General features: G+C 39.6%; 1 protein-coding gene and 1 long non-coding RNA gene across 2 annotated transcripts; both read right to left on the reverse strand.

Annotated features, from left to right (window-relative positions):
- Positions 1–20,772: 20,772 nt before the first annotated feature.
- LOC122434017 lies at positions 20,773–44,253 on the reverse strand. Its single transcript, XR_006267217.1, has 2 exons — positions 44,189–44,253; positions 20,773–20,948 (listed from the first exon to the last, which is right to left on the reverse strand). It is a non-coding gene; the product is annotated as an uncharacterized LOC122434017 (long non-coding RNA).
- A 22,659-nt stretch (positions 44,254–66,912) lies between these two features.
- On the reverse strand, positions 66,913–69,313 carry CITED2 (Cbp/p300 interacting transactivator with Glu/Asp rich carboxy-terminal domain 2). Its single transcript, XM_043457282.1, has 2 exons — positions 69,072–69,313; positions 66,913–68,607 (listed from the first exon to the last, which is right to left on the reverse strand). Exon 2 carries the CDS (start codon positions 68,597–68,599, stop codon positions 67,784–67,786), a length of 816 nt encoding a protein of 271 aa, XP_043313217.1. The 5' UTR covers positions 68,600–68,607; positions 69,072–69,313; the 3' UTR covers positions 66,913–67,783.
- Positions 69,314–72,089: the final 2,776 nt, after the last annotated feature.

A 72,089-nucleotide genomic window follows, 5' to 3' on the forward strand; every position in this document is an offset into this window, starting at 1 on the left:
GATTACTAATCATAGATCACCATAAGAAACTTAATAATAATGAAAAACTTGGAAATTTTTGGAGAATTACCTAAATAAAGTGACATAGAAACATGAAGTAAGCAGATGCTACTAGAAAAAAATGGCACCAGTAGACTTGCTAGATGCAGGGTTGCCACAGACTTTTAATTTGTAAAAAATGAAGCATCTGTGAAGAACAATAAAGCAAAACTCAGTAGAATGAAGTATGCCTGTATGTATTAATTACAATTAAAATGAATACAAACACACTAACCAAGGACTCCCAAGAATATATCTGTAACCTGATAGAGGCCCAAAGAACTGGAGTAGGTAACTAAAAAGACAAATTAATAGAGCTCAGTGCTGTATTATAAAATCAATCTTTGAAGAATAAAAATTAAATATAAGGAATAAATTTATTTTTTGAAAATAAGATTGTTCTGTAAGTATAACAAGAAAATAATTGAAAGTCAAATGATACTAGAAAGCTTATCACAAGAAACAATATTCTTTTGCTCTCCTCATTACCCCTTCCTCTAACTTTGCCATGCTTCTCAAAGCTCCTCAGGTAAAAATATTGAACTATTACAGATATCGCTTCTGTGATTTACTTTCTCATTTGTAAGTAAGATGCCTATAATGCTGTCTGTCCATTCATCAGTTTTTGACATTACCTATTATCTTCCCATAATGATAGATGAAGAGTTAAATTATTTACACTGCTTTCCCTTTCCATATTTCTTGAGAAAATTACATATCAATTTTTAATTCATGTTCTATTTTTTCGTTATTGAAATAAAACTCACTGCCAAATCAGATAGAACACTATGATTAGAGTTCCATTCTTTTGCAGCTTTCTGTTTTTCTTGGAGTTAATGATAGCCTTTTCTTTTTATTTGCTTAGTAATAAGAACACTCAGTCTTTCCAACCTGTACAAGAACTCTGTAAGATACCTCCGTATGCAGTGTCCTCCAAGATCAAATCTGTCAGGTAATCTATGTTAACATGTTCCAGTATCTTCTTGGGAGGTGCCGCTTGCACACACGAGCGCCCGCAGAGCCCTGACTTCTTGTGCTGCTCTGGTCTGGTGGTTTTCTTGGTCTGCTGCACCGCTGTGGTCCTGGCACTTCTTTTGCTGTCCTGCTGGGAATTCCCTTTACCTCTCTCGTGTGTCCTGATTTCCATTCTTCCTCTTTCTTGGTTTACTTCCTCATTTACTGAACCACATTGTCTGTTGGCTTCCTGAGAAGGCATTCATGGGAAATTTTTTTATGTCTCAAATGCCTTTTTTGCTACTCTCGTACTTAATAGTTTGGTTAGATATAAATCTTTTTACAAAAGATAAAAAAAAATTGGATAAAACTTTTTTTTAACATCTCTATAAGAATATTTAAGGCATTATTCCATTGTCTTTTCATTCTCAACCATTGTTCTTAAACTTTTATTCCTGGTTCTTTGTGAGATCTACTTTTGTTTTTCTCTCTGGAACCTCTTAGGATCTTCTCTTTAACTCTGATATTCTGAAGTTTCACAATAGTAAAATTTGATGTGAGCCCTTTTTCATTTATTGTGATGGCTACTTAATGGGTTTTTTAATCTGAAGACTCATGTCTTTAACCTCCTTCCCCCTATGTAATTTGTTCCTCATCTTGTTCTCCTCTGGGCCTCATATCCCTGAATCCAGAACCTTTTAGTTAAGTTTCTCAGAAAACAATCCTCAGGTATCTCAAAAAGATGGAGAGAGGTTGTTTGACTTAGTGATTTGGAGTTGGGGACCCTTGGGTTTAACTGTTCTCCTAATTGAAAACCAAATGCAGAAACCAACCAAACAAAAAACTAGTCATCAAATGTTCCCATTGTAGCCCCGTGCCTTGTTACTACTTTTGATATAGTATCACCACTTTAGTGAGTGAGTGAAAGTCACTCAGTTGTGTCTGCCTCTTTGTAACCCCATGGACTATACAGTCCATGGAATTCTCTAGGCCAGAATACTGGAGTCCTTTCCCTTCTCCAGGGGATCTTCCCAACCCAGAGATAGAACCCAGGTCTCCCGCATTGCAGGTGGATTCTTTACCAGCTGAGCCACAAGGGAAGCCCTCACCACTTGCTCAGTATCAACTTGAAGTTCTTTAGTCTTTTCAGAGTCTGCTAGGGCAATTAGCTTGCTTTTCAGTTCCTCACTGCCTTCCCCATGGCCACCCAACCCCATTTCTATCAAGCACAGTTTTTCTGTGGGACCATTTACCATGATATCTTGTATTCTGGTCTTCATTCATTGTGGTTTGGGGTTTACGGATTCAATTCTTCTGATTTTATTGATGGTAGAGTTTTTGTTTCTGTTTCTTGTTCTTGTTTGCTAGTGAATTTTAGAAGAGAAAGAGTTCAGAAAATATCTTTGTACTGTCATTCAGGAAGATCTGTTTAACTATTACGATGATCCAGCAGTGAAATGAACTATCTTGAAAGAAAGGAGCTCTAGTTTTGGAAATACCCAATAGAGCTGGTTCTTTCTTTTAAAGACACTGAAGAAGAAGTTTCTGCATGGTGGGTTTGGGAGGGGGGAAGGATTAGATTAAATGACTCACTTAAGTTCTCTTTCAAACATAAGAGTGTATGAATTCTGTATTTTTCTACCATGGGCTTAAGGGAAGCAGACATCAAATAATAATTACAACTATAAGCCTGAAAATTAGGCTGCCTCCATATGAATTCCAGTTCTGTCTTTTACTTAGGCTATATTTTAAATTCTTCAGCTTTAATTTCCTACTCTGTAGAATGAGACGACCTATTTTGTATGGTTAGTATGAGACTAACACAGTAAATATGATCTATATAATAAGCACTAGTATATGTTAACCAATTCCAGTAATGATGTGTTTAAGTCAAGTCTGTGAAATGGGAATTAATATTTTCTAAACTAATAGCTTTTTGCAGTTATTGCTGTTTAGAACCAAGTTTAAGTGTGAGAATCTGTTTTATTGTTTCTTGGTCATGGTGTGTATACACTTGATCTGGGTTAGATTTGTGTTGGGATAAGAAGCAAGTCTTTGTATATTCTGCTTGTACTCAGCAGATATCATCTTTGTGTTTCTGGAATAGGGCTTGTGGCCAAGCAGAGATTATTGTCAACTAGTCTAAATACAAAACCATGCAGAAATTTACAATATTTTATTCCTATGGTGATACCTTTTCAGTTTGTACTAGTTGTGTTCAGAAGGTCTCCAGAAGTGAAACGTGTGATTCATATTCTATGGAAAGAATTTAGTTATATTACTTTTAAGCGAGAATTAGTTAAACAAGGATTGTCTTTAGTAAAGGGCAATGTGAACTAGCTTTCATCGATAAAATAAATCATTTGAAATCTGCATAAATACTGGTTGCTGGGCTTCCCTGGTGGTTCAGATGGTAAAGAATCTGCCTGCAGTGAGGGAGACCTGGATTTGATCCCTGCATCGGGAAGATCCCCTGGAGAAGGGAATGGTTACCTACTCCAGTATTCTTGCCTGGAGAATCCCATGGACAGAGGAGCCTGGCAGGCTACAGTCCATGGGGTCGTGAAGAGTCAAACATGAACTGAGTGACTAACGGAACAATTTTGGTGCTACACTTAGAAAGAAGAGCTCTATTTCTTAAGTGGCCTTATTTAGTTACTTAAATATATTTTCAGGATAACAATTTAATCATGATTTTTTTTTCTTATGAATAATGCAGGTACATTTTAAGGTATGCTCCTTTACTCAGATTTTCTGTTTAATCTCAGTTAAAAGATTTTGCTGCATGCATTCTGCAAGGGAGATTTGGCTCATGTCAAGGTAGGTTAGAACAAAGTCTGCATATTGCAAGAATACTGAGTTCATCTCTGCAAAGTTCCTCCCTATTGCACTGCTGAATGTACCAGTGACCTAGGGGCATGGAAATTGTGTACTGCCTTGTTCATACAAAACGTCTCCACTGAGGGTAGGGTTGAGTTTTCATGGCCACCAAGGGCTGCAGCAATGTCATTCCCCTGGAACAGGCTTCACTGTTCTCACCTGCTGGCAAGGGGGCTGGAAGACCATATGGCTGAAGCATGGCAGTGTTTCTCTGCTTCCTCCTGTCGATGCCTGTTTCACCAGCACTTTATTCAGCACAGTTTAGGATACTGTATTGGATAGTGGTCTACTTGTTGCTGCAGATCAACAGGGAAAGGCTGCCGGCCTTTGAATACTCTAAGGGGGGAGTATTGCTGAACTCCAGGGTTACAGTCACTTTGTGGTGTCCCACTTCCTCTGGCTCATGTTCCCCACAGGAGAGTGGGGAAATATATCCCTTTTGAAAGAACTCTGGTCACAAGATACCAAAATTAGTGACAAGAAGGTAATGATGTAGAGTGACTGAAATGTCAGTTGCTGATGGTCCCAACTTGGGAGGCTGCCAAGCCACCTGTGGTTTTACACTGGGCCCTTGCTGCAGCATCCCCCTTTCCCATTACCCTTTGTTCTGGGTGTGACAGCTATAGTGGCATCTGCAGAATCTTAGCAAGGGAAGGGATCTCACAGATCATCTTCTCTCCTCCCTTGAACTCAGAGGTTCTGTCCAGAGCCACCCTGACCCATCCTCAGGTGGATGACATTTGATGAAAAAAAATCAGTTCAGTTGCTCAGTTGTGTCTGACTCTTTGTGACCTCATGGATTGCAGCACGCCAGGCTTCCCTGTCCACCATCAGCTCCCAGAGATTGCTCAAACTCATGTCCATCAAGTCGGTGATGCTACCCAACCATCTTATCCTCTGTCATCCTCTTCTCCCCCTGCTTTTAATCTTTCCCAGCATCAGGGTCTTTTCCAGTGATTCGGTTCTTCGCATCAGGTGGCCAAAGTGTTGGAGCTTCAGCTTCAGCATCAGTCCTTCCAGTGAATATTCAGGACTGATTTCCTTTAGGATGGACTGGTTTGATCTCCTTGCAGGCCAAGGGACTCTCAAGAGTCTTCTCCAACACCACAGTTCAAAAGCATCAATTCTTTGGTGCTTAGCTTTCTTTATAGTCCAACTGTCACATCCATACATGACTACTTGGAAAAACCATAGCTTTGACTAGACGGACCTTTGTTGGCAAAGTAAGGTCTCTGCTTTTTAATATGCTGTCTAGGTTGGTCATGGCTTTTCTTCCAAGGAGCAAGCGTCTTTTAATTTCATGGCTACAGTCACCATCTGCAGTGATTTTGGAGCCCAAGAAAATAAAGTCTGTCGCTGTTTTCATTGTTTCCCCATTTATCTGCCATGAAGTGATGGGACTGGATGCCATGATCTTAGTTTTTTGAATGTTGAGGGTTTTTTTAAATATTATTTTTAATTATTTATTTAGCTGCACAGGGTCTTAGTTGTGGCATGTGAGATCTAGTTCCCCAACCAGGGATCAAACCCAGGACCCCAGCATTGAGAGCTCAGAGTCTTAGCCACTAGACCATCAGGGGAGTCCTGAATGTTGAGTTTTAAGCCAGCTTTTTCACTCTCCTCTGTCACTTTCATCAAGAGGGCTCTTTGGTTCCTCTTCACTTTCTGCCATAAGGGTGGTGTCATCTGCATATCTGAGGTTATTGATATTTCTCCCAGAAATCTTGATTACAGCTTGTGCTTCATCCAGCCCCACATTTCACATGATGTACTCTGCATATAAGTTAAATAAGCAGGGTGACGATATATGACCTTGATGTACTCCTTGAAAAAAAACTTGAACGTACTCCTTGAAATAAACTTGAACATACTCCTTGAAAAAAACTTAACGTACTCCTTGAAAAACTTGAGATACCAATTGAAAAACAATCAGTCCTTCCTAATAAGATAGCACTGCTTGGCAAGAGGAAATAAAGGAATCAAGTCTCCAAAAATGATAGATCTATGGTGTTTTACCACTTGAGCACTGTGCCTCCTTTCAAAGGTTTGCCAAAGGCATGTATCTCTCAAAAAGTGCCTTTTTTTTTTTTTTTTTTTAAGGTTTTTGGTAACTTAACATTATATATCAGTTCTTTTGATTTTCTTCCCTAAGGGTCATGAGTTCTCCTTTCCCCTACCTGAGTGTCATGAGGCCTGACTTTCTCTGCTCATCACAAAGCCATTCTAAGAAGGAGTCTAAGGTTGAAATTATGTTTAAAGGACAGCCTGTCATTTTGATGTGTTAAAAAAACAGGAGTGTGGTGGTCACCTAATTACAGTCCAGTAAATACTCTTTTCCTTCCTTCTTGCAATGCAGTTCTTATCAAAGATTATGGACCTATTTTTAAATTCTAAGTGTGTCGTTTTTTTCTCCACAAAAATTCAATGTGATTTTGATAGAATCTGGGATATCATAAACCCTGAGAAGGCAGAGGAGGTCAGCAGAATAGGAGGGAGTGAGCAAATGGTTAAGCCTCTGTTCCTTTATTTTTTAATCCTCTTTATTGTGTCTCCTTCTTATCTCCCTTCGGTAGTGCACAGATACCTAGGCTTTTTTTTTTTTTAGAAACAGACCACTAACTGAGTTTGTCTGTCTGCCTGTCTGGTCTTTAAGATCCCTTTTCTGCTCTAAGTATCTTTATGTGACTGGTTGTCCCTGTATGCATGCACGTTCAGTCACATCTGACTCTTTGCGACCCCATGGACTGTAGCTTGTCAGGATCCTCTGCCCGTGGGATTTTCCAAGCAAGAATACTGGAGTGGGTTGCTATTGCCTCCTCCAGGGGCTCTTCCCAACCCAGGGATCAAACCTGCATCTCTTGCGTCTCCTGCATTGGCAGGTGGATTCTTTACTGCTGCGTTACCTGGGTTGTCCCTAGATTAGATTAATTTACCATGTATGGGTCTTGATTCAAGTTTAAGAACTGGAAAGGAAACACCTCACCTCCTCCATATGTCTTTAAACCATTTTGCAATCCATTCTGTATCAGTTTGAATTGTACCAAATTAATCTTGTGAATCAGTTGATCTTGCTAATCAGTTATGATTCCAAATTGTAGCAGAGTCCTGACAGAGCTGCCCTGTTGCCTAACTTCAGGGGTCACCATTCGAACAAAATAAATGTGGGACCCACTGGTTTGGGGCGACATGATGGTCTTAGACTCAGCATGGAACTATTGCCAGATGGAGTCATGGTATCCTTGGAAAGGACAAATTCCCAGTTGCCATCCCCGCAGATACCCAAAAGAGATCATAAAATCATTAAAAGCATTAAGGAAAAATTCAGAGGAATCCTCTCAGGTATCTGTATGGTACCACCAGATACAAATACAACTTCTTCAAAGACTTTGCTATGGGAAAATGGAACTGTTATTAAAAAGTAATGAAAGCCCAGCTGTAAACCTTCACTCTTAGCCCCAAATCTGCCTTCCTATGAGGTTCCCATTGGTGAAAAGAAGTATTTTGTAGATTGTATTTTGTAGATAAAATTAAATCTCTGAGATGTGATCACTACCTCCCCGTCCGTGGATTAGAAGACAGCCTAGAAGTAATGGGTGCTGATCCTCTCAGGAGGAAGTGCAGTCTTACAGTGTCCCACCCAGAATTGGACAAGGGCCTCCCCAGAAGTCTCTTCACAGAAGTCAATAATTCCATGCCTGAACCTTACTTTTAAAGTCACGGGATGTAGGTAAAAATGGACTAATATATTTAAATATGTATGATCATCAACAAGTGTGTGCGCATTAGCAAAACAGAAAAACAAGAAATGGGAAAGCAAGACAAAACAAACAACACTTGGAAGACTACTAATGTATTTATTTTTTAATTCAGAATGTAAAATTCAGAGATCTTAGAATCTAAAGAATGAGTAAATGGGCTTCCCAGATGGCACGGTGGTTAAAGAATCAGCCTCCCAATGAAGGACATGTGGGTTTGATCCATGGGTTGGGAAGATCCCTTGGAGTAGGAAGGGGCAAACCACTCCAGTATCCATTGGATTTCCCAAGGCTACAGTCAGTGGGGTCGTGAGGAGTCAGATACAACTGAATGATTGAGCATACATACACAAAGATTGAGCATCTTTCGTAGGGGTAGGAAGGCAACAATAAGCAATTAACTTAAAAAAATCTATATACTTATTGAAACTATGAAACTGTTGGTTAGAAGCACATATGAAGAATGTGAACATTTTGCTTGAGTGTATTTTGTATATTAAGCTAAAAAATAGAATGGTGATATAAATTTATGTATATAAAGTTAAACATTATATGAATTAAGCAGTTTTAAATGAGTACTTTTTTAATATCAAAGACTTAAACTCAAGAAGATAAATTTAACTTTGTACTAATAAGAAAAAAATAAGGTCATGGAAAAGAAAGACATCTTGGGCCTAAAAGGGGAAAAAAATGAAAGGTTTAAATCTGTCCTAAATATTAGTAATAAAAGTCCCAATTCTAGAAAACAGGGATTGAAAAATAGCAACAACAAAAATTAATGTGGTGGGTTTTTAAATATTTATTCCAAAATCTGATGGTTATTTTTATTAAAAAACCTGTTAAATTTCAAAAGTAACCACTCCTATATTGTACAATGGAAGTGGGAAATTAAATGTGATTTTGTGTTTTTTCTCTATAAGGATAAATGACATAAAAATTGAAGTGAAAATATGCAATTACTTTATGTAAATGAACATAATATTTCTGTTGCACTGTCTCATTTTGATACAGTCTGCTTATTTTCTGATATTCTGAAGTAGTTTTTGGAAGACTGAATTTATAAGATAGTAAGGAATAGATACTTTCATTTATCCAAAGACCCATGAAAAATTGGAGTTCTACGTCAGTGTCATCTGTAATTAAGTTAAAGATAAGTATGTTTTTGATAAATGAAAATTTATTGGATGATATACTAAGAATAAATGAATCTTGGATCATGAGCCAAGGGGAAGACTTTCAGTTGAAACAACAAAATTGAGTTTACATGTAATGTTCAGTTCAGTCACTCAGTTGTGTCTGACTCTTTGCTCAGTTGTGTCCGACCCCATGGACTGCAGCACACCAGGTTTCGCTGTCTAGCACCAGCTCCCAAAGCTTGCTCAAACTCATGTCCATCGAGTCGGTGATGCCATCCAACCATCTCATCTTCTGTCATCCCCTTCTCCTCCTGCCTTCAATCTTTCCCAGCATCAGGGTCTTTTCACATGAGTCAGTTCTTCACATCATTTGGCCAAAGTATTGTTGCCTACATAAAATCCCAGATGGCTCAGTGGTAAAGAATCCACTTGCCAATGCAGGTGATGCAGGAGATGCGTGTTTGATCCCTGGTTGGAGATCTCTGGAGGAGAAAATGGCAACCCACTCCAGTATTCCTGCTTGGAAAATCCTGTGGATGTAGGAGGCTGCCAGGCTACAGTCCACAGGATTGCAAAGAGTTGGACACAACTGAGCACAAGCATGTAAAAAAAAAAAAGGAAGACAGAAAATTAAATGCTTTGAACTTGTCTTATGCTCAATGGAAGTGGTACTCCCTGGGGCAATCATTGGGTCATAAAATGCAGATAAAACATTCCATGATATATCAGGTTGCTAAGGGAATGAGAAAATGTGTGGTATACACTAGGAAGTGCTTTTAGCTTAGGAAAGAGATTAGGATATATTTAAAGAGTTTTATGATAGGGCAACATTTAGGAGAGATAAGTTTTAAATTACTTTAATTACTAGAAATGAAAGAGAAGTGGGAATCACTTTGCCCAGCAATCCCTTGGATAAATGAATTCATCCGTTTCATTGTCGACCACACAGGGAAACTTTCCATTCCCAAAAGGTGGACTGAACTAGGTGTGGGACTCCCTTCCAAAACTATTTATTGGAACTAAGAAGAGTAGTGACCCAAAGCTTGCATTTCTGAGAATGCTGAACTGGCAGTGATGAGGATGCCAAAGACCTAGACTCAAAACCAGTTGAAAAAAGTGAAACAAACCACCTGTCAAACAAACACCTACGTAGCTATGGGGAATGGAGGCTGAAGAATGAATCTAGAACCGAGTAGCTGGGATCCATATCCTTTCTGGGCTCCCTGCTTAAAACAAAAGTGACTAACCAGAAAATACTGGGCTTTGCTCAGTATTTTATTGTCCGTATTGATCTTGGGGTGGATATATTAGAACTCATAGTTCAATAAGGAAAATAAAAATTATTCTTGCTTGTATCAGAGAAAAAAGTGCTGCAATTATAGAATTACTCAAATGGGATCATTGTACTTCTAGAACAGAATTAGAAATATCAATGTAAACTTTAAAAGAAAACTTTTGTACCTTTGACAGTGCAATAACCTAGGAAAAATGGTACCCCATGTTGCACTCTATCACCCTGTTCTTGCTCTCTCTATTTTGTCACTAAAGGAAATTAAGGATCCTTGGAGAAACATTTCAGTCTAGGCTTGGTGTAGAAATATACCAGGTAGCTTGGGTCATCCTCTACCAGAAAGCAAGAAAATTCTCAAAGATTAATAAAGTCATATGAAAAAGACAGAACAGTTCAGTCGCTCAGTCGTGTCTGACTCTTTGTGACCCCATGACTGCAGCACACCAGGCTTCCCTGTCCATCACCAACTCCAGAGCTTACTCAAACTCATGTCCATTGAGTCAGTGATAACATCCAATCATCTCATCCTCTGTCGACCGCTTCTCCTCCCGCCTTCAATCTTTCCCAGCATCAGGGTCTTTCCAAATGAGTCAGTTCTTCACATCAGGTGGCCAGAGTACTGGAGTTTCAACTTCAACATTAATCCTTCCAGTGAATACTCAGGACTGATTTCCATTAAGATTGACTGATTTGATCTCCTGCAGTCCAAGGGACTCTCAAGGGTCTTCTCTAGCACCACAGTTCAAAAGCATCAATTCTTCAGTGCTCAGCTTTCTTTAGAGTCCAACTCTCACATCCATACATGACTACTGGAAAAAACATAGATTTGACTAGACGGACCTTTGTTGGTAAAGTAATGTCTCTGCTTTTTAATATGCCGTCTAGGTTGGTCATAGCTTTTCTTCCAAGGAACAAGCGTCTTTTAATTTCATGGCTGCAATCACCATCTGCAGTGATTTTGGAGCCCCCCAAAATAAAGTCTTTCACTGTTTCCATTGTTTCCCCATCTATTTGCCATGAAGTGATGGGACCAGATGCCATGATCTTAGTTTTCTAAATGTTGAGTTTTAAGCCAACTTTCCCACTCTCCTCTTTCACTTTCATCAAGAGGCTCTTTAGTTCTTCTTCACTTTCTGCCATAAGGGTGCTGTCATCTGCATATCTGAGTTATTGACATTTCTCCCGGCAATCTTGATTCCAGCTTGTGCCTCATCCAGCCCAGCGTTTCTCATGGTGTACTCTGCATATAAGTTAAGTAATTGGGTGACAATATACAGCCTTGATGTACTCCTTTCCTTTATTTGAAACCAGTCTGTTGTTCCATGTCCAGTTCTAACTGTTGCTTCTTCACTTGCATACAGATTTCTCAAGAGGCAGGTCAGGTGGTCTGGTATGCTCATCTCTTTAAGAATTTTCCAGTTTTTTTTCTGACCCACACAGTCAAAGGCTTTGGCATAGTCAATAAAGCAGAAGCAGATGTTTTTCTGGAACTCTCTTGCTTTTTCTGTGGTGCAGCGGATGTTGACAATTTGATCAGTGGTTCCTTTGCCTTTTCTAAATCCAGTTTGAATCTCTGGAAGTTCATAGTTCACGTACTGTTGAAGCCTGGCTTGGAGAATTTTGAGCATTACTTTGCTAGCGTGTGAGATGAGTGCAGTTGTGCGGTAGTTTGAGCATTCTTTGGCATTAACTTTCTTTGGGACTGGAATGAAAACTGACCTTTTCCAGTCCTGTGGCCACTGCTCAGTTTTCCAAATTTACTGACATATTGATTACAGCACTTTCACAGCATCATCTTTTAGGACTTGAAATAGCTCAACTGGAATTCCATCACCTCCACTAGCTTTGTTCATAGTGATGCTTCCTAAGGCCCACTTGACATTGCATTCCAGGATGTCTGGCTCTAGGTGAGTGATCACACCATCATGGTTATCTGGGTCATGAAGATCTTTTTTTGTATAGTTCTTCTGTATATTCTTGCCACCTCTTCTTAATATCATCTACCTCTCCCTGGTGAGCCAAGTCTTTCCAGTGATTCTCATGTGTCTCTTTTTGTTAATCTTGAGGTATTTGTATCATTATTTATAAATGCAAATATTTGGTAGCTCTAAGTGTACGTTTGAAAGGGACGACTCTCACTGCTTATACTATTTTTTTCTTTTTAACATATTATTTTTTTATTTTCTATTTTTTTATTATTGTAGTGGTTTTTGTCATACATTGACATGAATAGATAGGGTTTTTTTTGCTTCTTTTTAATGTAAATGCTTTTTAAAAAAGTGGATACTGTCTTGTTTGTCAAGCTAGTATTCCATAGCCTACAGAGGTGCAGTTTTAATAGCATACAATATGAGATGTAACTAAATAGCAATTTGAAGTCATAGTCATGTATTCCACATGACAAATATTTTAAATAAATTACCTTCTCTACTCATTTTTAAAAGTAGAATTGTTGCCACAAATACCATCATTCTGTTCTTAACTCTTCCCGTAGAACTGTAACATCTTTATAGTTGTAGTCCGCCTTTCCCTATTACTTTAATAATATGTTAAAGAAGATTTGAAAATTTTTGATCATGCGGTGTATATGTGTTAAATTACAAGTTGGAAGGAAATTAGGTCTAACAGCTTATCAATATCTTAAAATATTAGTATTTGAAATCCTCTATTTAAGAATAAATTGGCTACAAATTTCAAGATGGAAAATCCCTGGAAAATTTCTATGGATTAAAAGTCATGAGTTTAAAATTTCTTGGTATTAAGAATTATTTACAAATGGTTGTAACAACCGTGGACTGATTATGGAACAAAAATTTCAATTATGAAAAAATTAAGTGGAAAGGCATGTATAGTTTTTATGATGTTATCAGCTTTTAGGTCTTTAGAGTCAAAAACATATTTAAATAGTTTAAGAATCCCAAACACACCAAATGGATCATCTTGCATAGCAGTTATAGATTTCTCTAGGTAAATGAGAGAGTTGGATATTGTATATACTATAAATCTGGGAAAGTAGACTGGATGAGAACTTTTACCAGACTTGTGAAATGCTAACATAATACCTATAAGTAGAGTTTTGCATATATCATCAGGTTTTGGGGCTTCCCTGGTGGCTCAGCAATAAAGAATCTGCCTGCAATGCAGGAGACCTGGGTTCGATCCCTGGATCAGAAAGGTCCCCTGGAGAAGGGAATGGCTACCCACTCCAGTATTCTTGCCTGAAGAATTCCATGGACAGAGTAGCCTGGCAGGCTGTAGTCCATGGGGTCCCAAAGAGTCAGACATGACTGAGAGACTAACACTTTTACTTTCAGGTCTTGGGAACATGTATCCCCAGGTCTTGGGAATAATTCATCTTCTCTGTCTGTCTCTAAGAGTAAATAACCTCCATTAATTAGGAAGGGAACTATCTTCCTTAATAAGTATGCATCTTTTAATCCCTAGCACATTTAGAATTAAATATGGAAAACTTATTTAAAAATTGAAATAGTTTATTAATATTATTGCCAAGTAGGGAACTATAAGTTCTATCTAGAAAAATGTTCATGATTATAGCATTTCATCGAGTTGCATGATAATGATCTATTTACCACTAGACTGCGAGTTCCCTTGAGACAAATATGGTGTCTTGTCTTAGTGTTCGTAACCCAGAGACTGGCCCAGAGTCAGTGCTCAGTACATTTTTATGAATAAATAAATGAAGTCCATAAGGTTGTAGACAGATTTGGTTCTTTCAGTATCTTCTTCCAAAGGGATCAAAGAAAGGTCTGTCTCATTCCAGTACTAGTGAACTGCCCCCATTTTGAAGGCTCCTTCCAGTAGCCATTTCAGAATGTCGTGGAAATAGAGGAAAAGCTTTCTCTGGTGTTTCTGATGTTTAGTCCAGGGCTTGTTTACTGATGGGGAGGGTCAAACATAGAGATGCTCCAGAGACATGGCCCTTGACATTCTCTGTGAAAGGATGTGCTGTACAGAGATCTGCCTGCCAGCAACTGTGCTTGAATGCCACATGGTTGAGGCATGGAGACAGTTTTCCTGTAAGACCCTGACTAAGCATTTGTTATCCAGAGCAGTAGATCATAAATTTCAAACCACTTCCTCATGACAACCCTTAAAATGTCTGAAAACAATATCCCTTTTATCTAATGACTCCTGCTTTTTTCCATTGTTCTTCATATGACACAATCTCCAGACCTTTCCTCCTCAAAGTTTCCCTCTTTTAATTTGTCCATGTTTCTTGCAAGTATTGTCTTGAAAATCCAGAAATGAGAACCACACATGCGTTATGGCCTGACCAAAGCAGAAAGCATTTTTGCCTTTCTGTGCCCTGCATATCCATTGCAGCCGGGATGTCATCACCTGCATGGCAGCCTTACTCTCACCATCAGCCAGTCAGTCATTTCAGTCGCTCAGTTGCATCCAGCTCTTTGCAGTCCCATGGACTGCAGCACGCCAGGCTTCCCTGTCCATCGCCAACCCCTGGAGCTTGCCCAAACTCATGTCCATCAAGTTGGTGATGGCATCCAGCCATCTCATCCTCTGTCATCCCCTTCTTGTCCTACCTTCAATCTTTCCCAGCATCAGGGTCTTTTCCAATGAATCAGTTCTTCTCATCAGGTGGCCAGAGTATTGGAGTTTCAGCTTCAGCGTCAGTCCTTCTAATGAATAGTCAGGACTGATTTCCTTTAGGATTGACGGGTTTGATCTCCTTGCACTTCAACGGACTCTCAAGAGTTTTCTCCAACTCCACAGTTCACAAGCATCAATTCTTCGGTGCTCAGCTTTCTTTAGAGTCCAACTCTCACATTCATACATGACTAGTGGGAACAAAACTACTCTCACCGTACTTGCAGTCAACTCAAGTCCCCTTGTTTTGTTTTGGTTGTTTTTGTTTGACTATGCCAAAGCCTTTGACTGTGTGGATCACAATAAGCTGTGGAAAATTCTTAAAGCGATGGGAATACCAGACCATCTGACCTGTCTCTTGAGAAACCTGTATGCAGATCAGGAAGCAACAGTTAGAACTGCACATGAAACAACAGACTGGTTCCAAATAGGAAAAGGAGTACGTCAAGGCTGTCTATTGTCACCCTAATTATTTAACTTATATGCAGAGTACATCATGAGAAATGCTGGGCTGGAGGAAGCACAAGCTGGAATCAAGATTGCCAGGAGAAATATCAATAACCTCAGATATGCAGACGACACCACCCTTATGGCAGAAAGTGAAGAAGAACTAAAGAGCCTCTTGATGAAAGTGAAGAAGGAGAGAGAAAAAGTTGACTTAAAGCTCAACATTCAGAAAACTAAGATCATGGCATCTGGTGCCATCACTTTATGGGAAATAGAAGGGGAAACAGTGTAAACAGTGTCAGACTTTATTTTTTGGGCTCCAAAATCACTGCAGATGGTGATTGCAGCCATGAAATTAAAGGACACTTACTCCTTGGAAGGAAAGTTATGACCAACCTAGACAGCATATTAAAAAGCAGAGATATTACTTTGCCAACAAAGGTCCATCTAGTCAAGGCTATGGTTTTTCCAGTGGTTATGTATGGATTTGAGAGTTGGATGGTGAAGAAAGCTGAGCGCCAAAGAATTGATGCTTTTGAACTGTGGTGTTGGAGAAGACTCTTGAGAGTCCCTTGGAGTGCAAGGAGATCCAACCAGTCCATCCTAAGGGAGATCAATCCTGGGTGTTCATTGGAAGGACTGATGTTGAAGCTGAAACCCCAATACTTTGGCCACCTGATGCGAAGAACTGACTCATTGGAAAAGACCCTGATGCTGGGAGGGATTGGGGGCAGGAGGATAAGGGGATGACAGAGGATGAGATGGCTGGATGGCATCACCAACTCTATAGACATGGGTTTGGGTAGACTTCAGGATTTGGTGATGGACAGGGAGGCCTGGCGTGCTGTGATTCATGAAGTTGCAAAGAGTCAGACACGACTGAGCGACTGAACTGAACTGATGTGATGTGTTTTAAATATTATTTTCTATTCTATATTTGTGTATTTTGAACTACACTGCTATTTTGAACCTCAAATTTTGCTTATATCTCTATTAAACTGATAGTTTTGGCTCATTATTCCAACTTATTTTGATGTTTTGGAATGGTGGTTCTATCATTAAATGTTCTGTATTCCAAGCTTTTCTCATTTGTACTATTGCCACCTCTTCTTTCCTTTCTATGACACTGTTATGTATGGAATATGTTGGTGCCTTGTTTCAGAAGTTAGTCCATCATTACACTATAGAAGGATAAGATTATATCATCGCTAGAGGAAGAATAAATATCATCAAGAGATCTTTGTATTGGAGTTGAATGCAGCAACTATTGATGCTGAGTCATTTCCCTTTGGGAAGATGAGCACATTTGCTACTCTGAATAGCATTGGTAATGGTAGTCACTGTTTTCTATTAGGCAGGAGGATTTATTTTGACATAGAAATGTTTGTTTTAATGTAAAGGATGAATGATACATATCGATATTAGGAATCCAAAGTGGTAGACAGCAGTGAACACTTGCTATTCTGATGACTGCACAACATCCAAACCTTCTGTCCATTTCAAACCCCATTCACCAATGCATCAGTCTTGTTTGAGGGTAGGGTTCTGCCTTCCTGTAGTAAGGTAGAGAGGACCATTTCCTTCCCGACTGTTGGAAATGAGTACCTGACCCAAACTAGTCCAAACACACTATCACCTGGAACTTTGAATATGCTGAGTGATGCTGGGAACAAAGGTTACTTTCTGGGGGCAGTGATAAGTGTCCAGTGGGATGAATAGTTTCTAACAGCCCCAGTATTACAGCAAGAGGTTTTAGCACTATAACCTTAATCAGCGTATTTAATCAGGGCCAAAACTCTCCTGCTTAAATTTCCTTGATTCCTTATCATTTCTTGAACCTGGTTCTCCATTATTTTTTAGATTTGGTAGGCTAACTATAAATTTCCTTTCTGTTAAAATGTTCTAGGATCAGTTTCTATCACTTGCAAGAGGATCCAGAGTAGTATGATACACCAAGTACATGTCACAGGGGAAGCCCATCAAGGGCTTTGCAGGTGCTCATCAATGATGATTTCTTTTCCTCCTTTTCCCTGCTTTGTTCCCTTCCAGTTGTGCTATAAGTCCTTTAAAGGTCTATTTCTCTTCACTAAGCCCTCTAAGAAGGTGCTGGTTGTATTGCCTTGTACAAAGAAAGCAGTCAATACTGCTTCTTGCCCTATTACACACTGAGTGAATTGGAATTTATCACCGATTCCTCCAAGGGTGCAAACAGCATGGGTGAAAATACACAAATGCCCTGGCAAGCAAATTGAAAACAGAAGTGGTGCTCTAGTTCTGGCTAGCTTCTTTGGTCACAACATTTATAATGCTTAAATAAAGCAGGTGGGGCGACTTAAATGGGTTTTGTTTGTTTGGTTTGGTTGTTGACCTAACAAACAGTTTGGGAATTCCTTCTTGAAATTTTACTTGGAGCCATACATTTCTATACAGTCAGCAAAAACAAGACCGGGAGCCTACTGTGGCTCAGATCATGAACTCCTTATTGCCAAATTCAGATTTAAATTGAAGAAAGTAGGGAAAACCACTAGACCATTCAGGTATGACCTAAATCAAATACCTTATGATTATACAGTAGAAGTGCCAAATAGATTCAAGGGACTAGATCTGATAGACAGAGTGCCTGAAGCACTGTGGAAGGAGGTTTGTGACTATACAGGAGACAGTGGTCAAGACCATCCCCAAGAGTTCAGTTCAGTTGCTCAGTCGTGTCTGACTCTTTGCAACTCCATGGACTGCAGTGTGCCAGGCCTCCCTGTCCATCACCAACTCCTGGAATATACTCAAACTCATGTCCATTGAGTTGGTGATGCCATCCAACCATCTCATCCTATGTCATCCCCTTCTTTTCTGCCTTCAATCTTTCCCAGCATCAGGGTCTTTTCAAATGAGTCAGTTCTTCGAATCAGGTGGCCAAAGTATTGGAACTTCAGCTTCAGCATCAGTCCTTCCAGTGAATATTCAGGACAGATTTCCTTTAACATGGACTGGTTTGATCGCCTTGCACTCCAACGGACTTTCAAGAGTCTTCTCCAACACCATCATTCAAAAGCATCAATTTTTTGGTATTCAGCTTTCTTTATAGTCCAACTCTCACATCCATACATGACTACTGGAAAAAACATAGATTTGACTAGACGGACCTTTGTTGATAAAGTAATGTCTCTGCTTTTTAATATGCTGTCAAGTTTGGTCATACCTTTTCTTCCAAGGAGCAAGCGTCTTTTAATTTCATGGCTGCAGTCACCATATGCAGTGATTTTGGAGCCTGAAAAAATAAAGTCTTTCACTGTTTCCATTGTTTCCCCATCTATTTGCCATGAAGTGATGGGACCGGATGGGACCATGATTTTAGTTTTCTAAATGTTGAGTTTTAAGCCAATTTTTTCACTCTCTTCTAAGAGGCACTTTAGTTCTTCTTCACTTTCTGCCACAAGGGTGCTGTCATCTGCATATCTGAGGTTATTGATACTTCTTCTGGCAATCTTGATTCCAGCTTATGCCTCATCCGGCCCAGTGTTTCTCCTGATGTACTCTGCATATAAGTTAAATAATTAGGGTGACAATATACAGCCTTGATGTACTCCTTTCCCTTATTTGGAACCAGTCTGTTGTTCCATGTCCAGTTCTAACTATTGGTTCCTGACCTACATAGAGATTTCTCAAGAGGCAGGTCAGGTGGTCTGACCTGACCACTATCTCTCTGGTATTCTAGAGAGTATTTCCCCTCTCTTTAAGGATTTTCCACAGTTTGTTGTGATCCACACAGTCAAAGGCTTTGGCATAGTCAATAAAGCAGAAGCAGATGTTTTTCTGGAACTCTCTTGCTTTTTCGATGATGCAGCAGATGTTGGCAATTTGATCTCTGGTTCCTCTGCCTTTTCTAAATCCAGTTTGAATCTCTGGAAGTTCATAGTTCACGTACTGTTGAAGTCTGGCTTGAAGAATTTTGAGCATTACTTTGCTAGCGTGTGAGATGAGTGCAGTTGTGCGGTAGCTTGAGCATTCTTTGGGATTGCCTTTCTTTGGGATCGGAATGAAAACTGACCTTTTCCAGTCCTGTGGCCACTGCTGAGTTTTCCAGATTTACTGACATATTGATTACAGCACTTTCACAGCATCATCTTTTAGGACTTGAAATAGCTCAACTGGAATTCCATCACTCCTCAAGAAAAAGAAATGCAAAAAGGCAAAATGGTTGTCTGAAGAGGCCTTACAAATAGCTGAGAGAAGAAGAGAAGCTAAACGCAAAGGAGAAAAGGAAAGATATACCCATTTGAATACAGAGTTCCAAAGAATAGCAAGGAGAGATAAGAAAGCCTTCCTCAGCAATCAATGCAAAGAAATAGATTAAAACAATAGAATGGGAAAGACTAGAGATCTCTTCAAGAAAATTAGAGATACCAAGGGAACACTTCATGCAAAGATGAGTACAATAAAGAGCAGAAATGGTTTGGACCTAACAGAAGCAGAAGATATTAAGAAGAGGTGGCAAGAACACACAGAACTATACAAGAAAGATCTTCATGACCCATATAACCATGATGGTGTGATCACTCACCTAGAGCCAGACATCCTGGAATGTGAAGTCAAGTGGCCCTTAGGAAGCATCACTATGAACAAAGCTAGTGGAGGTGATGGAATTTCAGTTGAGCTATTTCAAATCCTGAAAGATGATACTGTGAAATTGCTGCACTCAATATGCCAGCAAATCTGGAAAACTCAGCAGTGGCCACAGGACTGGAAAAGGTCAGTTTTCATTCCGATCCCAAAGAAAGGCAATGCCAAAGAATGCTCAAATTACTGCACAATTGCACTCATCTCACATTCTAGCAAAGTAATGCTCAAAATTCTCCAAGCCAGACTTCAACAGTACGTGAGCTGTGAACTTCCAGATGTTCAAGCTGAATTTAGAAAAGGCAGAGGAACCAGAGATCAAATTGCCAACATCTGCTGCATCATCGTAAAAGCAAGAGAGTTCCAGAAAAACATCTGCTTCTGCTTTATTGACTATGCCAAAGCCTTTGATTGTGTGAATCACAAAAAAACTGGAAAATTCTTAAAGAAATGGGCATACCAGACCACCTGACCTGCCTCTTGAGAAATTTGTATGCAGGTGAAGAAGCAACAGTTACATGGAACAACAGACTGGTTCCAAATAGGGAAAGGAGCACGTCAAAACTATATGTTGTCACCCTGCTTATTTAACTTATATTCAGAGTATATCATGCAAAACGCTGGGCTGGATGAGGCACAAGCTGGAATCAAGATTGCAGGGATAAATATCAATAACCTCAGATATGCAGATGACACCACCCTTATGGCAGAAAGTGAAAAAGAACTGAAGAACCTCTTGATGAAAGTGAAGAAGGAGAGTGAAAAAGTTGGCTTAAAGCTCTAAATTCAGAAAACTAAGATCATGGCATTTGTTTCCATCACTTCATGGCAAATAGATGGGGAAACAGTGGAAACAGTGTCAGACTTTATTTTTGGGGGCTCAAAATCACTGCAGATGGTGACTGCAGCCATGAAATTAAAAGACGTTTTCTCCTTGGAAGAAGAGGTATGACCAACCTAGATAGCATATTAAAAAGCAGAGACATTACTTTACCAACAAAGGTCCATCTAGTCAAAGCTATGGTTTTTCCAGTAATCATGTATGAATGTGAGAGTTGGACTCTAACGAAAGCTGAGCGCTGAAAAATTGATGCTTTTGAACTGTGATGTTAGAGAAGCCTCTTGAGAGGCCCTTTGACTACAAGGAGAGCCAATCAGTCCATCCTCACCAAAATCTGTCCTGAATATTCATTGGAAGGACTGATGCTGAGGCTGAAACTTTGGCCACCCAAATGGGAAGAACTGACTCATTGGAAAAGACCCTGATGCTGGAAAAGATTGAAGGTGGGACGAGAAAGGGACCACAGAGGATGAAATGACTGGATGGCATCACCAACATGATGGAGATGTTTGAGTCAGCTCTGGCAGTTGGTGATGGACAGGGAAACCTTGTGTGCTGCAGTCAATGGGGTCACAAAGAATCAGACAAGACTGAGTGATGAACTGAACTGAACGGATAGATTTCTGGGGCTTCCCAGGTGGCTCAGTGGTAAATAATCCACCTCCCAAGCAGGAGACATGGGTCAATTCCTAAGTCAAGAGGATCCCCTGGAAAAGGAAATGGTAACCCACTTCAGTATTCTTGCCTGGGAAATCTCAAGGGCAGAGGGGCCTGGCAGGCTACAGTCAAGTTCAGGGTCTCAAAGAGTCAGATACAACTTAGTAACTAAACCACCACCATACATTTCAAAGAATGACTGAGAAAAAAAGATGTTCCTACATATAAGATAAGGGGGACATTTTGAAGGTATGGTAAATTTTTTTCATTAGTGATATGTTTTAGAATAATTTCCTTTCCTTCCTTGATGGCCCAAACGGTGAGAAGCCATATTAGAAGCTGCCATATATAGGACAGTTCAAGAAGTCCTTCCTTCTGGAGGTGGCATCTGAGCTGAGACTCAGATAACCAGACAGAACTAGGCATTCCCAGCTCCACGGCAGAGAGTGCAGGCGGAGGAAGGGCGGATGCACCTCTGGTATCGCTCTGCTGCGCTCAGCCTTCCGCTTCACCTTCCTCACCCAGGCTCTGTACTCCCCCACCTTGTTTCTTGTCGAACAGGGACACAGACAATCAATTTGGAGTAAAAAACCTTTCATTAGAGATATGCTACTTCCCGTGGGACAACATTTAACAGTATTAAACAGGGTATCATTGTCTCAGGCTAAACCAGTAGCATCTGGGTTCTTCCAGCCATAATCAGAGATATCTGAAGGGAAATGATTAGCTTCTTGACTTTGAGATGATTATCAGAGTGATACCTCCCCAAATGGAAGGTGTCCCTCCCAACTACAAATTCCTACCCCCACCATTCAGTCTCTCCCATATAAATTTCTGGCAGTTTAAGAATGGCCATTCTATCTCACCTAATTATGAAGCCTTCAGACCAAGATCCGACCACCCAGCTACATAATGAAGAGTTTTAATTATTAAAAGGGGCATTTATGTGTCCTTTTCTGATAAATTTTAATATCATTGCATTGGAAACTAAAGTGTCATTCTGTTTCACCTCTAGACATCCTCAAGTCTGATTAGCAAAGCCATCATCCAAGGAGTGTAACTGCTTCTGTATCATGTTCATCTCAGAACATGGGTCAGGAGAGAAGAAAGGGAAAGCATGCCTTGACCAGGGCTTCGGGCCAAAGAACCACATGCAGGATCAGCTGTGGAGCACATGTGAGAAGGAGCTCAGCCATGGCTTTTAGAAACAACCAAGGAGAGTTTGACATGGGGAAGTTTCATGCTGGGAAGGTAAATTTCTGATAGAAACAGAACTGCAAGCATTTGTTAAGACACCTGTGTGGCAGGCAGGTGTAGTATTCATTTATAAGAATGTTTTCCCTTCAAAATGGGACTTAAAGCTTTTCAACTTTATCTGGAACAATACAAAGTAGGGTTTTTTTTTGTTTGTTTTCTTTGCATTTTTTTCATGAATTCTGCATCCATGTAATTATGTGTTTGTCATACCTCTTACTGAGACTATTACTCACATGAATGAAGTAATAAAGAAACAATTACATATTTGAATACCAATATCATACAAATAGAATATTTACAGCATCCTAGAAAAATTCAAGTATCAAATTCTCTTTAAGTAGAATATATTACAGAAAACTGTGAAATGCAAGAATGGATGTCCAGGCAAGGAAGTTGGAAATTCTTGATGAAAAAAAAACAGTAGAAGAGGGGAATTTATACTGACATAAAATATATGTGGGCCAATTTTTTAAAAATCACAATACCTTTCTTGTGACTTTATAAGCCATTTACTCATGAGCATAATAATGGATACTATTTTAGACACAGAAAATTTACAGAGAATTTGGATTATGAGATGAAGTTTACAAATTCAAAACAATGTATAGGTTAAATAAATGGAAATAAAAAGTTACATTACATAATTAATGATAATAGTAAAACCTCTTTCAGCTGAAAAACTAAGTGAAAAATGACAGGGAGAAAATATTCTCAGTAAGAATATATTGAAATGTTATTAGAAAATTTCTACTTCTATCTATGACAGAGTAGTTTATATCAGATCAACTCCCTCCCCTGACAAGAACAATAAAAAAAGATAGTAAAATTTATTTTAAAAAAGCCACAACCAAATAGCATTTGAGGCATTAGAGAGCAACTAACAACCTGTTAGGGTGAATAGGATGAAACCTAGGAAACGAGCAATGCATTGATGTAAACCTGATGTTCTTTATTGATTGTCCTCTGAAGTTGTTTTTCCAAGAAGAGAGTGACACAGGTGTGAAGATAATTAGAATAGTCTCAGAATTTTTGGTTGGCTCAGAGTTGGGTGGGCAAAAGATGGAGCTCAGTATGACCAAAGTAGCTAAGACCTTGGAGGAAAGGGAATTGCAGGTAAGTATGTTTGATGTTTTACAGTTCTTTTCCCCACAAGGGTGTTTAATAAGACACAGAGTGAGAATATAAGCAACACATTAGAAAAGTGGAAGTTAAGATGCTAACTAGAACTTTAGGCAGTTTCATAACATTTGAGAAATAGAAAAACTGAATTCAGAGATTTCCAAAGACCTCTTAGATTTAAATCATCTTCTGTCTTATTGGATCTATAACTTATTGAATCAATAACTCATCTGTCTTCCAGGAAAAACAAGCAGCAACAATAAAAAAACCAAACGGTCTCTCTAAAGAAAGATATCATTTAGAGCCCTTATAATTCATCACTCATACCTGGCATTCAATTAAAAATTATAGGGCAACCCCAGAGACAGGACAGTGTGGCCAAAAATGAAGGAAAAAAGCAATAAAAACAGGCCCTGGATGATCTATGTATTGAATTATTTGATGCTTTTAAATGTTTGTAGTTAATAGATTTAAGAAAATATATAAAAAGAATTTTGGCAGATAACTGGAGCCTATAAATGTGATCTATGGAAATTAAAGTGTTGATACATGCAATTATCAGAAGATTTCATCAAATGAATAGCAATTAGAGCAGAGTATTAATAAATTAATAAATAGCATTAATAGCAAATTAGAGCAGAGTATTACTGAACTGCTAAGTAGAAAGTAGAAAAGAGAACAAGGTATATATATGGCAAATGGTGAGAGAGGTTCTTACATATGTATAATTGGAGCCCCAGAAGGAGAAGGGAGAGAGAATCGGGGGCTAAACAATAATTGAAGAGATATTATCTGATAATTTTCCAAAACTGATGCAAGACATGGCCAAAGATTCAAGAATTTCTATAAAATCCAAGATTACATAAGCACTACTTAAAATTAAAGTCAAAGAGAAGATTATAAAAGCATCCAGAAGATAAAACCCATCACCTCTGAGGAGAAACAGTCAAAATGATGAAAGCTGGAAGACAATGGAGTGATATTTTTAACACACTCTGAGAAAAAACTGCCAACTCAAAATTCTTTAAGCAGTGAAAATACCTTTCAAAAATCAAAGTTCAATGAAGACATTTTTTCAAACAAAATTTCAGAGTGTTTGTTGCCAGTAAATGGACATTAAAATTGATTGATGTAGAAATACTCTCAAATATTACTTTATATAAACTAATGGACTAAAATGATGAATTCACAAAAGGTAGCTAATTTTTTGGGAGTTTAAAAAGTGCAGTTTTGTTTAGGATTTATTAGGTTATTTTTCTCCTTTATTAAAAAATAATATAAGAAATAAATCCTTTGGAAGAATACTTCACATTAACTGATGAATGACAATATGGGCCATTTGTAGAATGTGACAATTTTAACAGGAAATGAGCAAATTTAGAAGGGCTTGGCAAAATGTAACATGCTAAAATGGCAACTGAGTAAGAAGTCAAAAGATTATTAGTTTATAAATATACTTTATGACCATAATAGAGAACTGAAGTATAATATAATTTGTGGGATTATTAAATACAGTGCTTTATGTCTTTTGTTTTAGATTAAATTTTCTTAAAATTTTGAAAATCTAACGTGGTCTTCTGTACTTATGTACTCTTCCTTTAGGATTCTGCTCCCAAATAATTTCTGGAAACCATGAAGAATATTTACCAATGAAGGAGATAATCCCCTTTATTGCTAACTTGTTGTGACCTGCCAGTTTCAGTCCTAGAGAAATATAGTTGTTGTCAGTGAACTCAATTTCTTTCTATAACTTTCTCTGTCACCTAAAATCCAAATTCTTGGACCTGGTTTGGAGATGAAGCACTGGAAATCTGAGGAAAATTTTTCTCATATTTTAGTTTTAGTAAGAATATAAAAGAAACTTAGTTCCAGTGTTTCCACTTCTGAAAATCATATAGGGGAATAACGAAAGTGCAAAAATGCTACATCTGACCATAATGGTATTAAACTATAAACAGAAACTATAATACCTACAGATATAACACTGGGAAGAACCTCCACACACATAAATTTAACAATTTTGATGAAATGAATGAATTCTTTGAGATTCAAAAGCTGCCAAAGCTTACCCAAGATGAAATAGATAACCTGAATAGTTCTATAACTGTTAAAAATATTGAACTTAATGTTTAAAACCTTCAGAGAAATAAATCTATGGTCTTAGATTATTTCACTGGCAGATTTCACTGAATATTTAAGGGAATAGGATGAACGCTATGTAATGCTATGTGATCTCAAAAAAATCGAGGAAAAAACACCTCTCAATGCATTTTATAAGATTATCATTACCCTGCTACCAACACCCAAAAAGGGAAATGAAGAGAACTACAGACCAGTATCCCACATGAATATAGATTAAAAAATTCTCCAAAAAATATTAGCAAGTTGAATCCAATTAAATATAAAAAAATAAAATACCATTGTTGATGAGGCCTGCGAATACAAGCCTGGCTCAATATTTGAAAACCAGTCAATATAATCAACAGTATTAATAGTCTAAAGAAAAAAACACATAATTGTATCAATTGATAAAAATAACCTTCTGACTAAATATAGTACCCATTTAAAATAAAAATCTGAATATAAATGTTTATAGAATTCTTCATAATGAAAAATACTGGAAACAAGTGCCTTTCAGTGGATAAATGGATAAACAACCTCTGGTACATCTGTATAATGGAATATTACTCAGCAATAAAAAGGAACCAACTGTTTAACATACAATAACTTAAATGAATCTCAAAGATGTAATTCTCAAAGTAATTCAGTCTCAAAGTTTATGTATTATGTGATTACAGTTACATGACAGTCTCTAAATGACGAAATTATGACAGAGAACAGACTAGAAGTTAAGGGTTGGGAGGGTGCGACTATAAAAAGATAGCACAGGGGAAATTTGGGGGTGATGGAATTTTTCTGTATCTTTATTGTGGTGGTAGTTATGTAAATATTTGTGGAACATGGAACTTAACATACCCTCCAAGTTCAGTTTAACTGTAAAATATGAACAGAGGAGCTTGGCAGGCTACAATCCATGGGGTCGCAAAGAGTTGGACATGACTGAGAATGCGTGCACACACGCCATCTTTAAATAATAATTTAAAAACACATTATAACTACATATTCAGCAAGGAAAATGAATCTTTAAAAAGCAAAGAAATGCTGTAAACTCCATATTATATGAAAGTATGGTCAAAAGCAATTTAGATCAGCAAAATCTTCATGGGAATCCTTGATGATGTGTTGAGTTTATAGGGAAGAATAAGTAGTGTAAAGAAGGCCAGTTGTGGAAAATATTAGAAATTGCCACCAACATCCACTTACGAAGAAGAAAGCACTACTCTGAGTGAGCAGGACTGAGAATAAATAGGAGTAACTACTGAGGGAGATGGCGAATATGCATGGACCAAACAGATGGGCGACAGAAGTGACAGAAAGCACCACTTTCTAAAAAGGAAGACAAGAGTTTGTTTCTCTGGGTGACTGTAGCCAGTGAAGCAGCCATCACCTCTACCCACATTTCATTGACCAAAACCAGTCATATGCGCTTAACTTCCAGGGGAAGTGCAAAACTCCCACAGGCACAATAATCACTGTGGTCTGCCTCGTGCTTGTGTGAGTGCTCAGTAGCTCGGTTGTGTCTGATTCTTTGTGTCCTGTAGACAGTAGCCCGCCAGTCTCCTCTGTCCTTGGAGGCAGGAATACTGGAGTAGGGTGCCATTTCTTTCTCCAGGAGATCTTCCTGATTCTGGGATGGAACCAGCATGTCCTGTGTCTCCTGCATTGGCAGGTGGATTCTTTACCACTGAGCCACCCAGGAGGGCCCTATAGTCCACCTCTCTGGTATAAATTAAAGCCACTTTCCTTCCTGCATGCCAAAGAACACCCAGCTTCTTTCCAAGGGTAACATCCCCAGAGTCCCACTAGCCAGTGATGTCAAACTCAAACTCCAGTATGTCTGGGTGGTATAGGATTGTCTCTTCATTAGGGTGTGGGTCACAGGGCTCTCTATGTCATGTCCAAGCATGGCTGCCCTTAATCTGGAAACCTAGGAACTAAATGACAAGATATCTGCCTCCTACTCAAAGGACAATGATTGATTAAGGACAGGGTAATACAGAAGCACTCCCAGTAAGAATGGGAAATGGAGGGAGAGATACTGTAAAGATAGTGGCCCAAAGCTGCTTCTGTGGTGGCTCAGATGGTGAAGAATCTGCCTGCAATGCCAGAGACCCAGGTTCAATCCCTGGGTCAGGAAGATCCCGTCGAGAAGGGAATGGCAACCCACTTCACTATTCTTGCCTGGAGAATTCGTAGACAGAGGAGCCTGGTGGGCTCCAGTTCATGATCTCACAGAGTCAGACAACAACAGTGAGTAACACACACTCTGTATGAACCATATATACTCTATATAAGCTATATATTGAGTGGAATATGTTTCTTTTCAGAAAATGTTGTCCATTATTAAATTTATTAATAATGCACTCCTAATGAATTAAGGAAGAATTGATCAAGATTTCTGAAGGCCAGTATGGCAAAATGAAGCAAAGGCTTTAAAGATATTTATTCCTCAGTACTTAGTATTTTTGCTTTTTATACTTTATCGTGAGTAAATAATCAGAGGATGCAGATATTTATACCTAATGTTCATTGCAGACTTACTATAATACCAAAATTGAAAACAACTGAAATACCCACAGGATAAAAATAAAATTATTACATATTTATGAATTGGAATATTTTGAAGTTCATAAAGATGATTTAATGGCATGGGACATGTTCATAATATAAGGTCATGGGGAAAGATGAGTGGAAAAGATTTGTATATATGTGGGTGCTTGTGTATATATAGACATGCAAAGGAAAAAATTTGAGGATATATGTCACTATACAACTAGTAGTCATTTCTTTATGGTTGGTGGATTACAAATAAGTTTTATTTTTTTCTGCACATACTTCTGTGTATCAGTGTCTCCCATGCCCAGCTTCTATCTCCATTGTTCGATTTGGTTTACTCTTTAGAACTCACCTAACATAATGTGTGTCTTACTTAATTTGCTTTTTCTACATCTTCTCCTCTTGTCTGTGTGCTCCGTGGAGGCAGGAATTTTTGTCAGGTGTTCCCCTGCTGAATCCTTCATAAACATTTGCTCACTGAACAATGAGTGTCCCAGGACAGAGACTCAGGACAATCAATATTTTTTTTAATGTTCATCTCTTTAAGTCCCTTTATCTCCTCTGGACCTTTCCTCATTTTCAAATACTAAGCCAGGGTTTCAGTGAGAGATTGGCAGCAATTTCAATCGTCTTTTCTGTAAGAAGCTTCATTTTGGGTCAGTGACTATGATTTTCCTTCACTTAAACACACAGAAAATCATTTCTTAGTGTTGACCTTTTTGGTCAGCACAAGATGAAGCAGGGATTTGGGTTGGTGTGTGATCAGAGCCTCTTTGTTTGCAAGGAACTCCTAGAGATTATTGTAGTGATCCCAGGAAAAGGTGTTTGTTTACCTCTTAACCTCCTTATACAATAATAAAGACATGTGTACACTTGAGCAGGGGAAGAACAGGAAAGTCACCGAGAATCACCAGACACATAGTTTGTCTTTTACTGTCCTCTCTCTGCAGGTCTGCTCCATCTTCCTCTCTAGGCTTACTTACCAACTTCCGCTGCTTACTGATAACTTCTGTTTCCTCTTCAGTTTGCAAGGGCTTCCTTTCTGTCTGCTCCCATCCCCCTCTTCTAACTGATTCAGCCTCTGGTTCTCAAAATTGATCTGCCTCTGGTTTTCAGCAAGGGCCAAAGCATAGATTGCTCTGGCCTGTGCCCACCCTGTATCCAATCTGGTGCTTTTGGGGTTCGGAAAGGATCCCATAAACCAAAATATGCCCCCAGGAGCATAGAAGGTAGATGGCATCCTGTCTCCACAGTCCTCTCCGTGCAAATGGGTTCTATGCAGGTTACTGTTTGTTTAACTCTTACAACCCCACTTTTGACCTTGCAAAGTGCTCTAGGACACTGACATTGATTTATAACCCCCATCTTTGATTGCCTATTGTGGCACCTAATGTGAAACATGCAGGCTTACTGCTTGAGTTTAGCTTTGTTTTTGGAAAACCTGACCCAGTTTTCTGTAGGTTGGGCTTCAGCTTCCTTCCAAGCTCAAGGGACAGAGAATAGACTCTGCTTTGAGGAGTATACTTTTTATTTTTGCACTGTGACTAGTTCAGGGCCACAGTTATAAAATGCCATGCTTTTTATATTACTGTGATGGGGCTCAGGGCAGGCCACCCCAAGATGTGCCACTCTGGCATGTGGATTATTTTGAATTGAAAACAAGCCAGGCCTAAGAGACTCAGGAAGAATCTTTTAACTTCCCCCTGATTGCCTAAAAGAATGGAAGACTGGAAGACTGTCTCAGGATGGAGCAGTCACCTTGGATAACCACAGTAAAGTATTGATATTGGGTGTGGTAGGGAGGACCCTAGCAGAGCCCATCTGATCCAAGTGTTCTCCGTGTCCCATTGTCTTTGGATGGCCCAACAAACGTTAGTTTACCAAACATTAACTCTTTTTATCTTCCTGTGAATTACTTTACTTCCTCTTGAAGCCCCAGACCCTTGCCTCCTCCTCCTGAGTCTAGAACATATATACCTCACCTTGCTTTTCTTTCTTTGGAATTTTTCATACTTACATGGATATGTAATAGATTTGGTTTTCTCCTGCTTTCAGTCTGCTTCATATCATTTCAGTTGCCAGCTAAAAGAAGTAAGAGGGTAAAGAGGGGAAATTTCCATTCCCCTGATAGTTGTTTCTCAAAAGAAAATTTCTGTAAAAGTTGCTCAAATTTCAATATAAAACTGAAAAAATGATTAGGGATTTTTTTGGGGGAAAAAAAAAATCCTCAGTTCAGTTCAGATGTGTGCCCATACCTTCCAAAGTCAAGAAACATTGAGTTGTTCTTGATAAGATGACACAGAGAAAATTCTGGAAATCTCTGGAATATTAATATTCCCATGATGTAGATGAGCCATTGCTGGAGTCTTGTCTCCTGCTGAAATAAATAAACAGATATGGAGAGATATGTGGGTAAGAGAAGAGCCCTCAAAATTTGATATCTGAGTGTTAGTCACATGTCATTTTGATTCTGAACATCATCTGTGACTGGAAGATAAAAATAGTTCCTTTTTTGTTTCTATGCTTTTATGTTACTGTGTTTGATTCCTGATGTTCTGAAAAATGCTAATTTGTGTTTTTCACAGTGCAAACTAAAATATATTTCCTTTAAGAAAACAGCAGCCTGAACCCAACTGTAGAAATTATATTTACTTTAATTTGTAAATCAGATTTGTTTCTAGCCTCTGCCTCTGTGGTCAGAGACCGAAACAAGGTACTGACTTCAGTAGTTACTTCCTCTTTCTTTCAGGGGGTGTTAATTTTTATGCCTGGTTATAACCACAATTTCCCTCAAATACAAACACACAGAGTCAGACAATTTGACAAATAATTGTTAATTATTTTATATTATAGTTAACATAAAGATTTTTCTTAAAAAAAAAACACAACAAAACCCAAACTTTAAGCTACATGATTCTCTAAGTCAGTAGTATTTCCATCTGATGAAGGAAATAAAATGAAGCAGTATGGACAGTCAAGACCTAGGAGAGATTTGCTCTTGGCATTACTGACCTGGTAATACCAAAAGAGTCCCTCCCCAACACCAGTCAGTCCAAGTTTGTTGGCTGGGGAATATTTCCTTTGCCCACAGGAGCCTTGATCTCCTGTCTAATCTTCACAACTGCTTCGTCCACATGATTGTGAAGGTGGTCACCACTGCTTACTCCTCTCCCTCCTTCAAGGAATGGCCATCTCTACCACTGCTGATCTATGAAAAAGTCCCAGGTGTTTGGTTGCTGGTTTTCTTCCTATCTTTCCTAGACTATAGGCTGCCTGAGGGCAAGAGAGGTATCCATTATATTCACCTTTGTACCTTCCTTCACAGGACCTCCCTCATAGCTCAGTCGGTAAAGAATCTACCTGCAATGCAGGAGACCTGGGTTCAATTCCTGGGTTGGGGAGATCCCCTAGAAAAGGAAATGGCAGTCCACTCCAGTATTCTTGCCTGGAGAATCCCATGGTCAGAGAAGCCTGGCAGTCTACAGTCCATGGGGTTGCAAGAATCAGACACAACTTAACCGAATACACTACCACCATAGTGTTAACAGCTGCACCCAGTCCCAGTGTGATAAATATTTGTTGACTAATGAGAGAACATCTCAGCATCAGTACTTCAGGCAGTCATGTACTTCTTGTCTCTCTTTGAAAAATTCATTTTATTAAAAGTCATTACCATATGCACGTGTATTAATATCTAATGTAGTTGAGAGAGAGAGTCCAAGGGCAATTTGTCCACTGTATCTATTGCTCTCTGTCCCATTTTTAGATGTGTTTGATTGAGCTAACAGTTTAAACAGATGTTCATTTCCGTACCATGTTTCTGCCACTTTCCCCCTCACTCTTCAAGCAGAAGTCATACTGGTCTTTCAGTTCCTCAAATGTGCTGGGCATTTTCTCGTCTCTGGCTCTATTAGAGAACTTTTTCCTCTGTTAGGAATGGTTTTACTCTTGCCCTCTTTGACTTGGCTCTCTTAGAGTTCTTTCAGCATCTACCATGAGTGTCATTTCCTACAGGTTGTTTTCCCCAATCTCCTGATTTCTGCTTTACTTTTTCTCCTCACACTTTGTTTTTGAATTCTGCATAGCATTTAGCATTTTGTTATGATACATTTAGCTAACAATTTTGTCTGTTTAATATCTGTCTCCTCTTTTGATTGTAGTTTCCAAAAGAATAGGACTGAAAATGTAATGCTTTGTACATAGTGGGTGCTCCGTAAATGTTTGTTGAAAGAATGGATAAATGACTGAATCGTTACAGTATCCTCTTCCTCTCTTGCAGTTCTATGTGTACTAGAAGAATGGAATTTCTCTGAGAGAGAGAGGGGGAAACCACTTTTTTCCCCCAGATGGCAGTGTATAGGCAATATAAATCAAGCAATGAATAAATTAGAACAAAATTTAGATATCAAAGACATGGCATTTCATTTCAGGTTATATCACTTGCTGTTAATCAACACTTAATTGAAAATTGTGTTTCTCTCTCTCTCCTTTTTTTTGAGAAAAAAGCTTAAACCAGTGTTTTTTATGGTTTATGAATCTCCATAGTAGTCTCCATTTCCACAGTGCTTTTGGCTTTAGTATCAAAAAGTCCTTATACATAACTTTCTTTCAACTTTAATTTAATTGTATGTAAATTAGGAAGGTAACATATATTTTAAATAACGATGTTTTACCCTTACTTCCAAATAGGAATTGTGGTCACTTTCATATTATTAAGACATTTTTCAGACATCAGGCAAAGCAATTATTATGAAGATTGAAAGAATAGACAAAATTTTTTAAGGAGAGAAAACTTTTTCCACAGAAATCTAACATTGTGTCATTAACATACAGATAAAATTTAACAATAATTTAGCAATATATTTTTAAAATTTCTTGATAGACAAAACCAGAAAGGAAGCACAGTGGGTTCTAAAGATTCCTTTAGATATTATAAAAGAAATATAGGTATTCAGTTAGGAAAAAACAAAACAGTATTCCCAACATTGTGTTCCAGGCAGGAATTAGGTTCCAAGAGGAATTCCTTGGATAGATCCATACAGAGGAACAATTAATAACACAGTGCGCAGTATCTTTAAATATTATTTTGTAGAAGATGCAAAGTTCAGTTCAGTTCAGTCGCTCAGTTGTGTCTGACTCTTTGCAAGCCCATGAACTGCAGCACACCAGGACTCCCTGTCCATCACCAACTGCCGGAGTTTACCCAAACCCATGTCCATTGTGTCGGTGATGCCATCCAACCACTCATCCTCTGTCGTCCCCTTCTCCTCCTGCCCTCAATCTTGCCCAGGAGCAGGGTCTTTTCAAATGAGTCAGCTCTTTGCATCAGGTGGCCAAAGTATTGGAGTTTCAGCTTCAGCATCAGTCCTTCCAATGAACACCCAGAACTGATCTCCTTTAGGATGGACTGGTTGGATCTCCTTGCAGTCCAAGGGACTTTCAAGTCTTCTCAAACATCACAGTTCAAAAGCACCAATTCTTCGGCTCTTAGCTTTCTTTATAGTCTAACTCTCACATCCATGCATGTCTACTGGAAAAACCATAGCCTTGACTAGATGGACCTTTGTTGACAAAGTAATGTCTCTGCTTTTTAATATGCTCTCTAGGTTGGTCTTAACTTTCCTTCCAAGGAGTAAACATCTTTTAATTTCATGGTTGCAATCACCATCTGCAGTGATTTTGGAGCCCCAAAAATAAAGTTAGCCACTGTTTTCCACTGTTTCCCCTGGTCACAGCAAACACCCTCTTCCAACAACACAAGAGAAGACTCTACACGTGGACATCACCAGATGGCCAACACCAAAATCAGATTGATTATATTCTTTGCAGCCAAAGATGGAGAAGCTCTATACAGTCAGCAAAAATAAGATCTGAGCTGACTGTGGCTCAGATCATGAACTCCTTATTGCCAAATTCAGGCTTAAATTGAGGAAAGTGGGGAAAACCACTAGACCATTCAGGTGTGACCTAAATCAAATCCCTTATGATTATACAGTGGAAGTGACTAACAGATTTAAAGGACTAGATCTGATAGACAGAGTGCCTGTTGAACTATGGACAGAGGTTCGTGACATTGTACCGGAGACAGAAATCAAGATTATCCCCAAGAAAAAGAAATGCAAAAACACAAAATGGCTGTCTGAGGAGGCCTTACAAAGAGCTGTGAAAAGAAGAGAAGTGAAAAGCAAAGGAGAAGAGGAAAGATATACCCATTTGAATGCAGAGTTTCAAAGAATAGCAAGGAGAGATAAGAAAGCCTTCCTCAGTGATCAATGCAAAAAAATAGAGGAAAATAATAGAATGGGAAAGACTAGAGATCTCTTCAAGAAAATGAGAGATACCAAGGGAACATTTCATGCAAAGATGGGCTCAATAAAGGACAGAAATGGTATGGACCTAACAGAAGCAGAAGATATTAAGAAGAAGTGGCAAGAATACACAGAAGAACTGTACAAGAAAGATCTTCGTGACCCAGATAATCACGATGCAAAAGGGTCTAAGAATGACCATTTTTTATATCAACCTTTGGCAGATACTGAGCTGATAATATTAAACTTTTGTAAAGGCTTTTCAGTAAGGAGTTAAGTCAATATGTTTGTTGCTTTTTGATTAACTACTGTAAAAGAAAAAGTTTATTTAGAAAAGAGACAATATGTCCTTAAATATCACTTAGGATAATAGAACCCTAAAATACAGCAGAAAAAGTTATTCCCCTTTATGCCTTTTACCCAGGTTTCCACCTGAGTTCCTGGTTAGGGCATTATTCTAAATCTTATTTTGGTTAGAATTACATTCTGAGAATGGTTTGCAAAACATATCATTACCTGCTGGATAAACTGACTTGTTATGTGGAATTTCCTTCTTATAGTCTATGCAGGTTTGAAAATGTTCCAGAGTATTTTAGTATAGTTTATCCTAAGTTGAATCTTCTGACCATAATTAGATAATAGGTTTAATTTTGTGAACTATCCTCATAGGTTTTTATACAACTATTCAAAAAATGAAATATAATTTTTATCTTCTATAATGAACATTTCATGGTAACAGGAATTTGTGAAGCCAATCTGAACATTACATTTCTTGATTAATTCAGAGATTGCCCAGCCACCCAGTCAGAATTAAGGAAGTGTAATGACATTTGCTGATTCCTGGGAGATAATCTTCTCCCCAGCTGGAGGAGAAGCCTCATGGGATGAAAGCCCAATAGCTACTTCCTCTGTCTTGCTACCATGAACAGCCAAGACATATTGTAAAGCTGGAGAGAGAATTGCCTGGCTGTTAGCTTTTAAGCCCTAAATCCAGCCAAGTTTGGAGAAATACCTTACCTTTTTTGTTTAGCTCAATTTGAGTCCAATTTTCTGTTGTTTGCAGCTGAGAACATCTAACTAAAATATCTTCCTATTCAGAAGGTTAGAAAACTTATGTTTAAGATCTAACTAATATCCTTTACACACACACACACACACACAAAATCAAAGGGCTAAAATAGATTCATCAAAAATTATTGACGTGTAGTTCATTTGCATTGTTGTGTTAATTTCTGTTGTACAGCAAAGTGATTCCATTATGTATTCTTCGTTTTCATGATCTTTTTCATTATGGTTTATCACAGGATATTAAATATAGTTCCCTGTGCTTACAATAGGACTTTGTTGTTTGATCATTCTGTATATAAGAGTTTACATCTGCTAATTCCAAATACTAATCCATTCCTCTCCCTGCTCTCCCCCTTTTCAATCACAAGTTCTCTATGTCTGTGAATCTGTATATGTTTCACAGCAAAGTTCAGTTGTGTTGCATTTTAGATTCTACATAAAAGTGATATCACATGGAATTTGTCTTTCTCTTTCTGACTTACTTCACTTATATATAATATTATTATATACATGTAATCTCTAGGTCCATCCATGTTGCTGCAAATGGCATTATTTCATTCTCTTCTATGGCTGAGTAGTATCTACTATATATATGTACCACGTCTTTTTTATCCATTCATCTGTTGGTAGCCATTTAGTTGGTTTCCATGTCTTGGCTATTGTGAATAGTGCTACTATCAACATAGGGGTGCTTGTTATCTTTTTGAATTATACTTTTGTCCAGATATATGCCCAGATATACGCTGGGTCATATGGTACCTCTGTTTTTAGATTTTTGAGGAACTTCCATACCGTATTCCATAGTAGCTGCACCAACTTACATTCCCACCAATGGTGTAAGAGGATTCCCTATACTCTAGACCCCCTCCAGCATTTGTTATTTGTAGATTTTTCAAGGACAGCCATTCTGATTGGTGTGAGGTAGAACCTCATTATAGTTTTGATTTGCATTTCTCTAATAATTAGTGATGTTGAACATTTTTTCATGTGGCTCTTGGTTATCTGTGTGTCAACTCTGGAGAAATGTCCATTTAGGTATGCCTGTTTTGTGATTGGATTGCTTGCTTTTTGTTGTTGAGTTGTATGAACTGTTTGTATATTTTGGAAATTAAGCCACTGTTGGTTGCATCATTTGCAAATATTTTCTCCCATTCTGTGTGTTTTCATTTCATTTTGTTCCTGGTTTCCTTTGCTGTACAAAAGCTTGTAAATTTGATTAGGTTCCATTTGTTTATTTTTGCTTTTATTTCTATTGCAAAGGGTTAAAATAGACTCAAATTTGAAAACATTAAAATTAAAACTCTTTGTCTTTCAGGATGTTTCTCTTATCCATTTTCATTCTGCCAGAATGTTATGATACTGGCTAGAAAAAAATTCAAAGCCTGGTTTCTTCACCAAGATCAATCATTTACATGGAACGGAAACTAGTTAAAATTGTGAATGAATGCCATCCTGATTCTGACAGTAATTTGACTATTTCATGAAACTGGCAGGAAGGAACATAAAGCAGTGTTCTGTGGTCGTGTGGTCATTTTTACCCCTTGCAAAAAAAACCCTGAGAAACCCAGATTTGAGAGCTGAAATCTGTCCTACACTTTCAGAGGAAGAGAATGCTCTGAGGAATTTGTAACTTGGAATGACAACAGAATTATCTTCTGAATAGAGGTTGATTCCACACAAAGACCCTTCTGAGGAAACTACACCTGAGATATTAATGAGAGCAAAGAATTGACAGAGTGAGTCTTGTCACTCAGGATAGTTTCTAAAGGATTCTATAAACAGAAGATTGTCTTTTGAGTCTCCATTCTTTTTGAGGTGACTGAGTAGATCTCATCATCCAGCTATAAATGTTTGTTCAAATAAATTATTGACTGAGAAAAGTTTTGGGAGATATAGAATGAGGAGAGGTTGTAAGAAGCCTATAAAGCTGAGTGAAATAGCTCAGGTGGTAAGAATTAGAATTTGTTCTTTCAATATGCTCTTGTGAAAGCCATAGCAAGGGTAACTATGACCCTCAATCTATGCTTATTGATCCTATTGGCTGTGTCCAGGACCCTTCATTATAGTTGTTTTAAAGGACAGTGTAGTTTAAATATTTGAATTTAATACATTCCAAGTTAACAATAATTACATATATAGCAGTGGACATTTTGAAGTTTTGTTTTCCCTTAGATTAGATAGTTCCTTTTGAAAAGTTGTTTCAGATAATGATTTAATAAGATGGAAAATAAACATGTTTTTTCCTGACTAGTGGAGAAGCTCAAATGCCAATTAGGATTCTTATTGCAAATATTTGAAGATTGAACTCTGACTTAATATTTGATGTTCCTTTTGATGAAATGGAGCTAATTTTAGGTACTGCTAGATATTGTGCTCAAGTAATGCCATTGGGGTCCATTTCTAGGCTCTGTTCTCTGTCTCACAGCAGACTGAGATTTGTGTTATTCTACTTTTTAAATTCTATGCAGAGATAATTGCTTCTTGTACCTTCCTCATAATTTTAAGGATTCACATACATACTCTCTCTGGCCCAAACTAGGTTGCTATGCATAGTCCATCCTTTAGCTGATCACTATTGATGAGGGGTGGTAAGGGGTGGGGTGGGGGGATGGTAGCTAAGTAAGCAAATTGGCTTAGGCCCCACTCCTGAAGTAAAGTGGAGTGACTTTTTCCCACACGCATGGAGATGGGATGAGATTGTTCACTCAAAGGAAAACTGTGATACTGTTACTATTATAAGGGGGAGTGGATGCTCTGGGCAAAAGAACAACCACTCTTGAGTTAGAATATGGGTGTTCCAGTGGCAGAGCTGGTCAGAGTTTGAGGTCAGTGACCTGGAAAGCCTTTTTATGAATCCCTTCTTCTGATCTAGGTCTTTAGGAATGAAGGGCATAAATATTCATTGAGATATGAAATACTGTTTTATCATGTTCAGGAAAGGAATGAGTCAAAGAACTTCTCTTAATAGCCCAAATGTTCTTGTGGAGTACAATTACCTGGAAAAGATAATCCAGTGTTTCTATGGTGAAAACTTTCATTTGTAAACTTTCCTTCAATGTTTTAACATGCCTTTTCACATATCATCTGACAATGGTATTGTGCAACCAAATATGTAACTTGCTGACAACCACAAAGCATCTTGATTTAGAACTATATATACACCACATATTTACATTGACAACACTATTTAATCCACTTAGAATTGTATTTTATGAGAAACTGAAGGGCTCACATTTTGGCCACTTTGGCCAACAGTCTGTATCTGAAGCAGTGCACTGATGCAGAGAGAGATTTGTTTTTCAGTATCAAGTTTATGACATGAAGTATTTGTTTCATAGACAGTGCTTACCTTGTTCTTTTTTGTTGTTGTTCCTGTCTTTAATTCTTGGACCCCAGATACCAAGAACAAAGTGAAGAACACAGTTAAATCAGCCAATTCTGCATAAGGCCAGAAAGAAGAGTTCTATTTTAGAAAAATTATTGAATTCTAAATCTGTGTCTGAAGAAATGTTGTATAGGTTTTAGCTGTGAAACTCTTCTTCTAAGAATATAGCGGTATTCCCTATGGTTTTGATTGTGTTTGTCCTGAAAAGTTTCAATTTAATCTTAGAAAGGTTTGGGTCTTTTGAAAACAGTAAGAAAATCAATTATCGGGGTTTCAATTTTCTCCGGGCAATTTTCACCATTTCAGCATGCCCAAGAGGGAAACGGCCTATAATTTTGTTATGCTGAAGAATTTGGCAAGCTGGCTAATGGTGTTACTAAAAGTAAAGAAATCCCTTCGGTGGCATATGCAGGAAGTTATGTCTGAATCATTTGGAACCATTGTAGAGGAGCTTTTGTTCCTGAACAGATCTGTGGGGGATTTTCTTGGGAAGAAAAGGTGTCTGAATATTCTTAAATCTTGGACAGATTTATCAAACTCACTGTTTCACTTAAACCTTTGCCAAATATGACTCATCTTCCATCAAACAGACCTCTCCACAGGCATCTTCATCTTCAAAAAAATCAACACCCAATACCATCCTATGTTATCTTTCAGAGATGCAATGATGAAGTCTGTCTCAAAAGACACATATTTGTATTGATTTTATAATCTTAGAGGTTATAACATTCGAGTGAGGCTGTTATTTAGAAGCATACTCCACAAAAGTGTTTTTGAAGAGGTTTTTTTCCTGTTATTGTTTGTTTGTTTTGACTATGGGGACCTTGAGGGAAGGGAAGCTGAATGATAAGTGAAATGGCCTGAAACCATGAGTCAAGGTAAAAAAAAAAAAAAGAATAAATCAAAGGGAAGTCATTGAACACTGGTGAATATGAAAAAAGAAATTAAATCAGACTACGGAGCAAAATGCATAAATTTAGTATCCAGAAATACTCTTCATGGGAGGTTCTATTAGTTTGTCTACTAACAGTGGTCGGTGAAGTAATAGTCTCCAAAAGGTGGGGTCATTAACTCTGCAGGCATTTAGAACCGGTTTGAACAAAGCACCTGCCAGCTTGAGGTAGGGAATAATACTGTAGACAAGAGCTGAATAAGCAAGTGTGAAGACTCTTTGACTCTGACTTCCAGCTCATCATGTATAGGCAGTTCAAAAATCCTGCTGCCTTGTTCCTGCCAACTTGGATGCAAATTCACCTTGGCCAAAAAACTGATCATTAGATATGAAAGCCTCTTTTTTGTTGTTGTTGTTGGCTCCTCAAGTTCTTCACATATCACCTGGCATTCTGCTTAACAAATAGTTATAACTTTAAATGCAATGTGTAATGTCAGAGGTTTACAGACGCTATCTCATACTTCAGGATCACTGCAGTCTCCTATCTTACATAGGAGGCAAACGGTGCTCAGACACCAGCCTGGTGAGTTGGATTTCTAAGCCTGGGCTACCTCCTCAGAAAGAGAAAGAGAAAGAGAGCATGGGTTTAGATGCAAATAAAGGCAGAGGAACCAAAGATCAAGTTGCCAACATCTGCTGGATCATTGAAAAAGCAAGAGAGTTCCAGAAAAACATCTATTTCTGCTTTATTGACTATGCCAAAGCCTTTGACTGTGTGGATCACAGTAAACTATGGAAAATTCTTAAGGAGATGGGACTATCAGACCACCTGACCTGCCTCTTGAGAAATCTGTATGCAGGTCAAGAAGCAAGAGTTAGAACCTGACATGGAACAACAGACTGATTCCAAATAGGGAAAGGAGTACGTCAAGGCTATATATTTTCACCCTGCTTATTTAACTTATATGCAGAGTATATCATGAGAAACGCTGGGCTGGATAAAGCACGGGCTGGATGAAGCACTGGCTGGAATCAAGACTGCCGGGAGAAATATAAATACCTTAGATATGCAGATGACACCATCCTTACAGCAGAAAGTGAAGAAGAACTTAAGAGCCTCATGATGAAAGTGAAAGAGGAGAGTGAAAAAGTTGGCATAAAGCTCAACATTCAGAAAACTAAGTCATGGCATCTGGTTCCATCACTTCATTGGAAATAGATGGGGAAACAGTGGAAACAGTGGCTGACTTTATTTTTCTGGGCTCCAAAATCACTGCAGATGGTGACTGCAGCCATGAAATTAAAAGACCCTTGCTCCTTAGAAGGAAAGTTATGACCAACCTAGACAGCATATTAAAAAGCAGACACATTACTTTGTCAACAAAGGTCCATCTAGTCAAGGCTATGGTTTTTCCAGTGGTCATGTATGGATGTGAGAGTTGGACTCTAAAGAAAGCTGAGCACCAAAGAATTGATGCTTTTGAACTGTGGTGTTGGAGAAGACTCTTGAGAGTCCCGTGGACTGCAAGGAGATCCAACCAGTCCGTCCTAAAGGAGATCAGCCCTGAGTATTCATTAGAAGGACTGATGCTGAAGCTGAAACTCCAATACTTTGGCCCCCTGATGCGAAGAGCTGACTCATTTGAAAAGATCCTGATGCTGGGAAAGATTGAGGGCGGGAGGAAAAGGGGAAAACAGAGGATGAGATGATTGAATGGCATCACCGACTCAATGGACATGAGTTTGAGTAGACTTCAGAAGTTGGTGATGGACAGGGGAGCCTCACGTGCTGCAGTCTGTAGGGTCACAAAGAGTTGGACACGACTAAGCGACTGAACTGAACTGAATGTATCTGTGACCTAACTGTGCATAAAATTGAATGTAAATTTTTTCCATAACCAAATTTTCATTCTATTGTAAATGTTAATTTCCACCTGGTAATGTAAACTTTAATTTTGCTAGTTCAGCATGGAAACATGAGTGCCAGCAATCCTATGGACTGTAGCCTGCCAGGCTCCTCTGTTTATGAGATTCTTCAGGCAAGGATACTGCAGTGGGTTGCCATGCTGTCCTCCAGGTGATCTTCCTGATCCAGGGATACAATCTGCATTTCCTGCATTAGGAAGTGGGTTCTTTACCACTAGTACCACCTGCGAAGCCCATTAATTCAGAATCAGTCCAATTCAGTTCAGTCGCTCAGTCATGTCCGACTCTTTGCGACCCCATGAACCACAGCACGCCAGGCCTCCCTGTCTATCAACCAACTCCCAGAGTCCACCCAAACCCATGTCCATTGAGTCAGCGATGCCATCCAGCCATCTCATCCTCTGTCATCCCCTTCTCCTCCTGCCCCCAATCCCTCCCAGCATCAGGGTCTTTTCCAATGAGTCAGCTCTTTGCATCAGGTGGCCAAAGTATTGGAGTTTCAGCTTCAGCATCAGTCCTTCCAATGAACACCCAGGACTGATCTCCTTTAGGATGGACTGGTTTGGATCTCCTTGCAGTCCAAGGGACTCTGAAGAGTCTTCTCCAACACCACAGTTCAAAAGCATCAATTCTTCGGCGCTCAGCTTTCTTTAGAGTCCAACTCTTGCATCCATACATGACCACTGGAAAAACCATAGCCTTGACTAAATGGACCTTTTTTGGCAAGGTAATGTCTCTGCTTTTTTAGTATGCTGTCTAAGTTGGTCATAACTTTCCTTCCAAGGAGTAAACATCTTTTAATTTCATGGCTGCAGTGATTTTGGAGCCCAGAAAAATAAAGTCAGCCACTGTTTCCACTGTTTCCCCATCTATCTGCCATGAAGTGATGGGACTGGATGCTTTGATCTTAGTTTTCTGCATGTTAGGCTTTAAGCCAACTTATTCACTCTCCTCTTTCACTTTCATCAAGAGGCTCGTTAGTTCTTCTTCACTTTCTGCCATAAGGGTGGTGTCATTTGCATATCTGAGGTTATTGATATTTCCCCCGGCAATCTTGATTCCAGCTTGTGCTTCCTCCAGCCCAGCGTTTCTCATGATGTACTCTGCATATAAGTTAAATAATTCAGAATAAACCTCATCAAATCAGGATTTAAAAAATGTTACTTCAAAGTAAATTCTTTCAGTTTAGACTTCCCTTAAATTTCAGTTTTGCTTAAGTGGCATCTAACTTTAGGGAGGTGCTGGGGATTGTTAACAACAGATTGCGTGCGTGTTTCCTTTATCAGAGAAAGGAAGCAGCAAGGTATAAAGTTTTAGAACAATAGCTAGTAATTTACAAAGTAAATTACCAATAGTTTTACTATCTTACAAGATGTAAACCAGCTTGCCCAGAAATGTTGTGCATTTTCACTTAGGTGCCAAAACTGTATCAAATTACCTCCAAGAAAGAACCTGACACAGTGCCAATAGAAGGCATTGTGAATTTGGCAGTGACTGCTATAGCTGTGAGGCAAAGGAGGTCTTTGACACTAGATCAAAAGAGGGACTCTAATAAGCTGTATGTTTTTGGTGCTTTCCTTATAATTAAAGCTGTTGTAGAATCAGAATTTTGCTTAGAAGCGTCTCTATACCAATCAAAAAAGACGGTACATTTGACATTAGGAAATTGACTGCATATTTGTTCTAAGATGGACAATTTTGAAAATTTTCAAAATTTTTTTGAGTTCATCTAAAGTAGCCACTGTGACTCCAAATTACCCTGGGTGAAACAGTGCCATTTTGTGAGATGTGTGTAAGAATTTGAGTAACAATGATACTATACATAAAAAATAGGTGTCTGGCTTCTCAGAAGTGCAGACTTTGATTGAATAGACTGCTTCTGGAGAAATGATCATAGTTAGTCTTATGTATTGATTTGTAACTCATATCTTGAGCCCCTAGACAATGGTTGGCTATTTTTGACAACAGACCATAATTTGTGACCCTAATAGATAGAATTTATGGAGATTTGTTTCCAAATTAAACTCTCAGGGTTGTAAACACAGAAAAAATTTAAAATAAACCTTTTAAGACTAGACAGCATATTAAAAAGCACAGACATTACTTTGCCAACAAAGGTCCATCTGGTCAAAGCTATGGTTTTTCCAGTAGTCATGTATGGATGTGAGAGTTGGACTATAAAGAAAGCTGAGCGCCGAAAAATTGATGCTTTTGAACTGTGGTGTTGGAGAAGACTCTTGAGGGTCCCTTGGACTGCATGGAGATCCAATCAGTCCATCCTAACGGAAATCAGTCCTGAATATTCTTTGGAAGGACTGATGCTGAAGCTGAAACTCCAATACTTTGGCCACCTGATGCGAAGAGCTGACTCATTGGAAAAGACCCTGATGCTGGGAAAGATTGAAGGCGGGAGGAGAAGGGGAAGACAGAGGATGAGATGGTTGGATGGCATCACTGACTCAGTGGACATGAGTTTGAGTAAACTCTGGGAGCTGGTGATAGGCCGGGAGGCCTGGCGTGCTGCAGTCCATGGGGTCGCAAAGAGTTGGACACGACTGAGCGACTGAACTGAACTGAACTGAAGATTTTCTGATGATGACCCAAAGTAAATTTCATCCAGTGGGGAACATTAGCTTGTAAAATTTTTTGAGGTATAGCTGATATACAATAAAGTGTGCATAATTAAATATAAAATTTGATAAGTTTTGACTCTTGTATACACTCATAAACCAATCCACAATCAAAATAATGAAACCATCCATCATTTCCATAAAGTTCCACATGCCCCTTGGTAATACCTTCTTTCTGCTTTTTTCTGGTCTCTCTTCCATCTGTGGGCAACTTCTGTGTCTTCTAACTGTAGATTAATTAAAGTTTTGTAGAACTTAATATAAATGAAATATGTATTCTTTTCTTTCTGGATTATTTCATTTGACATAAGTATTTTGAGATTCATCTGTGTTGTTGTGTATGTAACTGTTCCTTTGTTTCTGATCACTGATGTGTATACTGCCCTGAGTATACTATCAGTTGTTTATCCGTTCACCTATGCTTCGACATTGAAGTGTTTTCCAGGTTTTTGTTATTAAAAACACAGCTGCTGCGCCCATTCATATACAAGTCTTTATGCAGACATACGCTTTGTTTTCTGCTGAGTAAATATCTAAGTGTGAAATAGCTGCATCGTCTGTTAGGTATATATTCAGCTTTTTAAGAAACAGCCAAACTGTTATCCAAAGTGTTTGTACCACTTCATGTTTTCATCAGCAGTGTAAGAGAGTTCTAATACCTCTGTATGCTCACCAACACTAGTATGGTCGATGTTTTTAGTTTTAGCCACTTTACTAAATGTGTGGTGGTATTGCATTGTGGTTTTAATTTGCATTTTCCTAATGACTAATGATATTGAACATCTTTTGTGCTTACATCTGTGTATATTTGGGTTTTTAAATATGTTTCATCTTTGTGTTTTTGGTGATGTGCCTGTTCAATCAAGTCTTTTGCCCCCTTTTAAATTGGATTGTTATGAGAGTTCTTTACATAACCTGAATGCCTATTTTCTTCAAATATATGATTTGCAAATATTTTTTCTTGGTCTGTGGCTTCTCATTTTCCTAGTATCTTTCAAGGAGCAGAATTTCTTAACTAGTAAAAATATACTATAGTTTTATGACTATGTCTAAGAAATGTTTGCCTAAACCTAAACTTGCAAATATTTTGCCCTGTTTTCTTCTAGAAGTCACACAGTTGTCAGGTTTGCATTTAGATCTATGATCCCATTTGAGTTAATTTTTGTATATGGAGAGATATATAGATGGAGTTCATATTTTTACATATGGGTATCCAAGTATTTTAGCATATTTGTTGAAAAGATTATACTTTTTCCTTTGTATCTGTGTTGAAATCAGTTTTCTATATTTTTGTAGGTCTAGACTCTTCATTCTGTTCCATTAATGTAGTTGGTTATCTTTATATCAAACATATACAATCTTGATTACTGTAGATTTATGCTAGGTCTTAAAATATGGTGAGTTCTCCAACTTCATGCGTTTTTTTCAGACTTGTTTTGGCTATTCTGGTTCCTTTATATTTCCTTTAAACTTTGCATTTAAACTTTAATATCATCTTCTCAATTTCCACAAAATATGCCTGCTGGGATTTTGATAGTAGTTGTGTTGACTCTATAGATCAGTTGAATTGGCATCTTGGCACTATTGATTCATTCAACCCAAGAATGTGATATTATCCTTTCATGTATTTAGGAGTTCTATTATTTGTCTCTCAGCATTGTTTTATACCTTTCATTGTGTAAGTCTTTAATATCTTTTGCTAGACTTAGGCCTATATCACATTTTTAAAGCTATTGTAAGTAGTATTGCTTTTTAAATTTTCTGATTACTGCAGCTAGTAAATAGAACTTCAGTTGATTTTTGTATATTGATTATGTGTCCTAAACCTTGCTAAACTCATTTGTTTGTTCTAGTAGCTTTTTAATCAATTCCATAGGATTTTCTGTATAGATAATAATGTTATCTTCAAATAAGAGTTTTATTTCTTCCTTTCTAATCTGGGTATCTTTATTTATTTTCCTCTTTACCTTTTGTACTATTTACAGCCTCCAGTAAAGTGGTGGATAAAAATAATGAGGGTGAATTCCCTTATCTTGTTTCCGATGTCAGGGCAAAAGTATTTGTTTTTCATTACTAAGAATGATGTTAGCCATACAGAAACCAACACAATTCTGTAAAGCAATTATCCTTCATTTAAAAATAAATAAATTTAAAATAAAAAAGTAGAATGATGTTGGCCATAGATTTTCCTAGATGAACTTTTCCCCTTTCTCAGGGTGAGAAAGTGACCTTGCTGAGAATTTTTCTCAGGAATAAAGATTGGATTTTTGTTAAATGATTTTTCTGCATTTGTTTAGATTATTGTGTTTTTTCTTTTTAGTTTTTGATATGATGAATTAGACTACTTGATTTTTTAGAAGATTTTGTTTGTTCATTTTTGGCTGTGGGTGGGTCTTTCTCTAGTTGTGGAGAGCAGGAGCTACCCTTCATTGTGGCGCACAAGCTTTCTCATTGCAGTGGCTTCTCGTTGCAGAGCACGGTCGCTGGGTGCAAGGGCTTCAGGAGTTGCAGCACGCTGGCTCAGTAGTTGGCAGCCTGTGGGCTCTAGAGCACTGGCTCAGTAGTTGCGGCACACAGGCTTCGTTGCTCCATGGCGAGTGGGATCTTCCTGGACCAGTGGTCAAACTGATATCCCCTGCCTTGCAAGGTGTACTCTTCAACCACTGGACCACCAAGGAAGCCCCTTTGATTGATTTTTAAATGTTAAGCCATTGTTGCATTCATGGGATACACCCCCTCTTCGTTATGATGGCCTTTTAATATATTTTTGGATTCAATTTACTACAATTTAACAGTTAACATTTAAGTGATTATTGATATAGTTAGGTTTAAGTCTGTCACTTTGCCATTTGGTTTCTATTTGTTACTTCTTTCTCCCCCTTCCCCCTTTTCCTCATGTTTGCCTGAAAAACTTCCTTAAAAATATTTCTTATAGAGCAGGTCTGTTGGTGATGATTTTTTCCCGCCAGCCTTTGTACATCTGAAAGGTTTTTTATTTTACCCTACCTCTTAAAAGACATTTTTGCTTGGTATAGAATTCTAGGTTGGCAGATTTTTGGGAGTTTAAGATATTGTTTCACTGGTTTCTCACTTACATTGTTTCTTACAAGAAATTGGCCATCATCCTTATCTTTCTCTCTGTACTTAATATGATGTTTTTCTCTGGCTAGTGGTAACAGCACTGTTCCCAGTCCTGAGTGAGCACCACATATTGTTAGGTCTAATCATTTTGAGTGGGTCTTTGCCCGCAGCAGCCTCCAATGCTCTGTCCTATGAACTCTAGCCTCCTTATTTTCCTCAGACTCTTAGCTCCATCTTCTCAACCCCTTGAGTCAGCCAGGCTCCTGCAGGACTCCTTTTCTAAGTTGTCTGTGGCCTGAAAACTCTCTCAAAGCTGTAAGCTGAGGCAATCCCAGGATTCACTTTGTTTCCCATTTCTCAGTGGTCAGTGCTCTTCATTTCCTGACGCCCAGTATCTTGAAATCTGTTGTTTCATATGTTTTGTTCCTTTGTTTTGGTTGTTCAGACAAGAGGGTAAACCTAGCCCCTGTTATCCCATCTTTGTCATAAACAGAAGTTCTCAGAGTTGGTTTCTGTCATGGACTTGGACTTACTGGAACTGTGTTGATCATCCTATGTTGTTTTCTCTCTTATTGACATATGTTTATGAGAAGGCAAGATAAGGTAAATTTGAGGTTAAACAGAGAACACAATACTACCAAGAATTTTTAGTAAAACAAGTTGAATCAGAAAGTTCAATACATAAATAAGTAAAATAAAATCATATCTTAGACCCAGTATAACTTTCCCGCCGTATACCAGAAGAGATACAGAGGGCCTTGAGGATTGCACACAGGAGTTGTCGGGCTCAAGAGTCCTGGTCTGTGGCAGGCAGGTCAGAGCTGAATCTTAGTAGGTCCTCCAAACTGTGGAGAGCCTCCTCTTCAAATAAAGAAACCTATTACAATATAAACAAATGTACTTTATAAACTTATAGAAACAAGGGAGAAAATGTCAATTCTGAAATGGCATCTCATTACGGAAAATGACTGCACAGTTTTTATTGCTCATTATTTGGTTTGGGGATATTACAAGTGGGAAAAATCTGTGGATCTCTCATTTCTTAAACTGAAGGTTGATGCAAGTGACATGAAGTTCTGAATGAAGAAAGAAATGTTACGCAAGTCCTAAGACATTGTAAAGTTGAAATTGGAGGTTGTTCTTCCAGATCTCAGTTTTGTGTGATTGGTGGACGTGGTTGTTCTGGTTCTAACCTGTTAACACAGGCAAACCCTGTGTAAGGTTACCTATTATTATATATTTAGACAATGATGACTGGCTCAGCAGGCTGTACCCTGCATTTATGGCAGCACTCATTTGTGTGGCATGCCCCATATGCTCCCCAGAGTACCGTTCTGAGTTGAATTGTCCATGTATTACAACATAGTAGTTTTCTTTTCTGTGACTTCTCTTTATGTTGTTTATTTTGTGCTTGAAAAGTAGATCTGGATTTGAGAAAAGTGAAGCAAAGGAACATCATGCTGAGTATTAAAATGTGAGTTTTACATTGACTAAGGCATCTTCAAAGAAAGAGTTGTGGAACCGGTCAGTTACAGATTGGTGGCACTCTACTATGAGGTATACTTCAAACAGAACCTCAGCTGACCAGAAATGAAACAAGTTTGGCTGGGAAAACACATGTTCCAGACATAGGTCATGGGGAGACTTGAGAAATGGAGAGTGAGCACCAACTTACAACACAGTAGTAAGTGCAGCCCCATGGGGGCCATGTTATAATGATGTCAGCTACAGTGGATGTAATTAGCACTCATTTCTAGATACACATCCCTTCTTCTAAACAAAGTATATTTACTTGATTCAATCATCAGTTACTTTAAACTCAGTTTAAAGTTTAAATTTTGATCATTGTCAAAAATCAGTTACTTTAAACTCCCTGTTTAAGACAGGAGAGGTTGACTTATGCTAGAAATAATCCCACATTATCTGCAGTTGAATACAATAAAGATTTCTTTCTTATTGATGCAAAATCTGCTGTGGGCCCAGGTGACTCTCCAGGGGCACTGCTGTCCATGTGGTGACTCAGTGACTGGGGCATGATCCTGGAACCTGTCACCCTAAAACACATGGCCTCCTCAGTCAAAAGGCAGGGAAGGGGAACCTGCTTTAGTCTGGAAGTGCTGATGTTACCCCTGCTCACCTGTTAATGGACAGAGTTAGTCGCACGACTCTGCCAAATTACTAGGGTGTTGATTCAGCCCTCAGCTTGGTTTCACCAACACCCACTAATCTTTCTGGCTTCAGGTTAACTAATTATTTGTTTCACACTTGTCTCTCCCGTTATCTCACCAGGGCTTCCCTGGTGGCTCAGAGAGTAAAGAATCTGCCTGCAATACAGGAGACTCAGGTTCATTCCCTGGGTCAGGAAGATCCTCTGGAGAAGGGAATGGCTACCCACTCCACTATTCTTGCCTGGAGAATTCTATGAACAGAGAAGCCTGATGGGCTGCAATCCATGGGGTCATATAGAGTCCTACATGACTGATTGACTTCAACATCTTCACACTTTCTCTCTCCCATAGTACTGCAAATTTGACATTACATATTCTCTCTCATTTTCCTAGCTTTTACACACTCAATAGCTAGTATTTAGTTGGTGTGTGTGTGCTCAGCTGTGTCTGACTCTTTGAGACCCCATGGACCGTAGTCTGCCAGGCTCCTCTGTCCATGGAATTTCCCAGGCAAGAATACCAGAGTGGGTAGCCATTTCCTCCTCCAGAGGATCTTCCTGACCCAGGGCTCAAACCTACGTCTCTTGAATCTCCTGAATTGGCAGGCAGATTCTTTACCACTGCACCACCTGGGAAGCCGAGTATTTAATAGTCAGATATTTATAAATAAATAACTACTTTGACTAATAATTTGCATCTGGAATTTTTTTCTTGATATTGTCAGTAATTTCTGTTTTATTGGCTATAGTAGCATTCAAAAGTTAATAGAAAGTCTGATTTCATAAGTGGCAGGCAGGAAGCTGAGAGACATTTACAGACCTGTAGATTGTCAACAACTACTTTAGTTTTTGACATTGGAGTAGTGTCTCCTTTATTCATGACACATCATTCCTGCAGATGATATTGTTAATTTTTAGAAAGATAGATTTTAGATTTTTCTGTTTTTCCCCCTGACTATACATGTAAGGGCTTCCTGTGTAGCTCAGTCAGTAAAGCATCTGCCTGCAATACGGGATACCTGGGTTCAGTTCCTGGGTCAGAAAGTTCCCCTGGAGAAGGAAATGGCAGCATACTCCAGTATTCTTGCCTGGAGAATCCCACGGACAGAGGAGCTTGGCAGGCTACAGTTCATGGGATCTCAAGAGTCAGACACAACTTAGTGCTATCTTTCTTTTATACATGTAAGATGACAGAGAATGAAGTGGTTGGATGGTATCACTGACTCAATGGACATGAGTTTGAGCAAGTTCCAGGAGAGAGTGAAGGACAGGGAAGCCTGGCGTGCTGCATTCCATGGGGTTGCCAAGAGTCGGACATGACTGAGCAACTGAACAACAACAAATATGTGTAAGATATGTACGTTATAGAAAAACTGGAAAGTATGTCAGATATAAAGAACTCATAATTCCAGTGCTCAAAAACCACTGTACTTTGGCATAGTTATATTCAGACTTTTATCAATACACATCTTCACAAGGTTAAGCTCAAACAGTACAATAGATTCTTCTGAATTTCTTAAATTTTGTCACAGCATTTCTACTTTTCATTGAAGTCTGTTAACACATCATTTCCAGTGACTACATAATATTCCTTTCATATCTCTACTACTGAACCATCCCCTTAGAAGTGGATTATTTATGGTAACTTTTCTCTGGATAAAACACTGCAACAAATATTTTAATGCATGTGTTTCTCCATATTTTGCACTACTTTCTTAGAGTAGATTCGTAGAAGGAATACAGACAAATTAAAAGGTAGGAACATTTATACAGTCATAGGGACACCTTTGGTCTTCCTGGGTGGCTCAGCAGTAAAGAATCTGCCTGCGATACACACAAACGCAGGAGGTGCCGTGGGTTCAATCCCTGGGCCAGGAAGATCTCCTGGAGGAGGGCATGGCAACCCACTCCAGGATTGTTGCCTGGAGAGTCCCATGGACAGAGGAGCCTGGCGGGCTACAGTCCACGGGGCTGCACAAAGTCAGACACGACTGACGTGACCGAGCACACACCCACACACAGGGACACCTTGAAAGTAGTCAATAGTTTTAAGCAAACACAGGCAACATCTAACCTACTTCATATTCTCCTATGAGTTCTTGGGGCCTTAAAATGCTTAGTCTCATAAGGACCTACTGTATAGCAGAGTGAACTCTACTCAATGCTCTGTAATGGCTTACCTTGGAAAAAAAGGTAAAACAGAGTAGATACATGTATAACAGACTAGATTTACTATTCACCTGAAACTCACACAACATTGTGAATCAACCATACCTCAGTAAAAAACTTTTTTTTAAAGTAAATTTTAAAAATGCTTAGTTTTTTTATGTAGAAGTCAAAAAAGTATTTGAAACTTTTATGTGATCAGCACTCATTGCATGGAACAATATCTCATTAGGTGAGACAATAGTAACATGCCCAGCATTTCCACACTTCCCTTTTTTTCCCCCCACACTTCCTTTTATAGCAGGTTCTTAACAGTTTGAGAGAGATACATCGGAACTCATCTGGAATCCTTCAAGTTACAAAACTATTTTAACATATAGTTTTTTTCCCAGAAATTTCCATATTTGCATTGGCTAAAGCATTTTACTGAAATAGTTTCTTTAATCACTTTTTCTTCCCTCCACATTGCATAAATATGGCAGAATCATTTGCAAAACAGAGTCACTAGTCACTGCTGAATTCCACATTCCACTCTATATTCAAAACTTAATTTTTCTCACTAGTAATTATCGCTTTCTTAGCTCTCTTTACATTCTTTTCAATTTTGCCAACAACACTTGCAGATGGCTTGCTTTGCGGGGTGGGGGTGATCCTTGATTAACAAAAAGTGAAGTTTTATTGCTCAATGTGAATTTTCACTGATGAGAAGGGAACCAGAAAGCCTGAAGAAGATACAGTTATTGGACAGTCCGGGAGCTCAAGCACCAGCTGAATGACTGTCTCAGAGCGGTCCTTAAACATCTGCTAATTCAAAATGACAATCTACTGTTTGTGTCAGGGACTTTCAGGTTTAATGCATAACCACAAACATTAAATCCATACATTCCAGGCATCTCCTGTGGTCTTTCCAAACACATTAATAAGCAGGACAGTTATAATTATCTCTTTCGTCTAAAGGAGGAGGCTAAAGCCAGCAAGGACATAACTGTCTTGGCCAAGGTCATATAGTCCATAAATCAAGCTGCTGGGATGAGACTGATATTCAGGAACAGAACACTTTAGAAACTGAATCTTCATTACGTACATGAGCAGATGGAATGGATCTAAGACGTTATTCCTGAGAATCAATGAGATGTAAATATAGTTGGAAATAGGAGTGGACAAGAGAATAGGAAATCAAATCATCCTACAGAGTAATCCTTACAGAATAATGACTACTCAAGAGATGACCTCAATTCACTCAGGAAGGGAAGAGAAAGCAAACTGATACTTTTGCCATATGCTGGCTGAAAACATGTGGAGAAAACAGCAAGCTGATATTAGTTGAAGGCACATTGCAGGAGCTGGCAGCACAATTTCTTCTCCCATCAGTTTTCACCCCGCCCCCACTTCTACTCCACGAGAGATCTTCCAAAGTAGACATTCAAAATAAGTATATCTCAGTTAAGAATAGAATGTTATGTGGTACAGCTGAGTGGAAAAGGAAAAAGGTTTCTGACAGAACCTAGTTTTTATCACTAGATAAAATTGTAAATAGGAATTGTGTAATTTGTAAATAGTATCCTAGATAGACGTTAAAGATACTTATTGTCTAGAATGTAATACACATTTATCTGCTCAAACACGGCTATAATTAATTGGAAAAACTTCTCTCTGTTTTTCTAATTCAAGGCTTATATTAAAATACATTATTTCTGAGTAATATATGCAATGATACAGATTCTGCTTGATTAAGCTTGACTGACTTTTACTGAGTCCAAAGCTAATTGTGCTGCTAGAACTAAGAGTATAAATTCTCTTATTACTAACATAAATCATAGCTCTCATTTAGCAATCTTAAGAGACAGAGCCCCATGAATAGTCTATGTAAAACTGAAGACTTTGTAGAGCTGCTATGGGAGTCAGAGGATTTCATTTTAATCCCGTCTCTAACATTTAGGACTTCTGGACTTCAGTTTCTCCATCTGTGAAATAGAGACACAATGATATTTACCCCTCCAACCTTCCAGGATGACATGAGGATCAAATAAGGTAAGGTAGGGTTGATGTCTGTAGAATACTATAGCGAAGTAAAATTGTCAACGTTGAGGTGATTGTTACTGACTGAAGAAGAGCTCTCTTTCTCCACAGATTGTATTTGTGAGGTGAGACTGTGGTTGGTCCACTTCAGCTATTCAGAGTGTTTGGTAGATTAGATTCTAGCACATGGAAAAAGGACAATTTTTTTTCCCGTAAGAACTTCTCCAAACCAAAGCAGATTTGTTCTAAGATCTTATATTTTTGTTTTAGTCAATTAGTCTATATTTTGATATCAAAAGTGGCAAATGGTAAAATGGGTTAATGAATAAAAGAAGAATGACAGGGGTAAGTGTGGCTTGGCCTCAAATAAATTTCATGGCTTATTACAGTTCATATATATCTCTTTCTATTCATTCATTCACTCAGTATTTATAAATCATACCCTATATGCCAATTTTGTGTTCATTTGAGCATATTGTTGTGCCAAATGAAGATGACTGCTTAAACTGCATGTCTCCAATGAGACTGTGAGTTCCTTAAAGGTAGGAGATATGCCTTATACTTTTATCCTGCTCTCTGTTATAATGCTTAGTAGAGTGCTAGGAAATTTTAAGAAACCACTAAATAGTTACTGAGTTTTTCTTGCTGTTGTTTAGTTGCTAAAATGTATCTGACTCTTTTGTGACCCCATGGACTGTAGCCAGCCAGGCTCCTCTGTCCATGGGACTTCCCAGTCAGGAATACTGAAACGGGTTGCCATTTCCTTCTCTGGGGATCTTCCCAATCCAGGGACTTGACCCTTATCTTCTCATTGGCTGGTATTTTTTTTACCACCAAGTCACCAGGGAAGCACAAATATTATTTAGTTTTTCTTGTTGTTCAGTCACTCAGTCACGTCTGACTCTTTGTGACCCCATGGACTGAAGCATGCCAGGCTTCTCTGTCCTTCACCATTTCCTGGAGCCTGCTCAAACTCATGTCCATTGAGTTAGTGATGTCATCCAACCATCTTATCCTCTGTTGTCCCCTTCTCTTCCTGCTTTCAGTCTTTCTCGTCATCAGGGTCTTTTTTAATGAGTCAGCTCTATGCATCAGGTGGCCAAAGTATTGGAGCTTCAGCATCAGTCCTACCAACGAATATTCAGGATTGATTTCCTTTAGGATTGACTGGTTGGATCTCCTTGCAGTCCAAGGGACTCTCAAGAGTATTCTCCAACACTACAGTTCAAAAGTGCTCAGTCTTCTTTATGGTCCAACTCTCACTCACATCCATACTTGACTACTGGAAAAACCATAGCTTTGACTAGATGGACCTTTGTTGGTAAAGTAATGTCTCTGCTTTGTAATATTCTGTCTAGGTTTGTCATAGCTTTTCTTCCAAGGAACAAGCATCTTTTATTTTCATGGCTGCAGTCACCATCTGCAGTGATTTTGGAGCCCCCCCCCCCCCCAAAAAAAGTCTCTTTCTGTTTCCATTGTTTCCCCATCTATTTTTCATGAAGTGATGGGACTAGATGCCATGATCTACATTTTTTGAATGTTGAGTTTTAAGCCAACTTTTTCACTCTCCTCTTTTACTTTCATCAAGAGGCTCTTAAGTTCCTCTTCACTTTCTGCCATAAGGGTGGTGTAATCTGCATATCCGAGGCTATTGATATTTCTCCCTGCAGTCTTGATTCCAGCTAGTGCTTCATCCAGCCCAGCATTTCTCATGATGTGCTCTGCATGTAAGTTAAATAAGCAGGGTGACAGTATACAGCCTTGACTTACTCCTTTCCCAATTTGGAACCAGTCTATTGTTCCATGTCCAGTTCTAACTGTTGCTTCTTGACCTGCATACAGATTTCTCAGGAGGCAGGTCAGGTGGTCTGGTATTCCCGTCTTTGAAGAATTTTCCGCAGTTTGTTGTGATCCACACAAAGGCTTCCGCGTAGTCAATGAAGTGGGAGTAGTGTTTTTCTAGAACTTTCTTTTTCTAGGATCCAGTGGATGTTGGCAGTCTGAGCTCTGGTTCCTCTGTCTTTTGTAAATCCAGCTTGAACGTCTGGAAGTTCTCAGTTCACATACTTTTGAAGCATAGCTTGGGGAATTTTCTTAAAACCACATAATATTTGATAATTTTTGAAAAGCACTGCCTTGCAGGTTGGGTTTCTTGGTCAATGGCCTCTGAGATGTGTATTAGCATCTCCTACTGGGCAGTGGGTGGGCCGGGGGGTTACTGTTAGAAGCATTGCCTATGGAAGGAAGGGGCAGGAAACAGATTGGGCAGATGATGGGGTGCATTGCAGCCTGGATAAAGTCCTCAACTCACCCCCTGGAATCTCTGGAGCTAGGATGGCCTTTCAGAGTTGTTCTGAGTTGGGATGAGGGAACCAGACCTTTATCCCAGTCATTGGAGGAAGGCTACCTGAGGAATCACCGACTCAATGGACATGAGTTTGAGTAAGCTCTGGGAGTTGGTGATGGACAGGGAAGCCTGGTGTGCTGCAGTCCATGGGGTCACAAAGAGTCTGACACGACTGAGCGACTGAACTGAACTGAACCTGAGAAAAAGGAATGGTCTTGGGCAGTGTGACCAGGAATTCTGAAGCGCCATGGGCTGTCTGTTGGCTGCATTCCCAGCAACTGAGGGAAAAAGTCCTTCAGTCCTGAGGGGAAATTTGCACAGCACATCACAGTGTCCATTGCTTACTGTAATATCAGTGCAAGAGTATGTTAGAAGCTTTACCTGAGGAGGAAATTTTAAATTTCCTCTGACACTTTAAGACACTTTACATACCTCATATTTTTTGTGGAAAAGATCATTTTTACTTCACTCACTAATGTAGGTATAAAATAACCCCCCACCCCCAATATGTATTTCATTGAAATATTTAAAAAATTTTTTGTTAGTGTTAGTATGTGTTAGGATGATTTTGTGTCACGTGATTGAATCTAACTCAGATTAGTTCAGGGACAGGAAAATGTATTGTCCCATGTAGTTAACTTCAGGAAAGACAACGTTGCAACTAGACTTCAGGGACTCAGATTTTTGTCTCTGCTTCTCTCTTCATGTTGTCTTGACGTCTCAGACTAGCTCTGCCAGTTGGTACAGCTGGCAGCATGGCCAACAGCAGCTTCCAAACTTATAATTTCATCACTAGAGGAAAAAACTTGACCTCTCTATTGTTAAACTCAATGGGAAAGGCTTTTATTGGTTTTATCCATGGACCAGTCAGCTGCAGCCAGGTGGATAAGTTATGATGATTAGACCAATTCAGTCTATCTGGGCAAACCTAACCAAGCATGGTCATCAAGTAAAATCATGTGTATTCTTATGTGGATACGTTACTGGAATGGAGAAAGGCATTTTGTGGAAGGCTAGAGCAAGCAATGAGTAGATAGAATAAAAGATATCCTGTGGTAGATTTCTCTTACACTCCCTACCCCTTTTCAGTCTTAGCAGACTAATTCTGTATTCTTTTTTGGCTTTGGCATAGGGACCAATGAGTTTTATCATGGAAATACCACATAGCTATCAATAATTTGTTCATAAATATTAGGGTCTCTTCATTTTGTACTAAGATTAATCACCTGCCAACATGTACATGATTTTCTTGCTTCAGCGAAATTGTTGATTAATCATATTAACAAGAGAATTTTTGAAGGGCCAGAAATGAAGACATAATGAGTATATATTTCTTTTTAAGAGGATATTTATTTATATTAGCAAATGTCACTTTATAGAAGACATTTCAACCTTTATCAAATAAACCTGCTCTGAGTGATTTATAATATAATTTTGTTAGCAATACATCTTTGTTATATAAAGAAGACTTATTTGAAAATATAAAAACTTTAAAAATAGTTCTTTTAAGTTCCAGCAAAAATCCAGGCCTTAAAACAAGAATTTTGGGAAAAGTTCACTTTACTTTTGAGTCTTCTAGCGGTGGAGTTGTTGGCCTCCGTCTACCTGCCCCACCCCAATTGTGTTAATTCCGTCCTGTGGTAAAACCTGTCCCAGTGGTTGGTTCAGAAAGGGGAATCTGACACAGTACACGGAGGGAAGGAATGCTTCTGGGAAGTTTTCTTTTCTCTTGAAGGAAAAAAAAAAAATAAGCCACAGAAAGAGATAGCCATTCTTTTGGACGTTGTTGGTCCATACATCATGTACGCTCTTCTAATGTCACCTGTCACCCGTCTGAGGTGAGGCCCAGCACAGTAGAGAAATGAAAAAAACAAAAACAAACAAACAAAAAAACCAAGTCCTTGTTGACATTATTAAATTAGTCAATTAACCAATCTGCCACAATGTAGGGCGGTCTCTCAGAGAGGAAGACACTTGAGATGGATTTTGAAGGACAGTTCATCAAGGGGAAGATGAAAAAGGCCTTCCAGGCAGAGGGAACAGCATATGCCAAACCAAAGAGTTATTAAATAGGGGTTTGACTTAAAACCACTCACGTTAGAGCGGATGAAGACTTGTCTGGGGATGTTTCATAGGAACTATGCCCAGCTGATGGCTGGGTTCTGGGTGCTGAATCAGGGAATTAAAAAGCTGTCAAGGACAGATGTACCTTCTCTCTCCATCTGTATTTGGGATCATGTGGTCTCTTAGTATTGCTTTGTTCTGACCAGGTGTTCCATTCCCCTGGATTCATGGAATTCGCTAGTGCAGTGAGGTGAGAGGCCTAGTGGACACCAATTCTCCTTTTGACTTCAGCAAGCTAGTTTCACTCATCTTCAGTATAAGTATATGGCCCCCAAAGGCCAGCTCAGGCTCAAATTCAGAGAATCTCAGTTTAAGCACCACTGTAATCTGACTATAGTTTCTGTTTCTTGGTTGGAACTTTCCTGGTCAGCTAATGTGCTTGATAGCTTTCAGGCAGCTGTTTGAGCCACAGTCCAGTCCACCAACATTTAAAGTGAGAGCAAAGGGCCAGTGAAAGGCACTGGACTGGATGGGCTTGACAGGCAGGAGGAGAAACAGAATCTCGGGAGCCAGGGGTCAGAGAAAGGATTAACAACCTGAAAGTATATTTCTGCCTGAGGCACTCAGTCTTACCGTTCAAAACATTCCTGTAGTTTAAAGGCTGTACTCTCTCTGGAGCTTCTCTTTTAAGATATAATTGTTCTTAGTGGGGCAGAAAACAGCCCCTGGCACCTGAGTGAATGGGTGAGAGCACTTCAGAAAGGGTGGGGGAGAATTAGAGCAAAAAAGTGGAGGACTGTTCAAAGACACCTTTTGTCAATTTGCAGTTTTTATTAGAGTGTAACGAGCAATGGTGCCTGGGCAGAGAGTTATAGAAGTGTCCTTGGCTTGTCCTTAATGTTGAAGGTTATAATAGGTCATGTGATCTAGTGTATGTTTCAATAAAATGAACAGCAGTGGTGGAGGGCAATTTCTTTAGGCATGTGACACTCTAGTCTTGGTTGCTCAGGAGAAAAACGCAATTATGGGCTTACAGGCCTTCAGCTACACCTAGTGGCCAAGTAGTGAAAGGAGAAACTATTTTATTGTAATCATATTTTGTCCTGGTTCTTTAGCTACATTACTTTTACAGTCAGTTACAAATTATTTCTTGGGTAGTTACAAATTATGCTCTGTGATTCCCTCTATATATTACTTTTGACTAGTCTGTTAGTTTGTCATCTAGCTAAACAACTGATTCTCCAAATTGGAGGAATGTTGTGGTGTGAAACAAAGAAACTGTGTGTGTTGGGAAGCTGAGGGGAGGGAAATAAAATGACAGCCACGTGCCTCCTGCTCCTTGACAGCCCTTAAGGACCTACTTACAATGTTTCACACTATCTGGCTTCCTCTGCTTTAGCATTGTGTAAAGGATTGTCTCTGGGAAAATAAGCAATAACAGTGTGAGGTTAATAATGATGATTATGGTTCAGGAAGAGTCATTTGAAGGAGAGAGAGCGTAAATATTTGAGAGTGTTATTTATGAGGTTGGAAGAATGAACTTAATCTGTACGAAAATAGAACAGAACCTGAAATTGTAGACCTGATCAAATTATTTTCAAGAATGTTACATAGTCACCTATGTCTTTGCAAGTGCATGTCCTAGAAATATGTTGTGGGTGATCATTTTTTGATATTTGCTTACAGATAGGGAAATCTCAGCAGTCAACACTTATGGGCATTTTGACATTGAAGTGGAACATTGACTGACATGATTGCAATCCGTGGAGGACTGACTCAACTGGCTCAGGTCTATAGCACACCCCCAGACTCACAGTTAGCTTGGAGAAAGAACAGCAAGAAATGATACTTTGAAGGAGTTTTATGTAATATTTTACTCCAATATTTTACTTTCCAAAGGGAGAAAAATGATAGGAATGGCTTTACGTTTCCTTCATGAGGATTTGAATACAGGATATATTAATTAAACATACACCTTCATTTCACTGATGGAGAAACGTGAGCCAGTAGGGATTGAATTACCCAGCTCTTTGGTTGCAGAGCTAAGGCTGCAACTCAATGGTTTTTACTCCTGACCTGTTATATTTTTTAATTCTAACTATTAATGGAAGAGTTCTCCATTTCAGTAGAAGACCAAAGCAGAAGGAATTGGGCTTATACCTACATCAAAAAAGTTTAGATAGATTGAGGGAGATTAACTGTAAAGTAACTAAATACTGTATTTTCTTTATTCTAAGATGTTCAGTTTTTTAACATATTAATATTCTGAAATCAGCCTGAATCTTATAATCGTGTTAAGTCATAGTTGCTTCCAGGCAGTGTGTCAAGTTGTGATGTGGTGTCTTTACATGGAAGAATTTAGCCAATGACATTTTCATTTAATAGATTACAGAGTTGACAAAGCTAAGGTGCTGGCTTAATTTCTGAAAGAAACTATTTACTGTCTAACTATATACTGTTTATTAGTATATGTAATTCAACTAAGAAGAAAAAAAGCAAAATTACAGTTTAAATCACTGGTATTCTTTCAACTTCAGGTGCTAACATGGTGAAAGTGTCAGGAAGGATTCGGCTGACTCATCACAAATGCTATCCTTGCACTGTCAGGGGCCACACTTAAGTTGGAAGAATCTTTATAATGGGTTTGAAAAAGTACAGACTGAAATCTTGTGAATCCTAGAAGAAAGTCATATGTAATTGTATAAATAGATAAATGTCATAGCTGTGTTAGTATAGCTTACAATTTGTGTACATATAATGCACTGGGTTTTTCCCTGAAGCGCTCTTGTTAAGTTGTCTGATCAGCTTGCAATCAGGGACATCTAAGAATAGGAGTAATTTGGGTTAGAACAGCCGCATTACAGAACACTGTCTTGGAAGCTAGATCTGTAAAACCACTCAGCCTCCTACTGGCTGTTTCACCCTTGAGCAATTTACTTCCTCTCTAAATATCAGTTTCCTTATCTAAAATTGAAATAATGACTTGTACCTTACAAGAATATTGTGAGGATTAATAAGATTATGTATGTAAAGAGACTACCACAGTACCCACTACATCACAGGTCCTCAGCAAAGTTAGCCCAGCCACAGGAAACTTGACTCAACAAAATGATTGAAGTAATGCTGGCTGAAGGGTGCATTTCTCTGATTTGGTCCCATGTAATCTAAAGAGTCTTTCTGACCATTGTTAAAATCCATGCCCCAATAGTTAAGAACAGTTTTCAAAGTCTTTTACATTATGTTTTACTGGAAGTATAATGTATTTAAACAAGTTCCCCAATATATAATAGTATGGCATATGCTCTTTTTTTCCAAATTACTGCCCTCTTTTACCCTCTTCCATTCTGATCTGCCTCCTAGAGCTGCCCCCCATCCAGCTGAGAGTCATTACTCTAAAATATGTTATCAGATAGAGGAAGCTAAGAAAGGTTTGTATATTTATTTTACCTAAAATATTAGGAGTACAGCAATTCAGTCACTTTTTACCTCCTGGCCTCATCATCCACATAGTTGCTAAACACATTGGGTAAAGAGAAGAAATGTGGAACTAGCCATCATCCTGCTTATCTTCCTTCAAAGAGTCATTCCAAGTAAATGTAATGGGACAATATTTACAAGGTGACCTATGGATTTTCATGCACAATTTTAGCACTCTGTGTTTTGTCAACATGGAGATACTAAGTGTCAGAAAGCCAAGGGAGAAAAATTATTTTAAGAGGTTGGTTACTAGAAATTTAAAAAATCTCCGTGGGCCAAGCTGCATGGAGGAACACAGGGCCGTATTTTATACTGGTCCCCCTAGGGAGATATGGGTTTCCCAGGTGACTCAGTGGTTAAGAATCCACCTGCAATGCAGGAGATCCAGGAGATTCGTGTTCAGTCCCTGGGTCAGGAAGATCCCCTGGAGGAGGGCTGTATGCTTGCCTGGAGAATCCCATGGACAGAGGAACCTGGAGGGCTGTACAGTTCATGGGGTCCCAAAGAGGCAGACACAGCTGAAGCAACTGAGCATGCAGCTTTCATGCTAGGGAGATAGAAAGGGAAAAGGCTTCAACAGCCCTGACCACATTTCCTTTACTCTGCTTACTGTCTCCTACAAGTGTTCACAAACTAATATCACAACCTGGGGTTGGCCATCCTTTGACAACCTTTTCTGATTTTATGCTACTTTGACTTTAACTCAGCCCGAAAGCTGGCTTCCCAACCAGCCTTCAGAATGGATTGACAGGATTCTTTTAGCACTATTAACTTTTAAAAGCCACTCACCTATTTGCATATCTCCTGTAAGGCGCAGCATTCCAGCCTGGTCTTGCCACAGGCTACTTTGGAGCCAGAATTCCTTGTCTGCTTTGTTCAGCAACTCAAAATGTCATCAAGGAACCCCTCTACTTGAGCGGGCAGGAAAGGAAGGATTTCAGGGTGGAGTACAATGGTGAGGCCATGGGAAAATTCCAAGAATCTTGTGAGGCGCTGTCCTCACCCCAAGTCCTGCCCTGTCTCACTAATCTTTCAGATGAGTTCAACCTCATGAAAATCAACAACATATAAAGCCAGTAATGGTACTCAGAGTTTGTCTTTCACCTGCTTTGTTTCACTCTGCATGCCTTGGTTTACCCAAGCAGAACTCTCCAGAAGCCCTCCCAAACCAACCCCTTGGGACTGGCAACTTTCGTGCTCATCTTAGGGAAAGAAGTAATTGATAAGGATTCAACCTCCAAAAAATCAATACCTTTTCACTGAAAATATGAGAATGGTTAGTTGAAAATTCTTTTTTTTCTGGGGATCATGGATTCAGTTCCTCAACACAATAGAACCCTACTTCTCCTAACTTCTCTTTATTATGTTCACAAATAGCAAAATACTATAGAAATTCACACCCTCAACTCCTAGCACATTTTCAGTTCATTATTTAGCATTATTTATGAATTTAAATCTTCCTGAGAAAATTTTTTTACTTCAGGCGTCAAATTTTTTCAAAAATATAGGTGGGTCTTATTGGCAAACTAAAGTTGTTTATGGACAATACACTATTTAATAGAAAATGTCCTTATATTTCTTTTTCTAATTTAAATGATAAGAATGGCTACCAGGGGAAAAAAAAAACATCATTTTTCTCCTTGCTATATAAAAATAGGTCAGGTAATTTAAGCCCGTCCATTGCTATTAAAATTCTGACATTGCTATTGTTCCTTCTACTCTGAGGGGAAAAGACAAACAGGACACATGATAATAGGGGTTCACTGGCTAAGTTACTTGATGAACTACCTACGGGTCTCTTGCTTCAACCTGCCTGGGAGTTCTCATTCAGGTGATAGTGGTATAAGTACCAAAATGATGAACACCATCTCTGAGGCTGTGTACCGTCTCTCTTGTGCTAGTAAAACAATAGAGGAGAGGAGAAAATTGCCAATGGCTTGAGTCCTAAATTCCTTGAATTCTACATTTATTTATTTTGGGGAGACAATGTTATCTGCCAAGTTTATTTTAAAGTAAATTTTACTGAATCGATTAGGCAGCAACTCTCATTCTCATTAAATATCCTGTGGCCCTTTTCACAAGATTAGAGCCCATGGCTTGATCACATTCCAATGTAGATAATTGCATTGTGCATTCCTAGAGATTCTCCTGTACCTTTCTAACCCTGTACATCAAGTGCATTATTATTTGCACTGATTCCAAATCAGCAGTTCTGTTTTGAGGGTAAAGAGTGCGTCAGCTTTAACTGACAGGCTAAAGCATTGCTCATTACCTTTTAGTAAGAAAACCCCTTAGCCAATGTCCATTTTGAAACATGAGGCAAGTTTCAAGTATGTACATTTAATCATAAGTTAAGGTCTTTGGTAAGTAAAATACTTTTCATAAAGGGTGTTTATTTTGGAATCTTCTTCGATGGGAAATTTGTTTTCTGAAATATATGCTGTTTGCTTCAAGAAAGAAAATGAAGTCTTCAGAAATGGTAAAGCAACAACAATAAAACAAATAAACCCCTCTTGAGCTCTTAGCTTTTCTTTGACCTTCTAAATAAATTCCACAAGGGGGCGAAAACACCTAATGGTCCAGGACTGCAAAGTTTATATTTCAAAGCCGGCCACCCATAATAGATTAGTGGATTAATATTTTGCTCTAAAGGATCTGGCCTTTAATGTACATCAATTTATAGCTATCCCAGTTTACAGTAGTAAAAGTCACGGAGACCATAAACTTCACAATAGATGTCAGCCTTCTGGTACTAGTGCTTTAGACTAGCACCCCATAAACAGTGGTGATTAGGTAACTGTTCTTCAAAGACCCATCCATAGCTGTAACATCTTTATCAGCTCCAGCAAAGATACTGCTACCAGGATTTTTAGCAGCCACAACAGAGATACAAGCTTTTTATTAACGTGTTCTTATTTTTCTGATGTGTTTCTGTGATATTTTGCTGTGGCTTATCAATGATCTCTTCTTGAAAATCAAAAGTGTATTTGTGGGCAAAACTTAAAGAACAGAAACTCTTGTACCATATTAGAACTTTTTGAAAAACAGCCAAGGTACAGAGGTCAAATTTCCCCATATGCTATAAGCAACTTAGTAGGTAGGAAACAAGACCACAAAAGGTTTTGCAAATGTCTACCAGTAGCCCGGTGATCTAGGTCACTGTACAGGTTTCATGAATCAGGTTGTTAAAACAAGGAGTTATTTTTCTTTGCTTAAGAGACCTGCAGAAATCCCATAGAATCTACTCAGTTGTTGATCATGAAAGCGTTTTAATGAAATAGGGATCATTCAAATGAAGGGGTCCGGGGAGTTTGTGTTTGTACTGAAGAGAAATTGAGTTTTTCACCCAGCCCTTCTGGTTGAGTCCTGTGTTCTGGCAGAGATAGGCTATGGATCTAATAATAGTTTCTTGGGCTCTGCATCTTCACATATGTGTTCCGGCCTTAGAGCAGCAGGAAGAATTTAGTGACAGAGCAGGTGTTGTGGCTTATTCCCTGGCAGAATAAATGGTGAAGGGTGGTGGCAAGAAAATTCTCTTGCTTCTTTCTTTATGTTAAAAAACAACAACGCCTCCAACAGCCTTCCCTTTTGTCATTTTTCCTGGCACAAGTGAAAAACAACTACAATTGCTGTATTAATATGTATGCAAACATTTTTTTTTCACTTGAGCCTCTGGAAAAAAAAAAAGGAAAAAGAAAAACTTACTGTGAAAATGCTTAGCCAGGAAGATTTACTGCTGATCACAGATTTAGTATTGACATGTTTGTGCTGAAGAAAACTTCAGCTTTAACTGTTAATGTGGGAAATCTGGATTAGCCTTTAAACGGAGTGAAGAGTTTTGAATGATGGTATATTTTCAGTGAAATTATTTACTTGCAAAATAATTTTTAATAAAGAAGTGTCAATTATAGAGACATAAAAAATCCAGTGGAGTATGCATCTTAATAGCCTGCCTTGGAAACAGAATTATAGAATAGGTGATCTGAATTTTACTGAAATCAGCCTTTATGTCAGACTCCCTGTAATTTAACATGTCTCTATACCCTTGTCTCCTGATTTTTTATTACGAAATATGAGATTTAAGATTAGAATCTGAGTCTAAATGAAATGTTCTTTTACAGGATTGTGAGATTTTCCACAACCTACATTTCTGTACTCCTCCAGCAGGTTATGTATAACTTTTTTCTTTCATGAATGTAGATATGTTGATTTTATGAAGGTAAACATGAAAGGGAAAACAAAATTCATTCTCCTGCCATTTGGGATTGTTTGAAATTTTAACAATATTACTTTTTCCTTTGCTTGATTATACAAGGCAAAACTTGACACCTACTTCACTGTAGTTATGTCTTCTTGATAACACATGCAGGTAAAATTAAAGAGGATCTTATCGTTATGTCCTTTGCACCCAACGCGTGTAACAGTAAAAGCTCAGAATCCCGGAAATCAGGGCATGCTTGAGAAGGAACATCTTGTGAAGACTCTTAATTTGACCTTTGCATCAACCTTGCTGAGTAAATTTTAAATATTGTAAGAGAAAAAAATAGAAAACCTCAAGGTGGAATTCCAGCCCCCTCAAGCCAGAAAATGTGTGCCTGTCTTTAGTACTTTTGCTGAGAAATAAAATTCGTCACTAGAGATAAAGGTAGATTTATATTTTAATGCCATCCTCATCAATCTCCCAGTATTTTATTCCAGTGTACCTCCATTTAAGTAGTTGAATCAGGTATAACCAGAAACACTTGATTTCCCCCTCCCACCCTGTGAAATAATATTTGTAACGTTTAGTATTACAAACCTAACTCTGGAGTACACTTGAAGATGATGGCAATTAAGAAAAAAAAAAAAATTGCTCTTTGACAACTTTGCAGCTTTTGATTAAACCACACCAAGAGGCATGTTACAGTGATAACAATGAAGCATTATGCCAATTATGTTAAATCCTGCTCTCCACTTTAAGCTCATCATGACCTGTTTTAGTGTCCTGTAATTTATCCTTTGGAATGCTGACTCTCCTCAGTAGTGTTCAAGAGGAAAAAACAAAGCCACCAAAGGGAATAACCACCCCCAAATGACTTCTAGAAACAAGTATTTCTTAACTTTTTATTGACATTGGCAAATTAAAATAGAATAAATTAACAAGTATTTTTTCAAAAAAATGTTTTGTACAAAAATACTGTCAAAATTTCCTAAAAAGCTTTCAACACAGTAGTATCTTTTCATGTACTGAATATAACTATTAGCACAGTGTCAAAAATGTTGAAGACAGAAACAAAATAAAAAATCTGTGAAATGTTTGCCACTGACGACATTCCACACCCTATTATTGTCTGTACATATGGGGGAGGGGGACAGCCACCTTGAAAGTGAACAGTTACGACTTTTCCTGATCCAGAATGGTTTGGCCCACATCTGTTTAATCTTCCAGTTAAGCATATTTTAAAAATTAGTCTGTACTCAAATGCATAGTTAAAAATATGAAGCGAGATGGCAGAGTTTGTGCAGTAATATCTGCCCTTCAAAGTTCATGCAACCAACTAATGCAATTTTTCCTTTTCCTTGTAAATCTGAATGCAGTTCAGTCATTTGAAACCATCTACAAAATCCACAAGATTAAGCAGTTTGCCAAGATTAATATCTAACAGTTGAGCACTGGGGAAAGTGAGGAAATAAGGAGTAAAAACAAACAACAAAAAAGACCCAAGTTAGCTAGGTATTTCAACTACATAAGGGAGGTGAATGTCCAGGCTACAAAAACGAAACAAAAACAGAAAAAAAAAAAAAAAAAGTGGCAGCAATTTTTTAAACCAATTTGTACAAGTTTATAGTTTACTTTGTTTCCAAGTTCTCAAACCTTTCACGCTCTGAAAGTGAGATACTGTGTCTAAAGGGAATGTTTTTTTAATTCACACCGAAGAAGTTGGGGGATTTGATTTTTTTCCGCCGGGGTTTCGATCGAGTCAACAGCTTACTCTGCTGGGCTGTTGTTTGCACACGAAGTCCGTCATAAAATCAAACTCGTTTTGCCCCAGCCAGAGTTCGGGCAGCTCCTTGATGCGGTCCAAACCCATTTCTATCACTAAGGACATGAGCACTTCCTCGTCGATGAAATCAGTGTCTATGACATTGGGCGGCAGCACTGCAGCGGGGACGTGGGCCACGGAGGCGGGCATGTTGCTGCTGCTGCCGCCGCCGCTGCCGCTATTGGCGCTGCCCGCGCCGCCGCCCGAAGTGCCCGCGGAGCCGCCGGGGGTGCTGCTGCCGCCCGAGCCGCCGGGGGTGCTGCTGCCGCCGCTGTGCTTGGGGTTGCAATCTCGGAAGTGCTGGTTTGTCCCGTTCATCTGGTGGCCCGCAGCAGGGTGCAAATCCGGCATGTAGTGGTTGTGGGGGTAGGGGTGATGGTTGAAATACTGGTTGTTGAGCTTCTGCAGCTGCATGCTGGCTGGCAGGGAGCCTCCCTGGCTGGCCACCGGGGGGCCCATGAACTGGGAGTTGTTAAACCTGGCCGCGGGGGCCAGCGCGCTCGGGGGGTGCCCTCCGTTTACAGTCCCCGGCCCCATCGCGTGCCTGATGCCGCTCGAGGCATTCATGTTGCTCGCGCCGTAGTGTATGTGCTCGCCCATCAGGGCGTTGAAGGCGTGTTGGGGCTGCTGCTGCTGGTGATGATGGGGGCTCGGGAACTGCCCCATACCCATGCGGTGGGCAGGGTGGTGGTGCAGCCCGTTGGTGCCGTCGGGGAAGCGCCCGTGGTTCATGGCCATCATATGGTCTGCCATTTCCAGTCCTGCAAGTGAAAAGGGCAGACGGTAAGACCCGAGTCACACGTGTCGCCCACCACGGCGCACCCCACTTTTCCTCTCCTCTGGCTCCCAGGTTCATCCGACGCGCTTAAGCTGCGAATCCTCATCCCGAGGATCCCACTAGGAGTCTGTGCACCCGGGCTGCCCACCAAGGAAGACCTGCCATCCACAACAGAAGATCTGCGCGCTGCACAAACAGCTCTTTCCCCTGCGATCCGGCGGGGGACCCAAGCCCACACCCCCCTCTGGCTCCCCGAAGTCGCCTAATAAAGGAAGTGCCCCATAGCCCAGCCGCGAACTTCAGGCATTAAATCAGCCCTCCTCATCCTGTTGTTGCACATCCTGTTGTTATTCCCCAGCTCCGCCTCGCGCTCTTCCTCCGGGCAAACCCAGCCCTCGGAGGACTGGCCTGGCAGGAGCCCCAGCCAGCTTCGCCCGCCGCACTTACCTTCCGTCCTTGCGATTTCTGCTCTGAAGACCGAGGGCGGGATCGTCGGGTCCAGGACCGGCTCAGCAGCGCATAGAGGGGGTCTTCCTGGCGTGCAAGGCGCTCGCAGTCGCGAAGTCGGCGCCGAAGTCTTGCAGCAGTCGCTGGGGCAGGATCGGAGCCGTTCCCTTTTATTTCCCCTCTGCTGCACTCACAGCTCGGCAAGACCGCCCGGCAGCTGCCAACAATGAGCTGTGTTTCTTAGGGCTTTGGCCACAGTTAATATAAGGGATTTCAGGAAGGGCGGAGCGAGAGCCTCCCCGGCGGGCGGCGGGCAAACGCGGATTCCGGAACATCAGGCACGCGGGACTGGGCTGGGCAGCCGCGTCCCCGCGGCCGGAGGCACGTGCGCAGAGCCTGCGGGCCCAGGCGCCGCCCCGCTGCCCCCCGATTCTGGTTTCTTCCCGGCCCACAAATACCAGGCCAGACCGCCCCCGGCGCAGAAAGTCCTCCCTGGACGCTCAGCCCGAAGGTAGCGCCCGCCGCGAGAGAAACTAGGAAAACTCACCGCCCCCCTCTGGCCGAATCCCCACTTTGAGCTCACCTAGCGACCTGGGCTGCCTTCTGCGGGAAAACAGGGTTCACACAGCGCCCCCTGTTTAGTGCCTTTCTGCCTCCTCGGCTTTGCAAAAGCCTACCCAGCTTGCAAAGCAGGGCTGTGTTTACCCGAGTGGGTTTTTAAGACCCGGGCAAATAATGCCCCCTCCCCTGTGCGCGCTTTCCTGGACTGTGCCTTTGTGTTTTTATAGGAGCAGTAGGTAAACCTGATCTAGACATTCTGCGTGTAGATGCATTTCCTCCACTCCTTTCAAGGACAGGAACTGGGGGCGGGGAGCGGCAGCGGCGGCCGCTGCAGGTGGACCGAGCGCGTTCGCGGGCTTGGCCGCCTCCGCTCCAGCGCCTGGGAATCCGGTCCGAGCTTTGGCGGCTGCTCGCCGCTCCCGGGGTACGTGTGCTTCTGCTAAGTTTGCGTTTGCAGCCCTTGGTAGCTTTGGCATCCGAGCTGAGGCGTCTCTGCTCTGTAAACAAACTCAGCGATCCTCGTCCCCAGATCCACCTTTTTGCACACACACAGTTTCTTGCTTCTGCTGTTGCCCTTGATCCGGGAGGTGGGGGTGTGTGCAAACTTGCACAGCCTCCCTCCGGGCTCTGCCTGACGGTTTGGGGTTGATTTAGAAGCGAACGGGTTTGTAATTAAGAAATTCGAGGGCTGAGTAAGGCTGCTGAAGCTGGAAAAGGAAAACAAATAGATAGCATGGTAATCGCTTTGTAAATAAAGTCGTTCTGGAGGTGGGCACGTAGCTGCACGTCCCGTACGGCACCGCGCGCACACACCGCTCGGACTCTTCCTTTTCAGTGAAATTGCTCACTGGGCCAATAGGCGATAATAATAACCTTGCTTCCCAGAACGCGGCACAACTAGCCTGGTCGTCCATTTGGCTCATTGACTTGCAAATAAAAGCCCTAACGCGGGCCTGGGCCACTACCCAGTCGGAGCTCTCTTGCTTTCTCGAATGGGGAAGCCGAATTGTTTCCTCAACACCGTGATGAGGTTGCTCGGAGCTTTTAAATTGCTCTTTATGTGGTAAAAGTGCGTTTAGCGCTCCGAATAAGGACTTCTCTTCAGAGTTGTTTCTTCATAACTAGATATCCATTGACGACTTCCTGCTGTGAAGAGCAAGTCCCCCGCCTGCCTTTTTTTTCCCTCCCATCTTGCTCACAGGACTTTTTAAGGCCCTTCTTGAAGACTGGAAATTCTGATACATTTCCCCTTTTAGGAATTTGCAGAAGAGAGCAAATCCTGATTATTTGAATCTATTACCCCTCTGTCTTCCTTTAGTTATATATGTGTAGAATAGTTAATATGTGGATTTAAACATTGTTACTGTCTTCCTCTCTTTCCTTTTCCACACCCTCCATCATTTATAACCGTGCGTGCAATAATTTTTAAACCTCAAAAATGTTTGCTTTTTGGAGACTTGTTCACAGGAGCACATTGCAGTTTGGGTTGCAAGAATCCCCTGATCTCTTGTCCACCCACGACATATACCTGTAGGTCATGGGCTTGCAGTTACAGAATCAGAGGCTTGAGGGAAAAACAAAAAACAAAACCCAACAAACGTGATACTTCCTATCAAAAAAATAGACTCAAAAATACTGGTCAAGCCTCCCCGCCCCCACCCCCCCACCAAAAAAATATTGCCAGATAGATTGTTTACTTCCCTTCCTTGTACTGCAGTGTCTTGCGACACAAGGACCGGCTCTTGAATGTCTAATCTAAATTCCCCTTGAAACCATGAAGGAAAGGTGCAGCTCCAGTGGTTCCACAGACTATTGAGAAATCCCTTGAAAGGTCACCTCCCCATCCCCCACCCCTTAGAGGGAAAAGAAATTCCTTCTGGGACCAGCTGGTGAGAACATGGTGTGCTTCGTCCATTTATTCATGCATCCAGTGAACATTTACCAAGTGCCGGGCACTCTTCCTAGCTCTTGGAGAGACAGCCAGGACAAGAAGTCATGGTCAAAAGTGGAGATGGACAAGCAAGCCTTGGACACACGTTGATAAGTGTCACAGCAGCGCTAAGCGCAGGGACTTCTGGAGTCCATAGGAGGGACAGTCTGGACTTCCAGCCCTGGGAAGGCTTCCCAGTGGGAGTGGTGATAAGTGCAGGCCTGACAATGAGTAGAAGTTAGGCCATCCCAGGAGGGAGACAAAGGTGAGAGAGACAAGGTTGGAGGAGAGCTAGACAGGCTGGATCCTACAGGCATTTGTCCCCAAGCTGAGAAATTAGGGTTATGTCTTGAAGGTAAAGAGAAGTGAGTGAAGGCTTGTGAACCAGTGAGATGATCAAATTTTCATTTTAAAGAGGTCAGGGCAATACTATGGAGAATGGATTGAGAAAGTAAGACTGGGAGTGGGGAATCCAGTTAGGGGGCCATTACAGCCATCCAGGGGTATGTAAAGCCCGGTGTAAGCAG

The sequence above is a fragment of the Cervus canadensis genome, chromosome 33 (assembly GCF_019320065.1).
Source record: "Cervus canadensis isolate Bull #8, Minnesota chromosome 33, ASM1932006v1, whole genome shotgun sequence".
Taxonomy (NCBI): domain Eukaryota; kingdom Metazoa; phylum Chordata; class Mammalia; order Artiodactyla; family Cervidae; genus Cervus; species Cervus canadensis.

Bases quoted from the DNA above. Each gene is read 5' to 3' on its own strand.
- CITED2 (XM_043457282.1), bottom strand. From the start codon at position 68,599: ATGGCAGACCATATGATGGCCATGAACCACGGGCGCTTCCCCGACGGC.